General features: G+C 41.0%; 2 protein-coding genes across 2 annotated transcripts in view; both read right to left on the minus strand.

Annotated features, from left to right (window-relative positions):
* Nucleotides 1–22,373: 22,373 nt before the first annotated feature.
* Nucleotides 22,374–43,648, minus strand: LOC126234485 (uncharacterized). The gene is made up of 3 exons (XM_049943180.1): nt 43,617–43,648; nt 32,075–32,239; nt 22,374–22,635 (listed from the first exon to the last, which is right to left on the minus strand). The coding sequence occupies exons 1-3, from the start codon at nt 43,642–43,644 to the stop codon at nt 22,400–22,402; spliced, it is 429 nt and encodes a 142-aa protein (XP_049799137.1). The 5' UTR covers nt 43,645–43,648; the 3' UTR covers nt 22,374–22,399.
* Nucleotides 43,649–70,916: 27,268 nt separating this feature from the next.
* Nucleotides 70,917–72,089, minus strand: part of LOC126234486 (greglin-like) — a 14,368-nt gene continuing 13,195 nt past the window's right edge. Inside the window, exon 3 of the mRNA XM_049943181.1 lies at nt 70,917–71,324. Coding sequence (XP_049799138.1) covers nt 71,131–71,324 — 194 coding nt within the window. The 3' untranslated portion in view covers nt 70,917–71,130. The remainder of the gene's footprint in view (nt 71,325–72,089) is intronic.

Below are 72,089 nucleotides of genomic sequence, written 5' to 3' on the forward strand. Positions count from 1 at the left end.
AATGCATTGGGCGGACGTATTGCAGCACACACACACGTACCACCAGCCATTCAACATTTATCAACCGCGGTCGTGGAGGAATTGAGCACCCTTCCGAAAGAACACTTTACCAGCCTTGTGATCAGCCTGGGAGCACTACGCAGAACATGCATTACCGTAGTTTGCCGTCACAAATCCCACTAAGAACCATGTCCTGACCTTCTAAATGTTCAGGGGACCAAGACACATCGCGTTGACTTCAGCGTACATGTTCAGTTTCAATAAATTAGTCATTTCTGTTCGTCTAATCGCTTACTTTTTTTAGCTACCTTCTGTGCCATCTGTAGGATATCTTTGTTTCTATGGCCCAAGTTTCATGGAGCAATGTCCCTTTGGTGTGATACATCATGTGGATGTTACTTTCTTCCATCTGTTTTGTGCACAAGTGTGTTTATGGTAACTACTTATGTGTTTTTATTACCTGAACGTCTTGAAAATGACCAAACGGTCGAAACCGCAATAGTGGATATTGCAATACACACATGGTCAATGGCGGATATGAAGTCTTCAAAACCCCTAGGGGACTGGGAGCCCACTGGAGCATAACACTAGTAAGTGGACTCCTCTTAAGCTTGACTGATAAAGTTAACACGAAAATTTTTGTCATTTCTGTAATTGTTTTAAAAAATCGTTACATGTAGATTGACTGTAAAGAATGAAAATACGTGTTTTGTAGATAATGTCACATTTTGTAAACTTTTGGAGATCATTTCTAATTTCAAGTCAAGCGCCGTCTCTTTTCCAGATTAATATGTACAGGGAATATGTGACATGTTGTGGAAACAGGATAACAATGTGAGTGGCGTGGCAACTTCTTCTACTTCCGTTTTTCATATCAAATCAGCTACATAAAAATGAAGTAACTGAGATGTTCAGTTGTGGCATGAACAGTAGATACAACAGTTACAGGTAATAATGGGGAATGTTCAAATGTGTGTGAAACCTTATGGGACTTAACTGCTAAGGTCATCAGTCCCTAAGCTTACACACTACTCAACCTAAATTATCCTAAGGACAAACACACACACACCTATGCCCGAGGGAGGACTCGAACCTCCGCCAGGACCGGCCGCACAGTCCATGACTGAACTATGGGGAATGACACTTCCAAGTAAGACCTGACTTGTTTTATTATTTCTAAAATTTTTCAACGGTTCTCATTACAAGAGAATGGCACAATATGATAAAAACTGTAGGTTTATACTTTCGGTTCATACACACCGACAGGAGCTCAATATAGCAAATCCACGTACTTAGATCAGGCACTTATGAATTTCAAATGTTTGATGATTACATATTGTAAGGTAATTACAGTTGGAATACCATGTCATACTAAACTGGACTACTGGTGTATATTTTTAATTGCCTACATATAGCATACAGCATGGAAGTTGGGACCTACCTCAAATACGTCAAAAGTAATCGCCGTCTTAATGTGTCTGCCATTCACATTTGCTTTAAGTGTCTAAAACCGCTGAAGAAGATCTCGTGTACTGTGTAACATCGCTATGTAAATGTTCCCCGGTTTCAGTACAACATCAATTATCTTCCAAATAAACGTCAAATAACTGTTTGGAAAAGAGTAGAATGTACGATTGGGAGAAATAATAGTTGCTAATATTGTTAGGGTTAAGAACGTGTTAGTGAAAAATCAGTGTTACTAAGCAAATGTTACTCATTGTTTCAAAATAGTTACTTACTTTATTTCCTTGCTTTATGAAGGTGAAAACTTGTACTTTATCAAATATTAAAGCAAGTGCTGACAGCTGCAGCCATAACCATATAAAAGGTGATAATGGAGAAGAGTAAATTTGAAATTAAATACTTTAAACCACGTCCATGATGTTTCCAAGTCACCACTTCAATATATATCGAAAAGCTGTAGATTCTAAACCAGCTTTAAAGCCACCTCGAGGAAAGGTCTGAAAACAATTGCACAGGCACCCTTCGCAAATCGTCACACATTCCGGGCTGTAAAACCGTAAAATCTGGCACTTTTGACCTACTTTCGCGCCCAGACTTATGCAGAGCCGCTCCTTTACAGTTGCAGGCAGCAGCTCGTGAACGGGCAAATTTAATGTAAAATATATACGAATAAAGTTTTTTGGTCTGCAATGCTCGCTCATCTGTGTAAACAAGTCTATTTCTTCTTATATTACAACCTCATGTTTATCGTATTTCCACGATTAACATTCCTGGAGATACCTCGTAATGGTTTTCAATTGTTTTCAGACCTTTCTCGCGGTGGCTTTAAAGCTTGTTTAGAATCTTGCGAGCCAAGTAAGCAGCAGGAAAATTTCCCAGCTGTTGTAAAAGCTCAGCATGTAGACCTATTGATTCACATTCAATCTGTGGCATACTGTTGTGTGTGTTGTCAGAGTAATTATTTACTTTAATTAATTAATTGATTAAGGTAACAAACCTTCGTGTCTGCCTGCTACATAAATATGTATAGTACAGTAACGATCTTGATGTGTTCTGTTAGAGGACTGAGTGAGCTATTCACTGATGCCCCTCAGTGTCTTGCATGAGATTGTGTATAAGAGGTATTATTTTCATACAATTATCATATTTATATAACTTTACCCTGAGGTATTTTTTAAAGTACTGGTAGTTTCGACGTAAAATTTTCCGTTTAAAAGTGTGTCTGGATTTATTATGTAACTACTGGATGCATGTGTCTCCTTTATGCTGATAAACATTCGCGGCGGTATTTCACCATCTTTGGCTCCTCATGCAGACTTAAAACTTAGACGACAACTTCCTAACAAGCCACGAACCTAATCAATACTGGATATGTAGTGGGTGTGAGAAAGATATTAAAGTGTTGTAAACAAAATGTTCGTACACACATCCACATCGGTATTTTTCAAGCCACTTTTCTTGTTTCATTTGTGACTAGAGCACAGGAGGAATGTTTTCATTAAGTCTCCACGTAAACTTGAATTTGTTCAAGTATATTTTAATGGAGGTTGTATGACGTATAGTCTTTTAATGGAGATTAAGTGAGGTGTACTAGATGGGCGGAAATACAGTGTCGCTTGGATCTCAGGAGATTTAACAGCAAGTACATTTAACAGAAAACCTCCCCATGATGAGCAACGGCACTCTTGTAGCGTATGATACAATCATACGAGTGAATATTTTTTTGGCACTCGTACTTACTAAATAAATCCACGACAATGAAACCACTTGTCATCAGACATCAATTTTTTCTGTTAATCCTTCTGGCAAGTGTCTCATCGAGACGACAAAAACTCAAGAATTAATCAGTGAATCGAGTGTGAGGTACAGTAAGCTATATTCTTTCAGTGAATCTCAGTTTGCCTTTCCGACAACTACTTCAGTGTCGTCATTACGCTGCATATCACTCTAGACACATACATCTAGGTGTGATATGATTGTGACTGTTTCCATTGGCTAAGCACTAATCTGCCATTTCGGAATTCATCCAACGAGTGAAAGACGGTACCACTGCACAATTTTAGGCACTGAAGTAATTTCATCATTCTACCTTTCTGTGCAGTGTAACAACCAGATGATTTTACATATGAATTTGATGCGTATTTCATTTTGTGTATGACTGTACCATCCTAGTTCTTTAATCAGATCATTATAAGCTTGTCTCATTCAAACAAAGGAGCGAATATACCTAATTTTTAAGTTAGTTGCATGAGATAAGTAAACTAATAAAGGATAGAAGCGTTATAATGTTATTTAGTACGTATAGAGCTTTGTTAGCGATCAAATAACAATAAAAGTGTATTAAGATAACAATGGACAAAGAAGCGCTCTTAAAAGTATGAAACTAAAGCCAGCTGCAACTGTAAGATTACCATCATATTCAAAAACTGTGGACAGACGTGTATTCAGGGTAGAAGATGTCCCTCGTAAGTGCCACGTTATCCCTCAACACACAAAATTAGAGGGGTTCGATTTCACGTGTAGGAATACCAGTTATCGTTCTTCCTGTGAACCACACATGACAGGAATAGAAAAAGTGGGAAGTGACGCTGGAACTCGAAGTACTCTCAGCCACACTGCGGACGTTAGCTTGCCCTGTATGGATGTAACTGTAGATGTAGATATTGCGTTCAGGTAAAGTGACATATTATACCGTAAAGCTAATGCACTGTACCACCACGCCTTGATATCATATTCTTGTACAGCACCATAAAATACCACCCAGCTAATGCACTGCTCTATTCTGTCTGTGTATCACATTCAGGCACAGTGTCATACATACAGCTTTATCCTGTATGTAAGGATGCTACTCGCAAAGGTCAGCCTCCCTCCATTCCACAAGAATCTTCTAAGGTTCACCTGTTCACATTTTATTTCCAAACTTTTCCATGCATGTAACTCCAGCTATCCGTGATTATTTTGTGTCTTGTCACAAGGTGTAAGGAATATGTCAGGTGGACGGCCGCTGTGACCGAGTGGTTCTAGGCGCTTCAGTCCGGAACCGCGCTGTTGCTACGGTCGCCGGTTCGAATCTTGCCTCGGGCATGGCTGTGTGTGATGTCCTTGGGTTAGTTACGTTTAAGTAGTTCTAAATGTAGTGGACTGATTACCCACGATGTTAAGTCCCATAGTGCTCAGAGCCATTTGAACCATATGTCAGGTGAGTGTACATAGGATCAAATATCTGTCATATGAGGTGTTCCCTGCTGAAATTTTGGAATTTGTATAAGAAGCCTTAAATCATGAATACACATTTCGCTTTGTCGAACAGGAAGAAGGAAGCGCGCTGAACATAAAAATTATATTCGTCACTTCACAAAATAGCTGCATGGATTTGGCCTCTTGTGCTGCATTTACTGCCCTTGAAAACCAGTGGCCTATGATCATAGTCACCTCCGAAGACGTGTCAGATACCTCTGAAAAAATTTTTCACCTATGTTGGATCCATACTACAGAAGTTATCTGTGGAGGAAGTATCAAGAAAGAATATTTTATGGATACCTATTAATTACAGTAAAGGATGCAGCTCACAGTAAACCACAGGAACAAGTAACTGTTCTTTATCCTAGAGTATCAAGTGAATCGTCATTTTAGCAGTTTATCTCTATGAATGCTTTCGAAAATGTTAACCTGTGTTTGATTGGATTCCTTCAAAAGTTGGAAAAGCTATTTATTTTAATGAAGACAAGATTCTCATTTTATGTGTGTGCCATGGAATTATATATATATTGTTTACATCATCCCTATTCTTTAGGCTGCTAAATTTTCCAAATGATTGTCTTGTATATGCTTTAATTCAGGTTCGATTGCACACATATCAATTGGAGCATTCATAAACTTATATACGCCATCCATAATCACCACTTGTCTAGAGTTTTTATTTATGGTAGTAATACTAGAAGACGAACGTATATCACACATACATGCACTTCTATACTTTTCATCCTCATCAAGGATACATGCTTGACAACACCATCAAAGAGTGTTTAAATATGCATTCACCATAGATTGAGTCTGTTCATGGCGGTCTGAAATGCAATGTACAGGCCACACAGAGCAATGGGAAATGATGGAACAAATTCTGTCTCCTCCTAAAATACACAAGGCGCTGAATCAGGGAGCTAGTCTCCATGCTTAATGGTGGTGGTGGGGGCTTTAGAGGAAACCTAAAGTCTGGAAACTGTTCTGCATGCTGCCTCGATTTTCACACCAACATGTTAAGAGATGAGTCATAAAACATATCAGCATACTGATTTTATTTCTGCTGCTGCTCGGATGTCTCATCTGCATCAAGATAGGTTTGTGCTGAGGGAGAAAAAATTAAACGAAGGACGTGCAATACAAATACAAACACAATAGAGGGAGTGGCTTAGTATTAGCATCTGACTGTGTCAATCAGTTATTTATTTCAGGAGTGGTAGGTCTCTGATAATGTTTCGTGATGGTTCAAATGGTTCAAATGGCTCTGAGCACTATGGGACTCAACTGCTGTGGTCATCAGTCCCCTAGAACTTAGAACTACTTAAACCTAACTAACCTAAGGACATCACACACACCCATGCCCGAGGCAGGATTCGAACCTGCGACCGTAGCAGCAGCGCGGTTCCGGACTGGAGCGCCTAGAAACGCACGGCCACCGCGGCCGGCTTTCGTGATGGTGATCAATGTTTCACTATGGTGTACAGTGCATAAGTGGTGTTCATCATGATGGTTGGTGTGCTGGGATGCTAGGGATGAGTAATGGAGGGTAGGTAATTCCAGAGCAACGGAAACTGGAACAACTAATTTCGACTGGCAATGTTTCAGTCTATGCTGATGTACACAGGTGAGAAATTTAGAATTGCAATCTTGGGTTTTGGACATCATAAGCGATCTCATTGATAGCGATCCTGGATTGTGACGTTATAGGTCTGCTATCTTGGATTGCCAACTTGAATTTTAAGCTTAGTGGCCATCTTGGATTTTGTATGTAGCCCAAGGAAAATACTTTCACTGTGACATCAGGGAAATATGACGTAGGATACAGATGTGTTGAAGCTGAGTAGATTTGGTAACAAAATGGAACATTTCTCAAGGCTGTGACATTGCTTCCGTTAATAGCCTGCGTATCAGCAAACTCAATATGTGAGTGATGTAGAACATGTACTGTTACGTTAAGTTTGTGGTCGGGCCTAAAGCACTCGTGAAACTCTACTGCTTGAATTTTACTTGGCGTACTAGGAGACTTATCATAATTTTTGCGGTTTGTTTAGACTTTTGTTACAATTTCACCGTAACGTGGAACAGTTTGTTTTAGTTTCACTAAAACCTGGGTATTTTGTTCTAACGGTACTGCAGCAGGGGATTTCTGTTGGAATTTTACTGTAACATTTTGACGAAAAGATTAAAGCTTTATGTAGTTTCTACTGATCAATAAATTAATTGTTCAGTTTCCCACCATACACTAGTTTACATAAAAGTTTGAATTTCATCCAAAACATGTCAGAGTACCAGCCATAAAAAAATTCCCAGAAGCTTTAACGGCTCTAAATTTTACATTGTCAGAAATATTTCACAACAGTCCATCATATTTCAGTGCTCCAGAAAGCAGATGAAGTACCACCACTTCCCATGCACTGTGTTTCACTAATCATCTCCATGCAGCTGCAAGCCCGCACATGAGCAGCTGTTTGTCAGAAGATGACTTAGAAATGTCATGGAAGCTATGAAGCCTGTAAATAGAAGTTTCACTACCCCAACAACTGGTTATGACTCTGAAAACTTTTTCATATTGCTCACATTTCAAGAATCCTTAATTTCACTGTGTGGAAATCCGATGAATATGTTGGACATCTTTTGTGTGACGTAAGAAAACTTACATTTTATTAGAGGAAACGCTTAGAGCCAGCGTGAACACTAGATCGTTTTCCGTTTATAGTGCGGAGTGTTCGGTGTATGACGTACGTTGATATCAAGTTTCCAGCACATCAAGTCCTATCTACAGAAAAACGCGATGTTAGTTAACGGATAATACCAACAGTTATCAAAGAACGCCTGTTGTCATTGCGATACAGATAGTTTAGAATCTGTGACATGACAACAACAACAACAATAACAACTAGTACTACTACGACTACTATTACATCTAGATGGAAAACTGTTTGAATAGTTAGTATGAATCCTACTACCTTACTAAATTCGCAGTGGGACCAACTGTATGACGCTACCGAATGAATGCACCACTACAGAAACCACTAGCACTCCTCCAATTCCATCACACTAAGTATACAGGGTGAGGCACCTAACGTTACCGCTCGATATATTTCGTAAACCACATCAAATACTGACGAACCGATTCCACAGACCGAACGTGAGGAGAGGGGCTAGTGTAATTGTTTAATACAAACCATACAAAAATGCACGGAAGTATGTTTTTTCACACAAACGTACGTTTTTTTAAATGGAACCACGTTAGTTTTGTTAGCACATCTGAATATATAAACAAATACGTGCCGTTTGTTGCATTGTAAAATGTTAATTACATCCGGAGATATTGTAACCTAAAGTTGACGCTTGAGTACCGCTCCTCCGCTGTTAGATCGTGTGTATCGGAGAGCACTGCAACATACATCGCGTTTCTACAGAATGATCTGCCAACGTTGCTCGAAATTGTCCCACTGGAAACGCGTCGACGTATGTGGTATCAGCATGATGGTGCACCTGCACATTCCGCAATTAACATTAGGCTGACCCTTGACAGGATGTTCGACGGGCGTTTCATAGGACGTGGAGGACGCATAAATTGGCCAGCCCGTTCTCCTTATCATACACCTCTGGACTTCTTTGTGTGGGGTACGTTAAAGGAGAATGTGTACATTGATGTGCCTACAACCCCAGAGGATATAAAACAACGTATTGTGGCAGCCTGCGGCGACATTACACCAGATGTACTGCGGCGTGTACGACATTCATTACGCCAGAGATTGCAATTGTGTGCAACAAATGATGGCCACCACGTTGAACATCTATTGGCCTGACATGTCGGGACACACTCTATTCCACTCCGTAATTGAAAACTGAAACCACGTGTGTACGTGTACCTCACCCCTCATGCGCGTCAGTGAAAAAGGCCAATAAAAAGGTGTTAGCATGTGGACGTAATGTGCTGTTCCAGTCTCTTCTGTACCTAAGGTCCATCACCGTTCCGTTTGGATCCTTACGTAATTCGGTCCTCTCCGATACACACGATCGAACAGCGGAGGAGTGGTACTCAAGTGTCAACTTTAGTTTCAATATCTCCGGATGTCATTAACATTTTACAATGCAACAGACGGCACTGATTACGTATTTGTTTATATGTTCAGATGTGCTAACAAAAATAACGGGGTTCCATTTAAAAAATCGGAAGGTTTGTGTGAAAAATCATACTTCCGTGCATTTTTTATGGTTTGTATTAACCAATTACACCAGCCCCTCTCCTCACGTTCGGTCTGTGGAATCGGTTCGTCAGTATTTGTTGTAGTTTACGAAATATATCCAGCGGTAACGTTAGGTGACTCACCCTGTATATCTTCATGACATATTACAATGCGGTTTCCTGTATGACAATTGACAGTGGTATAAGGCTTAAATCATGCTATAGTCGTTTGAGGAGGAGTCAGAATGATATCTTGTTAATCATAGAATTTGTCTGATTTTTGTGTATCTGTGACAGTTTTGGATGTCAAATCTGTAGCTGATCTTTAAAGGAATTGAGTAAACATAGGCGTCCGGGGTGGCCGAGCGCTTCTAGGCGCTACAGTCTGGAACCGCGCGACCGCTAGTGTCACAGGTTCGAAACTTGCCTCGGGCGTGGATGTGCGTGATGTCCTTAGGTTAGTTAGGTTTAAGTGGTTCTAAGTTCTAGGGGACTGATGACCACAGCAGTTAAGTCCCATAGTGCTCAGAACCATTTGAACCATTTGAGTAAACAGGTAATGCCACATGCCTCATTAAGCTATGGAGAATCTGCTGTGGTACTGTTTCGCCTGCCAACAATCATGAGCCTGTATATAGTATGCAGTGTGAATATTAATAGCATATCACGCTATCATGAGCATCTCAACTTTGCCTCCAAAGGATTTCCTATGCAAGCAACTTGCTGAAGCGAGAACACACTGACATGTATCAGAAATGATTTGAAAATTTTGTGGAAAGGTGTGCTTTCTATACCATTGTGATAGAAGTATATTCAGCAGATCAAAGCAACTAACATCATTATTTGTGGAATTATCTGCTTCCTACTTACGGCGATTTTGAGTCTGTCATAAAACAATGGGTAGTACTGCCTCCTGGTAGAAAGACATCTACAGATTTCCTTCTCTTCTGCTAGCTGTGTTGTTCTCAAGAAGTACATATCACTGCCGTCTATTGTTCAACTTTCCAAGGATGATGTGAACCGTCTCCCAATGATTCAAAGCAGTAATTGCTGAATAGAAATATGATGGGTATTTCATGAACATTTGATGTTATATACCTTCAGGAAACTACCATGGGTTTGTGTCACGATTAATTCTCGCTTTGTCTGACTTAAAAGTATACCAACACAGTATAAAACACATGAGCATACTATTTTGGCTTATCAGTTTTGATACTCTTGAAATGTGTACTTTGATTATGGCTGAAAGTTAATCAGCCAGACCTTTAGATTCCTTAAATGCCTTCTACGTTGCTCACTACGGCATAAACTTAGATTTTATACTAGCCGCACACAGGAAATGTTTCACCGGAAGACGCAGAAACTAAGCAACTTTTGTTGTATGTGACTGTTGAGGCGGTAGAGTTCATATCACACTATGTTTACACCACAGTGGCGCAGAAAACTAAAGTGTGAACCATAATGTTTTATCAAAAGATGGTTCAAATGGGTCTGTGTACTATGGGACTTAACTTCTGAGGTCAGTCAGAACTACTTAAACCTAAGTATCCTGACATCACACACATCCATGACCGACGCAGGATTCGAACCTGCGACCGTAGCGGTCGCGCGGTTCCAGACTGTAGCGCCTAGAATCTCTCGGCCACTCCGGCCGGCCATAATGTTTTATCATTTCCTGCCTCAATTTCCAGGAACTTTCACAGCAAAAGACTGTTTATATGTATTAAAGGAATTGTTGTGAGTGACTGACTGACGGACTCATGATCACCCACCTAAAACCACTAATAATAGTCACATGAAGAGGGTGCTGGTCCTATTCTGTAAGCGTCATTTAAGAAGCGATTTTCTTTAAAATTCCACCTCTAAGAGGATGAAATAGAAAATTAAATGTTCCTTTTTTTCAAATATGTCCCTAATAAGGCAATTTGAAGACAAAACTACGGAGAATGATCTGTGTTTTTTGGTCAGAAATGTAGAAACACATGCATCTTCATGTTTTCGCTGCGTAAAGAGTGTTCCATAAAATTTCGGGCGTGGAGCAGCATAAATTCGGTTTCTTCTTCTAATATTTTGGCTGAATACCGTCCAGCCATCTTCAGAGTGAGCCGAGGTGACTAACGCTCCAGCACTTGCTCCGTCTTTTTAAACTCGAGTACCGAACCACTGCGTATGCTACCAAAGCTACACAAGGTGCCAGACACGTTGACAGGCGGCAAAGAGGTGTAACATATGTATGGAAATTAAATCTGTGGCTACGCAGTCGATCCACACGGTGATGTCGATGTGTCACAGAGAGCTGTACCGACGCCACGTCTTTGCGGTTTAATTACAGAAATTGCCGGATTCCATGATTTGTCCAGGCTGAAATCACTATCTCTATTAATTAAATTCGTCGCAAATCGAATTTCAATTGCTTCTTTCACTACTCAGTTGGCGACGAATTTGATTAATAGAGACAGCGGCTTCATTTTGGACAAATCTTGGAATCCGGCAATTTCTGTAATTAAATCACAAAGACGTCGCTATGGTGCAGATCTCCGTGACACATCGATATCACTGTGTGCATAGACTGCGCAGCCATAGATTTAATTTACATGCATATGTTACACCTCCTTGCCGCCTATCAACATCTCTGGCGCCTTGTGTATCTTTGGCTGCATACGCAGAAGCTCAGTCCTCGTGTTTAAATGGACGGAGCAAGCTCTGAAGCATTAGTCATCTCGGCTCGGTATGAAGATGGCTGGACGGTATTCAGCCGAAATATTAGAAGAAAAATCGGAATTTATGTGACTGCACGCCAGAAATTTTATCGAACAGAAATAAGTATTTCAGTATTTTTTAAAATTCGCCCCCAAAGAGGTGAAATCGTGATGAAATTTTTTTGAAAATAAATCCTTATCAAAGAATTACTAAAGCATTTTTAAAGCTATATCTATATTATTGGAGCTTGATTTGTCGCTAAGAAATGAAAAAAAATTGCTTTCAGCGTTTTAGGATAATTCGGCCCCTAAAAGGGTGAAATAGAGGATGAAGATTTTTGTGGAAATATTACATAATGTAAGCAATTTTGAAGATAATCCGATAAAAATTTGTATTTGGCTTCTTGGGTGGAAATAAAAAAAATTAAGTCTTTCTATGCTTTTGGAAATTCAAGCCCGAAGGGGATGAAATAGGAACTGGGAGCTCCACTGGCTCAGCATTGTCCAGCTGAAATCGCTAGGCATAGGAACTTGAAATCTGGAGAGGGTGTTGATCTTGTATTGCTGGCATCATTTAGGAAGCGATTATTCGAAATTTGACGGCTAAAGGGGTGAAGTTCGGGACAAAAAGTGTTTTAAAAATATGTCGCTACTATGCCAATTTTGAACCTAAAACTACGAAAATTGACATTTGGTTTCTCCATTAGAAATAAGGAAAATAAAGCATGCTTCTGCACTTTTAGAAATTCAAAAGACTATGATTCTGCCAGCTTAACTGTCGCGAGAAGTTTACATGATCTTACAGTTCGTGGACATCATAAAAGTTCGACTAAACAAAAAGAGTCTGCGCAGACCACACGGTCTACGCGAGCGAAACATTGGGCGCTAAGTAATTTCATTATATCGCATCAAGTATCTTAGAATGTGTTTTAGAGTTTATATGAGATTTTTAGAGTCTTTATTGTGAGATTTAACTATCAAGATCCAGCAGCATGGAGGTATTGCTTCTGTCATCTAACTGGGTGGATGCGCCGCTATACGAAACGATCCGGAAGGGGCATGAACTTGCATTGCGCAGTACCTCTCGCAGCTAGCTGATGCTGGTCAATATCTGAGCGCAATGTGTTTATGAATGTGCCGCTCTTTCCTGGGCCGCAGGCAGCAGAACAGATCATGCTCAAATCTGTACCACTGGGCAGTATGTTCAACATGTCTTCACTAGACGGCGAAGCGCTCAGTTGCTGATGGCTGTGGCAGTGCCAGTGTGCTCCCTGCCGCCGTTGGATAAGCAGCTGCAGCAGCAAGTCGTATACTCCTAGCTCACTCATTTGTTACGTAGTTTAATTCTTAATTTCTTTGCGTGTTTTTGGTACTTTCATTGTCTAATTCATAAATTTCGGGCGTATTATAGTATCTGAGAGTTGTAGCATCGCGTTTTAGTACCTGAATAGTGTAAAATCGCGTAGTCTCCTTTCGCCGCCGAGCAGTGTGTCAGCAGTGCGCAAGTAGCATTTACTAGGCAATCTTGTATTTTAATAACCGTTTAAATTTTGTCGATTTGTTTGCGCTCTCTGTAGATAAGATAAGACGTTCTTTGCACAACAGTTTTTAGCATGGATAGGGACTGCAACTGCTGTGTTCGGATGCAGGCTGAGTTGGAATCCCTTCGCTCCCAGCTTCAGGAAGTGTTGGCTTCGGTCACAGAGTTTGAGGCTGTTGCCAATGGGCATCACTGTGGGGGTCCGGATGGGGGTTTGTCGGGGACGGCCAGCTCGTCCCACGCATCCCCCGATCGGACAACGACTGTGGTTGCCCGGGATACTGCCCGCATTGAGGCTGATCCCTCACCTGTGGTAGAGTGGGAGGTCGTCTCAAGGTGTGGCAGGGGGCGAAAGACATTCCGGAGGGCTGAACGGAAGGCCTCTCCCGTTTGTCTGACGAACCGGTTTCAGCCTCTGTCTCAGGCTGATACTGATCTTCGGCCTGACATGGCTGCTTGTCCTGTTCCAGAGGTTGCCCCTCAGTCTGCAAGATCCGGGCGGTCGCAGAGGGTGGGCTTACTGGTAGTTGGGAGCTCCAACGTCAGGCGCGTAATGGGGCCCCTTAGGGAAATGGCAGCAAGAGAGGGGAAGATAACCAATGTGCACTCCGTGTGCATACCGGGGGAAGTCATTCCAGATGTGGAAAGGGTCCTTCCGGATGCCATGAAGGGTACAGGGTGCACCCATCTGCAGGTGGTCGCTCATGTCGGCACCAATGACGTTAGTCGCTATGGATCGGCGGCTATCTGATTTGCTGAAGACTGCCAGTCTCGCTAGCGGGATGAAAGCAGAGCTCACCATCTGCAGCATCGTCGACAGGACTGACTGCGGACCTTTGGTACAGAGCCGAGTGGAGGGTCTGAATCAGAGGCTGAGACGGTTCTGCGACCATGTGGGCTGCAGATTCCTCGACTTGCGCCATAGGGTGGTGGGGTTTCGGGTTCCGCTGGATAGGTCAGGAGTCCACTAAACGCAACAAGCGGCTACACGGGTAGCAGGGGTTGTGTGGCGTGGGCTGGGCGGTTTTTTAGGTTAGATGGCCTTGGGCAAGTACAGAAAGGGCAACAGCCTCAACGGGTGCGGGGCAAAGTCAGGACATGCGGGGACCAAGCAGCAATCGGTATTGTAATTGTCAACTGTCGAAGCTGCGTTGGTAAAGTACCGGAACTTCAAGCGCTGATAGAAAGCACCGAAGCTGAAATCGTTATAGGTACAGAAAGCTGGCTGAAGCCAGAGATAAATTCTGCAGAAATTTTTACAAAGCTACAGACGGTGTTTAGAAAGGATAGATTGCATGCTACCGGTGGTGGGGTGTTCGTCGCTGTTAGTAGTAGTTTATCCTGTAGTGAAGTAGAAGTGGATAGTTCCTGTGAATTATTATGGGTGAAGGTTACACTCAACAACCGAGCTAGGTTCATAATTGGCTCCTTTTACCGACCTCCCGACTTAGCAGCATTAGTGGCAGAACAACTGAGAGAAAATTTGGAATACATTTCACATAAACTTTCTCAGCATGTTATAGTCTTAGGTGGCGATTTCAATTTACCAGATATAGACTGGGACACTCAGATGTTTAGGACAGGTGGTAGTGACAGAGCATCGAGTGACATTATACTGAGTGCACTATCCGAAAATTACCTCGAGCAATTAAACAGAGAACCGACTCGTGGAGATAACATCTTGGACCTACTGATAACAAACAGACCCGAACTTTTCGACTCTGTATGCGCAGAACAGGGAATCAGTGATCATAAGGCCGTTTCAGCATCCCTGAATATGGAAGTTAATAGGAATACAAAAAAAGGGAGGAAGGTTTATCTGTTTAGCAAGAGTAATAGAAGGCAGATTTCAGACTACCTAACAGATCAAAACGAAAATTTCTGTTCCGACACTGACAATGTTGAGTGTTTATGGAAAAAGTTCAAGGCAATCGTAAATTGCATTTTAGACAGGTACGTGCCGAGTAAAACTGTGAGGGACGGGAAAAAACCCACCGTGGTACAACAACAAAGTTAGGAAACTACTGCGAAAGCAAAGAGAGCTTCACTCCAAGTTTAAACGCAGCCAAAACCTCTCAGACAAACAGAAGCTAAACGATGTCAAAGTTAGCGTAAGGAGGGCTATGCGTGAAGCGTTCAGTGAATTCGAAAGTAAAATTCTATGTACCGACTTGACAGAAAATCCTAGGAAGTTCTGGTCTTACGTTAAATCAGTAAGTGGCTCGAAACAGCATATCCAGACTCTCCGGGATGATGATGGCATTGAAACAGAGGATAACACGCGTAAATCTGAAATACCAAACACCTTTTTCCAAAGCTGTTTCACAGAGGAAGACCGCACTGCAGTTCCTTCTCTAAATCCTCGCACAAACGAAAAAACGGCTGACATCGAAATAAGTGTCCAAGGAATAGAAAAGCAACTGGAATCACTCAACAGAGGAAAGTCTACTGGACCTGACGGGATACCAATTCGACTCTACACAGAGTACGCGAAAGAACTTGCCCCCCTTCTAACAGCCGTGTACCGCAAGTCTCTAGAGGAACGGAGGGTTCCAAATGATTGGAAAAGAGCACAGGTAGTCCCAGTCTTCAAGAAGGGTCGTCGAGCAGATGCGCAAAACTATAGACCTATATCTCTGACGTCTGTTGTAGAATTTTAGAACATGTTTCTTGCTCGAGTATCATGTCGTTTTTGGAAAACCAGAATCTACTCTGTAGGAATCAACATGGATTCCGTAAACAGCGATCGTGTAAGACCCAACTCGCTTTATTTGTTCACGAGACCCAAAAAATATTAGATACCGGCTCCCAGGTAGATGCTATTTTTCTTGACTTCCGGAAGGCGTTCGATACAATTCCGCACTGTCGCCTGATAAACTAAGTAAGAGCCTACGGAATATCAGACCAGCTGTGTGGCTGGATTGAAGAGTTTTTAGCAAACAGAACACAGCATGTTGTTATCAATGGAGAGACGTCTACAGACGTTAAGGCGTGCCACAGGGGAGTATTATGGGACCATTGCTTTTCACAATATATATAAATGACCTAGTAGATAGTGTCGGAAGTTCCATGCGGCTTTTCGCGGATGATGCTGTAGTATACAGAGAAGTTGCAGCGTTAGAAAATTGTAGCGAAATGCAGGAAGATCTGCAGCGGATAGGCACTTGGTGCAGGGAGTGGCAACTGTCCCTTAACATAGACAAATGTAATGTATTGCGAATACATAGAAAGAAGGATCCTTTATTGTATGATTATATGATAGCGGAACAAACACTGGTAGCAGTTACTTCTGTAAAATATCTGGGAGTATGCGTGCGGAACGATTTGAAGTGGAATGATCATATAAAATTAATTGTTGGTAAGGCGGGTACCAGGTTGAGATTCTTTGGGAGAGTGCTTAGAAAATGTAGTCCATCAACAAAGGAGGTGGCTTACAAAACACTTGTTCGACCTGTACTTGAGTATTGCTCATCAGTGTGGGATCCGTACCAGATCGGATTGACGGAGGAGATAGAGAAGATCCAAAGAAGAGCGGCGCGTTTCGTCACAGGGTTATTTGGTAACCGTGATAGCGTTACGCAGATGTTTAATACACTCAAGTGGCCGACTCTGCAAGAGAGGCGCTCTACATCGCGGTGTAGCTTGCTCGCCAGGTTTCGGGAGGGTGCGTTTCTGGATGAGGTATCGAATATATTGCTTCCCCCTACTTATACCTCCCGAGGAGATCACGAATGTAAAATTAGAGAGATTAGAGCGCGCACGGAGGCTTTCAGACAGTCGTTCTTTCCGCGAACCATACGCGACTGGAACAGTAAAGGGAGGTAATGACAGTGGCACGTTAAGTGCCCTCCGCCACACACCGTTGGGTGGCTTGCGGAGTATAAATGTAGATGTGGGTGTAGATGTAGATTACTGCTTAGGATAAGTGTGCTTGGTGATAAATGAGCTGATGGCAGAAATGTGAATTGGCTTCGGCAAAGAGACTTTAGTGCATGATTCTATAGTTGCCATATTTTGTGACGAATTTTATAAATATAGTAAATAAATCCATTTTGTTCGGCTCTTGAGCCACTGCACTGGTCTTCCACAAGGAGAACGCATTTGCTTGTTTATTTCCCTCCAACGTGATGACGTGGCTTGCAGCTGGCGGTGGCGCAGCATTCCCAACGGTTAGTGACACTGCTCCAGAGAGTGGCATTCCGTGCTCACAACCTGCTCTGCATTGGTTGTAGTAGTGATGGTGGCAGTGGCAATGGCAGTGATGGTGGTGGTTACAGTTCTGGTGGTAGTAGTGGTGGCAGTGGTAGCTATTGCAGTTGAGGTGTATCTAAACAGACTGCAAGAGATGCAATGGGAGATCCAGGGGCAGGGCCGGACTGTAGTGGCTCCATATTTGTTTATTTGTTTAAATGAACTAATAAACAGTACATGCGAGCTGACAACTGGCATGGAAGGAGATTTGTGTAAGCACAGCACAAGTGCACAGACATAAACTTGAGCAAGTCAGATTTAGGGTAATAGCTGTTGAAACTTTGATGTCAGAGGGATGGAGGGGAAATTGCTTAAACACGCAGACAGCGGTGTTTTAAACTTCAGCCTTGTACGAAAACAACGCTACGGATCGGAAGAGATTATCTTTGGTTTCCGGCGGCTATGTAAGTTCGTGAAAACTGCCAGTCTTGCTAGCGAGATGAAGGCAGAGCTCCCAACCAGCAGCATCGTCGGCAGGACCGATTGCGGACCTTTAGCACAGAGCCGAGTGGAGGGTCTGAATCAGAGGCTCAGAAGATTCTGTGACCGTATAGGCTGCAGGTTCCTCGACTTGCGCCATAGGGTGGTGGGGTTTCGGGTTCCGCTAAATAGGTCAGGTGTCCACTACACACAGAGGGCGGCTACACGGGTAAAAGGGGCTGTGTGGCGTGAACTGGGTGGTTTTTTTTAGGTTAGACAGTCTTGGGAAAGATAAAAAAGGGCTACAGTCTCAAAGGGTACAGGGCAAAGAAACGAGGAGAATCGATCAAGCAACAGTCGGTATTGTAGTGGTAAATCGTTGTAGCTGTGTTGGAAAAGTACGAGAGCTTCAAGCGCTGATTGAAAGCAATGAAGCTGAATTCGTTATAGGAGCAGAAAACTGGCTAAAGCCGGAGATAAATACTGCCGAGTTTTTTACATACGTGCAAACCGTGTAAAGAAACGATAGATTAAACAAAGTAGGTGGTGGTGTGTTTGTGTCTGTTGGTAGTAGTTTATCTTGTAGCGAAGTTGAAATAGATAATTCCTTCTAATTACTATGGGTAGAGGTTATATTCAACAGCCGTACCAAAATAATATTTGGCTCCTTCTATCGATTCCCGACTCAGATGATACAATAGCTGAACGCTTCAAAGAAAACCTGAATCTCAATACAAATAAGTACCACACTCATACGGTTATAATAGGTGGACACTTCAAAAAATGGTTCAAATGGCTCTGAGCACTATGGGACTCAACTGCTGAGGTCATTAGTCCCCTAGAACTTAGAACTACTTAAACCTAACTAACCTAAGGACATCACAAACATCCATGCCCGAGGCAGGATTCGAACCTGCGACCGTAGCGGTCTTGCGGTTCCAGACTGCAGCGCCTTTAACCGCACGGCCACTTCGGCCGGCTTGTGGACACTTCAATCTACCCTCGATTTGTTGGCGAAAATACATGTTCAAAGCCTGTGGTAGACAGAAAACATATTCCGATATTGTACTAAATCCTTTCTCTGAAAATTACTTTTAACAATTAGTTCATGAGCCCACACGAATTGTAAACGGTTGCGAAAACACACTTGACCTCTTAGCCACAAATAATCCTGATCTAATAGAGAGCATCATGACGGATACAGGGATTAGTGAAGGTCATTTTAGCGAGGCTCAAAACCATATCAACCAAAAGCACTAAAAATAAACTCAAAATATATATATATTTAAAACAGCAGATAAAAATTCGGTTGATGCCTTCCTAAGAGAGTGCCTCCATTCCTTCGAAGCTAATTATGTAAGTGTAGACCAAATATGGCTGGAATTCAAACATACAGTATCGATAGCAATAGATAGATTCATAGCTCATTAGTTAACATCATAAGGGACTGATCCACCATGGTACACAAAACACGTCAGAACACTGTTGCAGAAGTAACGAAAAAAGCATGCCAAATTCAGAAGAACGCAAAATCCTCAAGACTGGCTAAGTTTCGCTGAGGCTCAAAATTTGGTGTGGACGTAAATGCGAGATGCTTTTAATAGTTTCCACAATAAAATATTGTCTCAAACTACGGTAGAAAACCCAAAGAGATTCTGGTTGTATATAAAGTACACCAGTGGCAAAAAACAGTCAATACCGTCACTGGGCGATAGCTATGGAAATGTTACCGATGATGGTGCCACTAAAGCGGAGTTACTAAATAGAGATTTTCGTAATTCCTTCACGAGAGAGGACGAGGAAAATATTCCAGAATTCGAAACCAGAACAGCTGCTAGCATGAGTGATATAAAAATAGATATCTTAGGTGTTGCGAAACAACTCAAATCACTTAAGAAAGGCAAGTATTCCGGTCCAAATGGTATACCAATCAGGTTCCTCTCAGAGTATGCCGACACAATAGCGCCTTTATTAGCAATCATATACAACCGCTCACCTGACGAAAAGTCTGTTCCTAAACACTGGAAAGTAGCCCATGTCACACCAATGTTCAAGAAAGGAAATAGGAGTAACCCACTGAATTACAGACCCATATCACTTACCTCAATTTTCAGTAGGGTTTTGGATCATATACTGTACTCGAACATTATGAATCACCTTAAAGAAAATGACTTATTGATACATAACCAACAAGGATTCAAAAAATATCGTTCTTGTGCAACACAGCTAGCTCTTTATTCCCATGAAGTAATGAGTGGGGTAGACAAGGGATCTCAGATCGATTGCATATTCCTAAATCTCCAGAAGGCTTTTGATACCGTTCCTCACAATTCTCAGTTATGTGACTGTATTCATGGTTTCCTCTCAGAGTGATCACAGTTCGTAGTGATAGACGGCAAATCATCGAGTAGAACAAAAGTGATATCTGGCGTTCCGCAAGGTGGTGTCATAGGCCTTTTGCTGTTCCTCATTTATATAAATGATCTAGTTGATTATCTGGACACTCCATTAGATTATTTGCAGATGACGCTGCAATTTACCGTCTAGTAAAATCATCAGACGATTAATTCCAATTACAAAATTATCTAGATAGAATTTCTGTATGGTGCGGAATGTGGCAATTAGTACTAAACAAAGAAAAGTGCTAGGTCATCAACATGGGTACAAAAAAAATCCGATAAATTTTGGGTATACGATAAATCGCACAAATCTAAGGGCTGTCAGTTCGACTAAATACGTAGGAATTGCCATTTCGAGCAATTTATTTTGGGAAGACCACATAGATAATATTGTGGGGAGGGCGAAACAAAGACTGCGCTTTGTTGGCAGAACACTTAGAAGATGCGTTAAACCCACTAAAGAGGCAGCCTACATTACACTTGTCTATCCTCTGCTGGAATATTGCTGCGCCGGATGGGATAGGATTGACGGAGGATATCAAAAAAGTGCAAAGAAGCACAGCTCGTTTCGTGTTATCGCGCAATAGGGGTGAGTTGGGGTGGCAGTCATTGAAACAAAGGCAGTTTTCTTTGCGGCGAGATATATTTACGAAATTTTAACCACCTACTTTCTCTTCCGAATGCATAAATATTTCGTTGACACCCACGTACGTAGGGAGAAATGATCATCAAAATAAAACAAGATAAATCAGAGCTCGAACGGAAAGATTTTAGTGTTCATTTTTCCCACGCGCCATTCGAGAGTGGAATGATAGAGAATGGTATGAACCCACTGCCAGGCACTTAAGTATGAATTGCAGAGTAATCAAGTAGATTTAGATGTAGATGCAGAAAATTTACCACGAGGATGGGATTCCAACGATAGAACAAAGATGATATGAAAGCCTTACTTACCACAAGGGATCTGGCAACCTTGGAAGCTATGGCAGTATCGAAGAAGTTCACCATCTTGGATTCTTATGTAATATACTTGTGCCAGTAATCCGAGGTCAACTATTTTGAATCGCTATCTTGGTTTCTGGCGTCATAGGGCTCAGATTAGACGGCGCAGGGCTGTGCAAATATCCCCAGATCCAACATAGTGAATTTTCAAGCTGTAGGATAATTCCTCTTCCTGGGCGTTTGAATTTTCCACCAATTTACACTAAGCCTAAGCACACTACTTCTACAGGAGTGGAGGAAAACCTACTTCATAAGAGTGGAAGAAAACCCTGCTATTTCGAATGTCCCACCAATTTGTCAATTTCCTATAGTTTTACAGTTAGACAATTTGGGGGAGAGGAAAATCTGTCAATGGTGGGTGAATTCATAAATTATGTCACAGGGACAAGGGGAAGGGGGAGGGGACGGGGAATGGGAGAGGGAGGAGGCAATCTGGTGGCAGAAACTGTACGAGAAGTGGCTTAACCACTCTACTTCTAAGTGACCCAACTTGGTGGTAAGCACAAGCAGTGCATTTGTCTCTTTACAGTCCTGGCAGCAAAGGGGCGCAGATCGTTTCTGTAGAAGAGCGTTCTGCTTCTAGTGAATTCCTTGCTTACCGACACTGTATTTGCTAGTTATTACATTAAGAAGAGTATATTTTACAGTAAGTATTATGTCGTGAATGGTTTTAGTCCTATATTTGCGATTTATTAGCCACAAGTTTTATAATTTTATATACGAGTAGTTAAGCGTAAACACTACTTTCACCAATTCGAGTTCAGATATATTTTCATTGTAAGCTGGAGTGGTGTCGCCATAATATCGTAATTCCCCTTTCAGTGAAAGAAGGTGCAGTCGATATCATCTATCTCAACATTCTGCAGTAAAATTTATCAGTTTGTCTGGTGAAGCTTTATCTTTGCAATCCTTTTTTACTTTTCGATCTTATTTGTAACGCTTCCAACGCTTCCACATCTGATTGGTAATTCATGCCGTGACACAGTTGAGATGTGCAATTGTTGTAATGTGTTTTACCTGATGTAAGACTGCCGCTACTTACAACTAAAGTTGATGTGAATGGAAAGACGAAATGTAGCTAATGAATGGCTCTACTGATGTCCAGAGTGAATGTTAAGACAGAGTTCATTGCTGTATTACTCATTTATTGGCAGCGAGGCAGAAGCATTTACATATCCAGTGTATAGGTTCAGTATCTGTAATCCTCCTGCCTGCTGGCTTTCTTCCTGAGTGAGTTGCGTTGCAGATGGGCTTGCTCCAGCGAGTCAGCGGCGGCGGACTGCGAGTCGCCGTCGCTGCTGTCGTCGCTCTGCCGCTGGTCCTGGTCGCTGGCGACTTCCTCAATGGCGACCTCGTCGCTTGCGACTCTCAGAGGGCAACCGGGATAGTCGTTACGACACTTGTCGACAGACACTTCCTCCAGCCCTGCAACACAAGGCAATTCCGCTCACTGTCGGCACCAGTGCACACAATAGCAGGAAGGTACAGAGGAATGAAGATCGAGCGAGATGAGGAGAGTCAGTGTACCAGGTCCGTTGAGCACAAATGGGGAAGGAACTCTGGAATCGACCCATGGAAAGTAACGACAACAGCGGTGTCGCGATGTGATTTACGGAATGTGCTAGTTATGGACGCGAATTTCGCTCCACTACAGCTCGCTGAAACATTCTGTCATTTACTGTGCAAAACTGAAGCTTTTATGCTGTAAATATCAGAGACAATTTCTTCTGAAGCAAAGTGGCAAAAATTGCCCTTATGAAGAATGCAGAAGTAAAGAAAATCTTAAATAGTGGCAGTTACATTGACGGAAAAAAATCGCAATACTAGGAGGGAGTTGGGTGACATAAACGGAAGATGGGGGGCATATTTATACTTCTTAAAGATGAAGACTATTCAAATTTAGCGCCTTTCGTATAAAAGTGTTACTAGAAAAGCCACTATGAAAATGCATTTCAGGTTTGCTTTAAATACAAGCTGTAACGATATTGAGCGTTAGTTAACATGAGAATGGTCGTAGTGGGTTGATGTTAGTCAAGAACGCTTTAAGACGACAAAGATGCCATTATTAACACCTAAGTTTGAACGACGTCGTTCAATAAGGTTACGAGAAGCTGGATGTTTCTTCTGCGACACTGCAGAAAAACTTGGCAGGAATGAAGCCACGGTGTATCATCCCGGCATCGGTGGTCACCAGACTGTACGGTCGCAAGAAGACCGTGCTCCAGACGGTCACGTGGTACTACTGGCAGCAATGATCATTTTGTTTGGCGTACGGGTTTGGCGCATCGTACTGCATCTGCAGCAGCAATCTGAGCAGCTGTCCTCACCACAGTGACACAAAAACTGGTACAAATCGATTATTTGAAGGACAGTTCCGAGCCAGACGCCCTGTGGCGTGTATTCCATTGACCCCAAATCACCACCGTTTGCATCTTTATTGGTTAGAAAGAGGTCACTTGAGGACCAGCAACGAGGCTCTCTGCGTGCTACACACGCTGGTCCTACACCTAGGGTTATGGACAGGGGTGCGGTTCCGCATGACAGCAGGAACTCTCATGGATACTAACCACGCTAACTGCAAAACTATACATCAATCTGATGATTCGACCTGTTGTGCTGCCATTCATGAACAGCATGCCAGGGGGTGTTTTCCTACGGAATAAAGCTCTGTGACATACCGTCGTTGTAAGCAGACATGTCCTTCAAAGTGACAACATATTGCCTTAACCTGCTCGATCACAAGATTTGCCTCCAATCGTGCACAAATGGGACATCATCTGATAACTATTCTAGTGTCGTCCACAAACAGCATTAACCGTCCTTGTTTTTACCAACCGAGTGCAACAGGCCAAGAAATCCATGCTTAAATTCAACGTTGTGGTTACTAATGTAGCAGCGTTTCATATTTTCAATCGCTTGTCTCGCGCTTACATTAATCTGTGATTCTGCAATCTTAATCGGGTTAGAATAGTACCTAGACAAATATATTCCTGAAATTTTATTTCTCTGCATTAATTATTTTTTGCTGTTGCGATCTTTTTCCGTCAGTGCGTTAATGAGGAAGTAAACCAATTACAATGCGAAGATGATAGAATGAAAAGGTAAAGCTGTCATTAAACTGAAAGTTTGTTTGAACATCATGGTGTTTGTCAAGACATGGTCGCATTGGTGACGGTATGTCCTAACCTTCTTTCAACTTCTTAACAGTCTCAGCCATCCAATTAACAGGACACTTATAGCTTAATGTGGACTGCGAACTACAGCACATCTACAAAAATCTAAATACCGACTAGCGAAAGAAACCAACACATTTTGGTCGGTTGTCCAGTACTTAACACCCGAGCCATCATCCACACGTTACGTTGATTATAGAAACAGTAAGTCAGATAAGGTGTAATATACCTTTCATTTCGCGAAATGTTCCATATATCAAGAAGGCGGTTTTCAGCTAATGTTAGAGGATTGAGGGGAAGAATCTTTTTTGTTTGGTTAAAGTTTTTCAGCGCTCGTATCAACGGAGATACTGAAGCAAGTATGTTTCTTTGAAAGGAACCGTACACTTTTTATAACTGCATTCGATAGCTCCTGAGAAGACATTTACAGTGCTTAAGTGTTTGTTAATGTAGACGTTGAAACCTTTCGTAAAGAAATTCGAGAAATTTCTGTAATTTGAGAACACAGTTGCTGGAATCAGCATTATCGGTGCCTGCAGAGTTCTCGTGTTATGCTGTGTCAGAGTATCAACACATTTTCCTGTTTTCTTGTCTGCTTCAACATTCGTTCAGTGTAGACATGTACACCAATGAGGAGAAGTTTGAAATACTACTCCTGTATGGTGAATGTAAAAGAAATGCCGTAAAAACATTACAGCGTTATAGGGCTATCTACCCTGGTCGCCAAAGTCCGACGCGCCAGATAATTGCGGGATTTATTATGAGGCAAGTGCACACAGGCTGCTTGAACGTCAGAAAGGGGAGAAGGGAGAAAACTGCAACTGACAGCTGTGAACTGAAGCTCTTCTGGCTGCGACGCTAATGAATCCGCACAGTGGTAGGAGACATATTGGCAAGGAATATGGAATCAGTCAGACGAGGGTCATTCGCATCTTGCATCGATAGAATTTCTATCCCTATCATCTGTAAATACATCTGGCACTCGATGACAGTGATTTTGACCGTCGTACACAATTTTGTGGGCTTGCTCTTCAGCGACCTTTTGTTTTTCGAACGTGTGCTCTCCACCAATGATGGAACTTTTACTAACCACGCTAATGTAAATTTTCGTAACGTCTACTACTGGTTAGTCGAAAATCCACAGAGCTTCGCCATGTGGAACATCAATGGTCGTGGAGCGTAAACGTAAGGCATAGGAAATTACATTGTGGGACGTTATTTCATCTCAGGCGTTCTAAATGGATGTTAGTACGCTCACTTTCTGACGAACGTTCTGTCGGTTCTTCTATAAGAGGTACCACTGTATATTCGACAGAGTGTGGGGCTGCAGCACGACGATTGTACAGTTTTCTCGTCCCGTACTGCAACACAATTATGGAACGAGAACTTTTCTGGACGTTGGACAGGACGAAATTCTGTTGTCAAATAGCCTACGCGAGGTCCTCCGACTTGACTCCTCTCCATTTCTTTCTGTGGGAAGCACTCAAAGATGCACTCTATGACAAAGCCCCAACTACGCCAGAGGGTATGTGCCGTCGAATCACCAGTGCATGTTCTACCATATTACCCACTGTAATTACATCCTGTCATCGTGATTTGGAACGGTGATTGAAAATGGGCCTTTCCGTCCATGGTTAACAGTTAGAAGACATGCTTAAATAAAGGATTAAGTTATTATTTTGGAAGGCAAAATTTATTTTATGTTATTTCGGTGGTTACCAAATAACTGTTCTCCAATTGTTTATTTCATTTTCGTGTTTATGAAATTGCAGTGGGATGTCAAATAAATCGACTGGGTGTATTGTACGTGACACTTGTCATGACCCGCTTACGTCCACCATCGAACGACGACTATACAATTTAGAGCGGTGTAGGTAGAGGCAGTGTATGTATTTTACCTCTAAGTAGTAGGTAGAAACAGTGCATGTATTTTACTTGTGAGAAGCACACAGCCATATACAAGAAAAGAGGGGTCAAATCTTCCTTCTAACATTTAGATATTTGATACAGTAGTTGCTTTATACAAGAATGTGCAGTTGATTTCTCTGTTTCAGCTCACGTAAATCTGGGAGGATACAATAATGTGAAATGGTAAAGTGAAATAGTTTTCGTTAAGTCCTTTGTGATACTCTAGATCCTAGCCTACTGCGTAATTCCATATACTCGTACAACATTCGTACATGAACCGGCATCTAGATCGTAAGTTATTTCAAGGGGAAATAAGGCTTTATTCTCATAGCGCAGGCCTCCTTTGCGTTACTTAACTACACAGCCTGGTTCAAAACGCCTGCTTGACAGTGTTGGCACCGCAAATGACGTTTCCGGCCGCCGTGCTGTAGCGTTCTAATACATTTCTCGAATTTTTTACGATAAGTTTCCACTTCAACATTAAAGACCATTTTATCATAAGAGTTGTGTCCTCAGGAGCTACCGAATGTAGCCGTGCGGGATTAGCCGAGCGGTCTAAGGCGCTGCAGTCATAGACCGTGCGGCTGGTCCCGGCGGAGGTTCGAGTCTTCCCTCTTTCATGGGTGTGTTTGTAATTTAGGTTAAGTAGTGTGTAAGCTTAGGGACTGATGACCTTAACAGCTAAGTCCCATATGACTTCACACACATTTGAACATTTTCTACCGAATGTAGTTTATACTGTTCCGTTAAAAATATACTTATTTCAGTATCGCCGTTGATATCTGCGCTAAAAACATTATCAACCGTTCGCTAAAAGTGTGTGTGTGTGTATGTGGAATCAATGAAATAAAAAGGTCCAACTACAGGTATCTGGACAACGTGTTCAGGGAGGTGTTACTCCTGTATGCTGTTCATATCCACCTATATTTAGGCCATAGTAAATCTTACATCTGTTCCGCATGGTGTGGCACATTATCAGAGGTTACTTATCACTGTTTCTTTGTGTGGAAGGTGTCTGTCCGGCGGACATACACAGGAGACCGCTCGGTGTGTGTTGTACGCGTAAGTAACGTCGGCGTTTTCTTGGTTCAGGGGGACCGTGACGGATGATGCTTCACCCGTACAGGGAACGAGTGGTATTCCTGATGATGTAGTTGTTTTCAAACTGATAGACGGGACACCTTGCATGCCCTTAATGCTCAAGTACATGTGTCCTATGGTACTGGGTATGCCGCTGTGTGCAATTAACTTGGTTTTCTGCAGGTTTGTGCTCAATGGGTCCCCATCTGTTTGTCCGAGGAATAGCGACACAACATAATGGAAAGATCGAGCGATATCAGATCTAGGGCGACGATTTCCTTTCCAAGGTCATTATCGAAGATGAATCCATATGCCAAATGTCTCAACAGGGATCCAAACGTGAGAGTATGCTGTGGAAGCATGCAGGGTCGCCTAAACCATAGAAAATCCGTTACACAACATAAGCTTCTATAGTCATGGTGATCTTTTTCTTGTACGAGCGCCTCTGCTAGCGGAGTTCCTCCCCAAAGTAGAAACAGCAAACGCCAAGAAATACTGCGACGTTCTCAGCCGGTTGCGGCTAGCAACCAAGAATAAACGCCGGGGTGACCTCACAAATGGCATCTTATTGCGCAACAATGCCCGTCCTCATTGTTGCCAAACAAACACAGTATATTACGGCGTCGTGGAAGTGGGAGATGCTAGACCACCCTGCGTATAGTCGTGACTTGAGTCCCTGTGATTTCCACGTTTTTGGGCCACACAAGAAATGCCTCCGAGGACGCCACTATGGCCCGGATGAAGAAGTGCAGCAAGCCGTGACAGAGTGGTTCCATACTCAACTCAAGGAATTCATCATCCAGGGTAGTCATCGTCTCGTGCCGTGTACAGCTCTAACCAGTAATAAGGTTTGCACGTGGAAATGGACCTTTTCATTTGACTGCACCTTATGAATGTGTTCAAGACGATTTGAGAAGATCCAATGAAAATGTTTGGCATGGCAGACAGATGAAAATATTAGGAACATCAAGACGCCAAAACACGAACTTACGCTGGACAGACACCACATACCACATTTCGCTAGTTAAGACAGTGGACATTGCGCTAACTGGCAAATATATATATATATATATATATATATATATATATATATATATATATATATATATATAAGCATTCGAGCTCTAATTTAAATACTTGTACAGTTACCGTGATCAACCAGCAACATAGGAGTTTGACAGTGAGATTAGCATTTAGGAAAAATGGCAGGTGAGGTGTATCAAGTCACCCAAGTATTAAGGACAGGAAACGGCGCTTGTGATCACGGTATTTTAGTATGACAAAGATAAGGGCGAAGTAGACGTACTACAAAAGGAAAATATTTACAGAACGATTTCGCAAGAAAACATTCCCAGAAACTGTAACAACGCTGCAATTGTTTTAATTCACAAGAAAGCTGTCAGACAATACATAAAAACCCATACACCTATCGGATTGCTCTTCGTTATACTAGGGTCTCCAAAAAGTCTTGGTTAACGACGAGCAAAGGAAAACAAAAGTTAATTTATTCCTATTCTGTGTTACTTTGGTCTCGGAGGATTTAGGAAAACAGCCAGCTGTAAGCATCTAAAGCATTTAAGTGAACGAATTGAGAACCATGAGGAGTGTGGAATACATTTAGAAAATGTTTGTAAGTACAAAATGTTTGGCACCGTTGTCACAGTGGCACAGAGTGATTCAGCGTATAAAATATCAATTCACAACTACGATTATTAGACCAATAGACAAATACCAAACACTGGAGTGCTTCACTCTTGAGCTAGCACTAGGGCTCACAATGAAAATCGGAGTCTGTTAACCACGGCATTTTCTTTGTTTTGTTCTCCCTTCTAGGAAATTTTGACTGTGTGTAACAGGATGACGACTTAAACAGCTTTAGTAAATACACGTCACACGTGATACAAAATGACGTTTTATACTGTTTCTACCAAGTGTATGTTGAGGAACTGATTAATGACACTACTGCTGCTACTTTTGTTTCAGTACCAACAGATACTGCCTGTAAAGTCAGTACGTCATTATACTGAGATATATTAACGGAAAGATACCTGTTCAAAGATTCCTTTCCTTTGAAAATGCTCATTATGGGACAGCATGTGAGCTTAGTGAGGTTCTAAACTGGTGTCGGAAACATGTCGGTGTTCAAGAAACACCACTGCTGAGACACATGGTGGCGCCCGATAATAATTGGCAATCTTGATGCTGTACAGTCTCTCGTACGAAGTATTTTCCCATATGGCACGTGTTCCGGAGTAACATCAAGCGCCGGCACGTTGGCCTGGAACGTTCCAGCAGAGAGGTTAAAAATGGCTCTGAGCACTATAGGGCTTAACATCTGAGGTCATCAGTCCCGTTGAACTTAGAACTACTTAAACCTAACTAACCTAACGACGACGCACACATCCATGCCCGAGGCAGGATTCTAACCTGCGACCGTATCGGTCGCGCGGTTCCACACTGAAGCGCCTAGAACCACTCGGCCACTCCGGCCGGCCCCAGCAGAGAGGGCTGTGAGACGACGTCAGCCAACAGTATGCTGACTTGAACGACACCACCACAAGAGAAGCCTCTATACGAGGAGAATATAAGCGTCTCCACGACTAGCCGCGGCCGCGGTAGAAGACGAGCCGTCATCCAAACGCTTTGGCCGTGGCTTATGAACTGTTGTGTTTTGCTTGTATTGAACTTGTGTATACCATAGGACACTAGTTATTTGCATGTGGCCAATTACTTGCGACACCTCTTTGTGAAAACGCCAAGTCAAGAACTGTCACTTTAACTTAGTGTAATAAACTCCATTAATAAGATTTGCTTCAATTGTTATCTAGCTATCCGAGAAAACAGCTTCCTAGGCATCCTGTATAGACGAGTGGGCAGGATACGACAGCACGGACGTTCACTGTTATGCGCACCGGACGAATCAGGTTATCCAACATGAATGTTTGATTGTTCTTTGCAAATATTGCTTGATTTGCGTTTTTCTCTTCGTCTCATAAGCAAAGTGATTCGTTACAGACACACCCTACAATAAGAGAGTTCCTTCATTTTCTTCCACTACATAGAACTTCCACTCTCGCGTTGTTAATATTTATCAAGAAAACGAATTACACTTGTTGAATTGTTTTGGCAAGCCTACCTGAAGAGAATCTTTCCCTTTAAGAAATTTGGTTCACAATTCGGAATTTTGTCCCTACTGAATTTTTTCTGTGTGTTTCTGAAACATGTGATATTTTGTACAACCATATTCAGTTGCAGAGTTCTAATTCCATTACCACATAAAATGTTTTACGTCACCTTGAGTCAGCTCTTTCTAAAATATGAGATAATATTGCAAGGTATCTATTTTCTGAAGATTAATGCACTGACCACAATCTGACGGCAGACGCCAAAGAAGTGCGTTGCGTTACAATCTGACAAGCTAACCGAATGGAAGATTCCAAACCACCCACATATTTAGCACCCTTGAAATTATTTTCCCAAAAACTTTTGCTCCATTCAGTGAACATTTCCCAGTGATTTTACACAGTACAAGTTGCAGTCCGTTTAATTTCCACAATAAACTGTCAGTGAGGTATCGTAATAATACGCTTAAACATTACATCAGCTAGTAATCTGCTCACTTTCCTTGGGAAATACCGTCTTGAAGAATCGTTCTCTAAAGTGCACAAAATGTTAAAAATCGCACTACCTAAACCTGTTTCAACAGCAAAAGCAAAGCATAGTTTCAGCACCTGAAAATAATTAAAGTCCTCCTCAGGAACAGTATTTGACATGAAACTATGAACTCACTGGCTATCTGTCCCATTCGTAAGGAGGAAATTAGCGAAACTCCGAGCTTCAACAACAGACTAATTGATATTGTCAGGTAACCTACCAGGACAAAGACCTCAATAGTTAACGTGTTAGTTAGGAGAAATACATAAGAAAACATTCCTAGTCAAGGTTTTTCTCAGAGTAGTGCAAAAAAAGAGGGCCTTCAACATTTAGTCTCTGTTATATTCCCACCAGTCACATGCTTCCTCCGACCGTTAGCCATATTTTTTTTGAATAAGATTACACAAGACACACAAAGACACACACACACGCACACACACACAAACACACACACACACACACACATATATATATATATATATATATATATATATATATATATATATATATATATATATATATACACACACACGAGGACATTAAATTTGGTGGCTTACTTCTGAAAATATATTATTTATTACTAGCTACAGTATTTCATGGGTTATATTGATAATTGTGTAATTACCATTTTAACATAGAAAGTATGGCACAAACTACGGTTATATAACAAACAATTAGGAATCATTCCGTTATAAAGCGTACTGACGTTTCATCTGGCGACTACCAACGAAAATGAGCACCAACCGCCACTACTTAATCGACTACATTGACAGAACACGAACGATTCAACTGAAACTAGTGGGAAATGAAGAATTGTTCGTCCTGCACTTTCTGTCGTTACCTCTGATGTTCCTGAAATGTTGACAAAATGCATGGCAGCCACTGGGTTAGGCATTATTAGGACAACGAGATATATGCATCCATAACTACCATCTGGCTATCACAGAATTGAAAGTAACCATACGTGCCTTTTTGGAGACGCCTTCCCCGCTGGTATCTATATGTTTCACTTAGTACGAGTAATGTGTGATTTATCCTACAATACTTACACATTCTACAAGCGCACATCCGCATGTGGCAGTGGTTGGTGAACTTGTAGATGTGGCCCTGTTTGTCCTTGGCGCACACGAACCTCGGCGACGGCGGGCAGTGGCTGGGACACGGCACCAGCGTCGATGTGCGGTACGCCTCCGCGAAGGCGAGGGCGCCCAGAGCTGCGGCAAACCAACACCTCACAGCACGTCAGAGGCAGCTGCTGGCACGGAGGCCGGCACGTATTCTGTGCCACAGGCGTCGGCAATTCATGCGGCAAAGAACACAGGAAAGCAAACGACACACCACGAAGGAGTTATCCGAATGAGGCGGAAATCGATACATTTAATGCGCTTGTACAGACAAGCTATATGCACCCACGAACGACACAAAAGATAAGGAGAAAGATACATTCTGGGCCATCCTCAGGGAGGGTATTGAAAAAATCCCAAGAAGACAGGAACTGATTATCATGGGAGACTTGAATGGAAGGGTAGGAATTTGAGAATGCTGTAGAATAGTAGGAAAACATGGAGAGGACGAATATAGTCACAATGGGGAACGATTGATTGCAATTTGTGAACGATTAGATCTAAAAATTACTAATACATTTTTCAAACATGAGGACATTCATAAATATACTTGGCAACAGAATACTAAATAACTCTAAATAACTTCGTTCTATACAAATCCATATTAGAGAGTGTGGTTCTGTATGGAACGGAGACCTGGACAGTTAACCTTAAGCATATTAAAAAATTACAAGCTCTAGAGATGGACTTCTGGAGAAGATCGGCAAGAATCTCCAGGAAAGAAAAGGTAAGGAACACCGAAATCACAAGGATAATGGAAATTAAAGGAAGAATGTATGACGTAATGGATACGAAGAAATTACAGTGGTACGGGCATGTACGACGAATGGAGAAAGTCAGATAACCAAAATTGATACTGGACTGCAAACCGGAGGAGAGAAGAAGAAGAGGACGAGTTATGACCATCCGGCTCCAAAATGTACAGTTCACAATGAGGAGAATGGGCGCAGAGGAAGAGGACAGACTAGATCGAAGCACCTGGAGGGATATTTTGAAAACATAGTTTAATAACGCTTATTCCTTGTATTGTAATTTCCGAGTACATTATTATGTTGGAGATAAGCCTCTGTAATGAGGAAAGTTCAAAAACCAAAACAAAAATAATAAAAACAGACAAACTAATGATTACAACTTATGAAAATCTGGAGATTTACTCAAGAGAAAGAGAGACACAAACTGAGCAATTCAGGAACCCACGTCTGGTCCTTAGATTGTCAAAATCACTAACTGGTTGGAAGGCCCTCTGCATAATGCTCCAAACGTCCTCAATTCATGACGGATCCGGCGACCGTTGTGGCTGAGGTAGGGCTTGGAAGGCAGGAAGACCAGCAGTAAAAACTCCCGCGGTATGAGAGCGGGCAATATCTTGCTGAAATATCAGCCCAGGATGACTTGTAATGGTGGGAAGCAAAACAGAGCGTAGAATATGGTCGACGTCCAGTTTTGCACAGTCACGACGTTTAAACGCCTGGTTGTAACGTTCCAAACCTATATGAGATGGAATGAGGAAGTACGAACGGCTATGAAGGCGAAGGAAAGAGTGGTACAACTGTAAAGGAGACAGCATATAGGACGCTGGTGCGACCCGTTCTTGAACACTGCTCGAGTGTTTGGGATCCGCACCGGAGCGGGCTGAAGGAAGACGTCGAAGCAATTAAGAGGGGGGCTACTACACTTGTTACCGGTAGGTTCGAACAACGCCTAAGTGTTGATGCTTGGGGAACGCAAATGGGTATCCCAGGAGAGAAGGCGTCGTTCTTTTTGAGAAATACTATTGAGAAAATTTAGATAAAGGGCATTCGAAGCTGATTGCCGAACGATTCTACTGCCCCCAACATACGTTGCGAATAAGGACAACGAATATGAGATACGAGACGTTAGGGCTCATAGGGAGGCATATAGACAGTCGTTGTTCCCTCGCTCTGTTTTCGAGTGGTACAGTAAAGGAAATTAACAGTGGTACACAGTACGGTGGCTTGCGGAGAATCTGTGTATATGTAGTTGTGGACGTACCGTTGTGGTTTAAGTGCGTCGTGGTTGACAACCAAAGGCGTCCTGCTATGAAAAGGAATGGCACCCCAGACCATTACTCCTAGTTGTCAGGGTGTATAGAGGGCGACAGTCAGGTCAGTATCCCACCGCATTCCGAGGCATCTCCAGATACGTTTAGGCATCTCCACGTACGCTTTCGCCTTTCATAGTGGCCCAGTTAGAACTCATCACTCAAGATAGTTTTACCCCACTCAAGAGATCGCAGGCCGAAGACATTTCTGGAGACGCCTCGGGAAGCGGCAGAATGACATTACTGTAGCCAGCCATAGGGTCCTAAACCCACGAGTGATGGTCTGGCGTTATATTTGTTTCCACACCTGGGCCACTTAAGTTCCCATCCGCGGTAACCTCGCACATCGGTGCATCGATGTTGTTCTAGGTCTCGTTTCGTCGCCCTTAATAGCAAGCAATCCTTGGCTGATATTTGAGCTTGATGATGCCTTCCCGCACACGGCGAGAGTTTCTACTGCTTGTCTTTCTGCTTGTCAAGCGCTGCCTTGGTCAGCAATGTCGCCGGATCTTGTGTGGAGGACTCTCCAACCTGCATGTAATTTTGCTGATCTAATGCGCCATTCGCGCCTAATACGACACGACATTCCTCAGGAGGACATCTAGCAACTCTCTCAACCTATGTCAAGGCGGACAACTATGTGCGTTATGGCCAGAGGTAGGCCAGCGTCTCATTGACTTGTTCAATTTGTGAAGCTCTTTCTCGTCAGTAAATCAGAGAATATTTTTTTCTGGAATTGTAATCATTTCTTTGGCTGTGCATGTATATTACATCTACCGATTTCCGTCACATTCGGTCAGTACCTCCTTAGTGAGCATTTCTTTTCATCTTAAAGTGTATTGTCTCATTTCCCCTGTCGTGATTCTTGAGATAACATCCACCCCTGAAACCCCGCGCTCCTTTGCGTCGAATTGCCAGTGGCGCCTGGAATACCGCGTGGCACTTCAGTTGGAAAATTTTTGAAGACTTCAAAAAAAATTATGGTTAACAGAATTTTGGCATTTTGAAGTGAATTCAGTTGCGCGTAAAGAAAAATTCTTTCATACTCTAGCCCTTTTAATTCAAATTAGGACGAAAGAAATGTGAAATATTATGTTTCTAGTATCGTAACTGTTCTGAGAATATGAAGACATATCCTGTAAACAGTGATAAGGGGTACTGGATGTGGAACACAGATCTTGCTGGTCAAACGTGTTACTTGGTGTGACTCATTCATATTATTAGTGGCTCTACGATAAACTGAGAAATTGCAGCTTTATCTCTAATTTCAGATTTTGACCAATGACGCTATAGTCGGGATGTGTGTTTGTAAACAGTGGTAACGTCAAAAATACGGTAGCTAGTAGTAGTAGCGTGTGCAGTGTCCGTGCCAACAAAACGCTTTCCGGTGACGATTTGTACCAATCTGAGGTAAATACGTGTCAGACAGAGATTCTGAATATGTTCCTGAACGTATATGTTCTTAAAAATTATTCTTAATGAGATAAATAGGAACAGATCTTTAAGCAAGTAAGCAATTTTGTAGCAGTAAACACATGGTGTGTTGTTGGGCGATTACTCTGTTGGATAAATAATTCAGAAATCAAGATCGCTTAAATAGTGTTTACTAGATGACCGGTTTCAACACACTAAAGTTGGCATCATCGGATGTTAACCTACATTCAGATCCGATGATGGCACCTTTAGTGTGTTGAAACCGGTCATCTAGCAAACAGTGTTTAAGCAATCTTGGCTTGTGAATTATTTAAAAAACAGTTTTGTGTCAATTAGAACTGTTTACGTTAATTTACGTGACATTGTGTTGCAGAAATGCTAAGGGCCCTCTGCGGCTGGTCCCGGCGAGGGTTCGAGTCCTCCCTCGGGCACGGGTGTGTGTGTTTGTCCCTAGGACAATTTAGGTTAAGTAGTGTGTAAGCTTAGGGACTGATAACCTTAGCAGTTAAGTCCCATAAGATCTCAAACAAATTTGAACATTTTTTTGTTAAGGGCCATCTATAAAATTGTGCTGAATAGTGGATTAATGTTTGAGGTTGTTATACCTCATTATTTAGGGAATTGGCTATGCAAATGTTACTATCATAAACTGAAACAATGAGAAGCCTAAAATTTGTGTTTTTCAGAAGTCTCACAATAGTGGTTTGGTAACTCGCCCAGAAAGTAAACAGTGGCAAGTCAGAGCTCCCAGCGTGCCAGAAAATAATGTTAAGGAATGACTAACATATATCAAGTATAAAACTTTGAACGGCATTTAAGATTTTAAAAATATTCTACAAATATTTGCAAAAATAAATGGCTTATCTGAAAAACAAGAGAACACTGGAGTATACATGAAGTATTTTATGCATCAGAATTTATTGAAACTCTACTGTGCTTTTTCTCGAAACAATCAACTTACCCCTTGCCAATGTTTACATGCCTTTCAGTACGGTCGAAAACAGCACTGAACAGAACGTTATTTTCAAAACTGAACTTGATTAAAAACAGACTTCGAACTTCCAAATTCAAAGACAGGTTTAACGTTTTGCAATCTTTCAGTATCAAAAGTTATGTTTAAGACAACTGTGACGGTATTAATAAGTACCTTACTTCATTCGACTATGGTGTAGGCTTAAACCAATGTGTCAGTAACATTATTTGAAACTTCCGTTTTAATGCTGATTGTTTGGGATGTTACCGTATTTGATTTAAACACAAATAAAAGTTACTGTTATTCCCATTCCATTACGTCTTGTACAACAACCGTAGATAATAAAGAAAAAGGCTTGGTTATAGGGGAAACAGTACTTTTACTGACGTGTTTCGCCTTTTTTGGGAAAATCTGCATTCGTCACATCTGTGGGGATCGTTGTGTGCACCTTGTATGTTCATTTCACTTTGTTATCTTGCATATGCCTAATGAACACGTATGCTTATAGCTACAATATCTTATTTTTAAAATTGCGTTACGGTATTAGTATCGACATGAAACCAAACGTTATGTTATTCACTCAAAGAGTATAGTTCTTTATAGCTGTTCGAACAAAACATGTAGAACACCTTAATGATTTAAGTTATTTTCATTTTCCTTAGTCGCACCAACTCATTAAGTCATAATCTGTACACTAAAATTTTATACAGATGAATAATAAACCTTAAATCCAAATCATACAATTTTCCGAGGAAGCACTCGCGGCACTGTTTCGGCCTTTGGACGTACAGATCCTAATAGAGGCACTGGTCGGCAACCAAATGACATCCCACTCTAATAGCAGAAAAAGTATAATGCAAACGGATACATCCAGTGATGGTTTGGATCAGCATCTGCCACTGAATCTTGATACATCACAGTTTCCGAACAGTTCTTTCACAATCTGTAATATAAATAGTTTTATCACATACATTTTTTTCCCTTCGCATATATCTTTTTCTGGTATATGATATTACTGAAGAATAAATTATGGATGAATAGGTAAATCGTAGTAATTAAATTAAATTAAACTGCAATTTATTGCAGCTGCAAAGGAAAGAAACGAAATCTCAAATCGGAAGTAAAGCTTCATGGGATTGATATTGTTGTGCCGCGTAACAGAGGCATTCTTGAGCAGTCAGTGAGAGGGAATACAGCAACTGGTTGGAAGCGTATGTTGGTCTCGTCACGGCGCCGTTGCTCGGTTCCATATAAGGTCGGCTGAGACAGCTCTCACGATCCTTAAAAGCACTAAGACGCTCAAACGATCTCCTCTGTGGTGCTTCAGAGCCAAAGTCTCGCACGTTTGCCACGTATGTTTAAGCAGTCTTTCCTACGCCTAAACAGCACGACACTTCCCACAATTTCCTCTACACAAGACATACTCTTTACCAGTAAATGGTGTGCCCTCAAAAGAAAACAGTGTTCTTGTGAACCAGAGTTTCTCTGAAGTTGTCATTGTCATTTGTTGTAACTTTGATTTTCTTATGAGCAACTACATGCCCCCTTTATTAAAACAGATGGTCTATCATTGTTGAATGTTATTATTAAATTTCAAGAAATAATTTCGCAGCAAATGCAGTGTCTGCCAGAGCATTGTGTTGCCCGTCGGCGACTGTCACTACATTACGACTCGTAAGTATTTATTTGTGGTTTGCTGCGATACACTCTTTAGCTAATTAGTCAAAATTACTAATTCTAATTTACTGCTTCGACAACGTCTAAGGCACTCCCCAACATATATTCAATTTTTATTTACCTGTTATTTAGAACCGTCTCGTCGGTTTCTTGCGTTTGATTGCCGTTTAGTCGCATACACATTTGGACAGTGATGGCTAAATTAGTACCATTTATGAGCTAACGTAAGCAGCTGCATAGCAAAATGTCATTGTCTAACATGACGCATCAAACTCTTAGTGAAGAGAAAAACTGTGGAATGGAAAACAACAAAAATTTCAGAAGACTGCTATATATCAACACATCGATCTCAAAACACAGACTTTGGAATGTGCTGCGTATTTTGCAAAACGTGAGTCGTGTCTTTGCATCTTCCTAGCGGTTGTTTATGAAGATGAACGGCTGCGTAGCCTGTGAGATGATACTGAGGCGCGCTTGGCATTCAAGAACTTCATTCTTCACATCTATGTGGGTCTTACTCCTTAGCATAATTACAATCGCCAGCTTGGGATGGTTTTGTTTCTGTCTTCAGCGATCAAAAGTTTGTACGTATGAAATGTTATATCAACATACTGTACCCTGCTTCAATACCTACATTGATCGGGCACTCACGTTAATCATTACCAACACGTTTGTGACAAAACGTAAATATTGTATTAATTACACATCCTTTTTGATGACCTGTCCCATAATTACGAGTTATAATAAATTAATACTTCTTAAAATGCTCATTAAAGTTGAAATGCTCACTTGGTGGCTTCAGTTAACTTTATGTCTTTCTTCAGTTTCTTTATAAATGTGTAGAGATACCGTACAACCGACTGCTTTACCCACATCAGTAATTGCTTTCCAAGGTGAGGCAGTGAAAATTAATTAGAATGCAGAGCAAATAAATAGTTTTTCTTAAAACTTTACTGTCATGACACGCTGGTGTATAACAATTATTTTTGCGACAGTTGTATTCATTACACGCTTTAGCAAGTAATGTGGAAAACTATCCTTGTAACTTAGCGAAAGACTTAAAGTAAGTTCCAGAAGTGGACAGAGACTAAAATTCAAACCCTTGTTTTCTCTGTCCGGGTTAACAGCTTTCATCTGCCAGTACCTCTTCTTCTGAGAAGCTCATCTGGGAAACTTGGTGGACTAGAATGTCTGACAGAAAGCACGATGTGAAGAGATTACCTATCTACAGTTTCGTATCTATATCCGAAATTGTGCAGAAGAGCGTAATTAGTTTTCCAGCTAATGGTGGTTAAGAAGGGGCGCAGAAAGAGCACATTTTCAGTCAAGTACGATGGAAATTAATAGTTTCAGAGGAATTTCAATTCTAAACGGGAGTTCAGAAATCTCTTCCAGTAACGATGAATATATGGGAGGTGTTGCTATATTTGTGTGGAGACTTCACTGTTAAATTTTTTTAACAACTCTTCAGAGAAAATATGTTAACTGGATGTATTAAGCCCTACAATCATACACAGTGTGCTTAAAAACTAATCCTCAAAGAACCAGCAACATAGCCATAAGTAATTTCTTCACAGATGGTTCCTAAGTTGAGAGGCACACTGTGGTAATTTGTTAACGGCCTGTGAGATATGAAGCAAAAGTATTTTGAATTGATGGAATTGAAGTATCAGTCATATTCCAAAGAGATGAAAGATTTATAACTGTTGTTCTAACTGCAGTACAGACATGTAATGCGATCCTTAAAGAGACACAGCAAATAACTTCGTTAGCGTCTGTTTTTGCTCTTGTATCTCAAAATATGTAAGCGGTACCACTAAGCAAATACTCTGTATATGAAACACCACCGAAATATCATACATGATAAAATTTGACCTGTATCATAATATGAAGAACAGGTATATCTCGCTGTTGAATTTCATGTTGCATAGTAATGAAGAATGTCGTCAGACATGCTTATAGATCACGTTGCAGAAGAGAATGTGCTACAAATTATTTAAAACCATATCATCCTTTTTGAATTGTATATAAAGGCAGAAGATAGGTGTTCAAGACGTGTCTCGCGAGTGAAAATGTAACCGTTATCCAGAAACCGATCTGTAGCACTTACGTGATCTGGTGCTCTAAGACAATTTTGTATGATACAACCACAGGAACTCATAATCTGTTATTCGATAATAGAAGTATTCAGATTTAATGAATATCATGTAAATTGTCCGCCAGGATACGTGAGTGGTCAGCGTGACGGAGTGCCGTCCTACGGGCCCGGGTTCGATTCCCGCCTGGGTCGGGGATTTTCTCCGCTCAGGGACTGGGTGTTGTGCTGTCCTCATCATCATTCCATCACCATCCGGCGCGCAAGTCGCCCAATGTGGCGTCGAATGTAATAAGACCTGCACCAAGGCGGTCGGACCTGCCCCGCAAGGGGCCTCCCGACCAATGACGCCAAACGCTCGTTTCTATTTCCGTGTATATTTAGGAAGATCAGTGCACCATGTATTACTGTTGTTTTTAGTCAACTGTGATTTATTTCTTTTATGAACGATCTGTTTGCAGAAAGAAGATTATAATACATGATACTACACAAGTGCGTCATCAATCTCACGCCGAGTCGCATACTATCCAATCATTTCGAACTTGTTTAAAAAGGCTGTAGACAAGAATGTATCCAAATGGTTTCGATACATAGGCTACTGGTAATAATTATCAGGGGAGAGACAGTTTCTTATTTCACGTATAAAGCAAGTTATATCAACGTGTACCACTGAATCTGACAAATAATTCAATACCTTTTTCCGTTCTTCGGATTCACATGTGTCATTGTGAAAGACGTGGAATATAATTCAAATATTCAGATTTTTCTATTGTAACTGAAGGAAAGGTCGTGTGCGTTACGGAAATGGTGGAATATTAAGCTTTGGCTCAAACACTCTACAGTGTTATCCTATACGAACACTTGACAGTGTTGATGATCCGAACGTCGAGTGCGAACGTTAAGTTGTGCGATACTCTTGTAGCTATTTGATGAGAAAAGGTACAGAAACCCTCCAAAACAAGAATTGTGAACGTTGCATCAATATTGTAGTCTGCATTACTGGGCAGTTACGCTTCGAACGCGTGCCGCTCAGGTACTGCCATTTAGGTCATTCATCAGTCCGTGTGTCACAACAGTAAGTAAATGGCAAAAAAAGGGTTAAGTTTCCTGCACATTTGGCAATGAAAATGTTGAGTGGTAAATCGACTGTTAAATGTAAATAGACTTCCTTTCGCCATATACTTATTTTTCTGAGCAGGATTTCGTACCTCAGCCGGTAAGAAGGGAACCCTTATAGGATCACTTTGTTCTACGTCTGTCTGTCCGAGTGTTCAGAACATTTTTTCTCAGGAACGAGTAGACACATCAAGCTGAAACATCTGTCACATATGAGTGTACAGTCCCGTGGAGATGTAAAATCGTGAAGCTTCTAAGCATCAAGAGATGTATATCCCATGTTTTGATACCTGCAAACTTGGTCATCAAAACCTACACGTTACTCCTCGTTCAACTTGAATTAGGAAATTAGGGAAGAAGGAAGATTTCACACTTAAAGGAATAGAAGAAGTACAGAAATTATTAGTTTGTAATAATATAGACTAAGAAAATTTTGGCATTTGTAACCCGTCTGTCTGTCCATTCGCCCATCCGGTAAGGCGCATTTTTCTGAAGGAAGGGTGGATGAATGATGTTGAATATTATTTTCTATACTAAGGTATATGGTCCCTTGACGGTGCAAAAACCCTTAGCTACTAAGTCAATGAAATCAAAACGTGCAGTAATTTGTGTCACAGATTTTGATACTCGCCAACTTACTATTAAAACATATAAGGTACTTCCCTTTGGTCTATAATTATGAAATTTGGCAAGAATGAAGTTTTGACAGTGGAAATAAAACAAAATAATGAGAAAACTTTTAATTTGTGTTTTTTAAATACTATTAAATTTTTCTTTTGTCAATTATGATCCGGCTTCGAATTTGACGGAAGCATTCTCGAAAGTCTCTGGTCAATATCTTGAAACAATATCTATAACACGAAAGAACTTCGAAATCTTCGATTGCCAGAATGGGTAAACTGTCTGTATACATAATTAAATTTGTAGAGTACATTCAGTGCGCAAGTGCTGTTTCCACCTTGCCGACTGTTTTATACGCATTCTGTAAATTATGGGGTAATTCATTCCTTAAAGAAACAGCTTCGACTCACATCTTCCGCGTGATCTGAGACTCCATGACATTAAATGTTGCACTAATGATAAACGTAGGAATGAAAGATCTACTGGGCTGACCGTCTCTATAGGTATGTTGCGTGTGCGTCATTGACGCTAAGCTCTTATAATTCTTAATTATGCTGACAAGATAATGTTTTATTTATACAAATAGTACTGAATGAGAGAATATTGTAGAAGAATTCGAATATGAAAGGTTAGTATTCTTCATGAGATGTATCAGAAACATATAGAGCTCTTACTAAAAGTATTTACATTCTGAAGAAGGGCTGATGTATGTAATGTTGTTTAAAATATGACCAAGCAAAGGAGGCTGGAGGTAGTGATGTCTCATAGAAAATGGATCGAACTAAAGGGAATATAATACAAAAGGAGCTTGAAAACTTGTATACAGAATTTATGGAGGAGGACATACAGAGCCCGTTCTGAAAGTAATTACATTCTGAAGAAAGGGCGATGTATGTAAAGTTGTTTAAAGTATGATGAAGTAGTGGGGGCTGGAGACAGTGATGTCTTATTCAAAATGATTCAAAATAACGGAAATAGAACACAAAAGGAGCTCGAAAATTTGTTTACAGATTCTGTTAAGAAGGACTGCTCCCCAAAATCGTCTTATTTGATAAGCAGGAAAACCGGCCTATTAACCTCTTTTTGTAGTGTGCAATATTATGAGTTACCACAAATTACGTGTGGTGTGTGTGTGTGTTTGTGTGCGTGTGTATGTGTGTGTGAGGGAGAGAGAGAGAGAGAGAGAGAGAGAGAGAGAGAGAGAGTGAGAGAAAGAGGAGAGAGACAAGTGCAGGGGAGTAAAACGTAGCAAGAAACATAATATTTAATTCCACAGCCATCTAACATAAGTTACAGTGCAAAATTACGGAATTTTCAGTTAGTTAAAGAAACAGGAAAGTGCTTAGTAGAAAGTACAACAGAAATTATACACCAATAAAGGGACCAACTAAGGAGACTCTTCAAGACTTTGTAACAGTTTAACGTGATTACGTAAAATTTAATCCACTGATGAGCCGTTTGGTATTATGAACATAAGCTTTTAACTTACCGGCGAAAAGCACCAACGCAACTTTCATTTTGTGAGCTGTATCCGCGGAATGCTACTGCACGTGCTGGCTTTATATAGCTATCCTCTGTATCAGTTCTGCTTAGTGTTAGAAACGTTATCGGCGAGAGCTTCCGTTGGGTCATGTTTCTGTCTGAGATAGCGGAGTGTGACTCAAGAAATGTACGTCGCCAAGGAAACTAGAGAATGCTGGTATTGATCACAACATGTGACGATGTTAAATAAGAAAAGTAACGTATGATCTAAGACGTAAGTTTATACCTGTAAGTTGTTTGTACTGAACCAGTTACGAAGACATTCACACTACCTGGTCCTCTATAAAAAGATAAAAAAAACCTTCCGATGTCTCTGGCGAAACACTTTAGATTCATTGTGCATTATTGCTTCCGATAATCTTAAGTAAATAAGTTTTATAATCAGTGCTTCTGTTCATTACTAAATTTGTAACGCCCGAGCGTTCTAAGGCGCTACAGTCATGGACGGTGCAGCTGGTCCCGGCGGAGGTTCGAGTTCTCCCTCGGGCATGGGTGTGTGGGTTTGTTCTTAGGATAATTTAGGTTAAGTAGTGTGTAAGCTTAGGGACTGATGACCTTAGCAGTTAAGTCCCATCAGATTTCACACAAATTTGAAAATTTTTTTGATTTTTGTGACGCGAGCACGTTGTTTCACAAGACGGAGATACATCAATGCAGAAAGTTGGTGCTTAGGATGCATCACGACGTTTCAATTCTCGTCATCCATCGAGTATCACATACCTGCGTTATAACCACGGGAACTACATAGGAATCACGTGTGCAGTGAAGCAGAAGGTTTTGTTGCAGCGAAAATCACGAAGGATGTGGGCTCGACATGGGTGACGTACTGTACGTTCTTTAGTACCTATACCCCATAGCATGGCATACGTTTATGATTAAGCGTAGAAGTAATTGTCTGTCAGTTAGATTACGCGCGAGGAAAGCTCCAGTCTTTTTATTACAGAAATGGTTTGAAGTGCCATCCGTAGTCTGCTAACGCATTAAGGTTGTCTGCAGTGTTATTATTCATTGGTCGCGTGTGAGACTTAATGTTGTGTCTCGGTGCTACAGTGCAGTAGCCTCGTGTTTTAAATGTAACGTTTTAGATTAAGCTCAGTGAACGGTAGTAAGCGAGCAGCTGGGAGTGTGTCAGGCACCCAAACAAACATCATTTACAATAAGAAAAATATTTCTACACTCCTGGAAATTGAAATAAGAACACCTTGAATTCATTGTCCCAGGAAGGGGAAACTTTATTGACACATTCCTGGGGTCAGATACATCACATGATCACACTGACAGAACCACAGGCACATAGACACAGGCAACAGAGCATGCACAATGTCGGCACTAGTACAGTGTATATCAACCTTTCGCAGCAATGTAGGCTGCTATTCTCCCATGGAGACGGTCGTAGAGATGCTGGATGTAGTCCTGTGGAACAGCTTGCCATGCCATTTCCACCTGGCGCCTCAGTTGAACCAGCGTTCGTGCTGGACGTGCAGACCGCGTGAGACGACGCTTCATCCAGTCCCAAACATGCTCAATGGGGGACAGATCCGGAGATCTTGCTGGCCAGGGTAGTTGACTTACACCTTCTAGAGCACGTTGGGTGGCACGGGATACATGCGGACGTGCATTGTCCTGTTGGAACAGCAAGTTCCCTGGCCGGTCTAGGAATGGTAGAACGATGGGTTCGATGACGGTTTGGATGTACCGTGCACTATTCAGTGTCCCCTCGACGATCACCAGTGGTGTACGGCCAGTGTAGGAGATCGCTCCCCACACCATGATGCCGGGTGTTGCCCCTGTGTGCCTCGGTCGTATGCAGTCCTGATTGTGGCGCTCACCTGCACGGCGCCAAACACGCATACGACCATCATTGGCACCAAGGCAGAAGCGACTCTCATCGCTGAAGACGACACGTCTCCATTCGTCCTTCCATTCACGCCTGTCGCGACACCACTGGAGGCGGGCTGCACGATGTTGGGGCGTGAGCGGAAGACGGCCTAACGGTGTGCGGGACCGTAGCCCAGCTTCATGGAGACGGTTGCGAATGGTCCTCGCCGATACCCCAGGAGCAACAGTGTCCCTAATTTGCTGGGAAGTGGCGGTGCGGTCCCCTACGGCACTGCGTAGGATCCTACGGTCTTGGCGTGCATCCGTGCGTCCCTGCGGTCCGGTCCCAGGTCGACGGGCACGTGCACCTTCCGCCGACCACTGGCGACAACATCGATGTACTGTGGAGACCTCACGCCCCACGTGTTGAGCAATTCGGCGGTACGTCCACCCGGCCTCCCGCATGCCCACTATACGCCCTCGCTCAAAGTCCGTCAACTGCACATACGGTTCACGTCCACGCTGTCGCGGCATGCTACCAGTGCTAAAGCCTGCGATGGAGCTCCGTATGCCACGGCAAACTGGCTGACACTGACGGCGGCGGTGCACAAATGCTGCGCAGCTAGCGCCATTCGACGGCCAACACCGCGGTTCCTGGTGTGTCCGCTGTGCCGTGCGTGTGATCATTGCTTGTACAGCCCTCTCGCAGTGTCCGGAGCAAGTATGGTGGGTCTGACACACCGGTGTCAATGTGTTCTTTTTTCCATTTCCAGGAGTGTATTTACTAAGGCCAAAACTCAATAAATTAAGCAAACCATCAAAAAATTGAAATAAATTCCAGAATTATACTATAAAATGAGGATAGAACGGCCAGGTCCTTTACAATAAAGTGATAATACACCCAACAACAATTCGCCGCCGGCCATCAGTCCAGGAGGAGTCGTTCCGCGCAACTTGTGTTTTAAGTTCAAGCAGCCGCCGGCCATACTGCAACATCCAGAGATGCCCTCATTACATTACAGACAACAGTTTTAACGCTGAACTGTGGCCAAGACTCCAATTATTAACAAGCACAAACAGTCGAAGACAATGAATATATAAAGAGCTCTAGAATGTGACAATTACGCCAATAAAGCGAAGTAATTCAGCTTAAAATAGGTTAACAAACAGAGTAAAAAGTGACCTAGATCGAGATAGGACAAACAGTTCCTTGATCAGAGAACTTCGCAAAACAGTTACGACGTTTGAGCTGAATTCAATATAATTAGCTAGCGAAGATCCTGAGAGCTCTAAATGATGATAACAATAAATTAAAATTTTGCTATGGAGCCGACAGTCTTACAAGAGGAACACCAGATCTGTTATTCACGTTTCTTGTTAACTCTTAAGGATGTTGTAGAGCAGTGGTTCGCAACCGAGGGATAATTACCCCTGAGGGGTAAAATGAAATTTTGTGAGGGGGAAAAACTGAAAGATTCGATTCTGTTTCAGTCACGAAACTAAATTACTTTCAAAGGATCAATACTGTTATCACAATATTGTAAGACTCTGTTAGCGATTATATAAGTTATCAAGAAATACTTTTTCTCAATTAGTAGCATTAATGCGGTAAAGGTTACAGGTTCCTCACATAGTCCATCCATTACACAGGTATGACGTGCTTCGTCTCTACATCGCAGATGATAGAAGTAACAATTGCTAAATATCCCAGAAATTGTCTTCTCCCAGTACCCGCAGTGCGCCAAAATTCGCTTCATTACCCGCTTCTAAACATGTAAATGAGTAAATTGGCACTCAACACAGCAGTAACTACACAAGGGGCTATTATAGTGCTGTACACAGTTTTATTATTATTATTACTGCTACAGTTACTATTAGTGGCTGTGCTCGGACGCAAAGCATTAGCAGCCTATTGATGTCTTCCAGTTTCTGCCAGTTCAGAAATAAGGAGTGGAACAATCAATTAATTTATGAACAGTAAGTACAGGGGACATATTTCAACTTCTCTGATATTAAATGAGGTGTAGGTCAAGCAAGTGTGACAATGGAGAGGAAATGCAGGGGAAGTTTATTTTGTTGCAAATGTCTACCCCCACTGTGGATAGTTAACTTTCTCAAATGAGGAGAAGTTGTGAGTAGGACTTACGATGCATCACCAATTCCTTTGTCATTCATTCTAGCGTGCGCGCGCATACACACACACACACACACATACACACACACAAACTAAACGTCATTTATCTTTCCGTCATCATTTAAAAAATAAAAGTGTTCCAAGTAAAATATTTCATTCCACGGCTTAGTTACGTTGTAAATTTGATGAAATGTGCCAGAGGGGGAGCAACAAACAACAGGGAAGAGGGAGAGGGGAGGGGTTAAGGCGGGGCTACTAGCTAATGTATCATTGCACTCAGGGTAATGGCCTAAGAAAGGTTAGGAACCACTGCTGCAGAGGGACGTGTCCTGTGTACCTGGCTGGCGGCTTTTCATGCGATGGATCCCAGTTCGAAAGAAAACTGATGGTCACATTTTACGCATACCACCTACACCCATGTTTCGACCTAAGACAGTGTAGCTCAAAACTGGCTCTAAGCACTATGGAGCTTAACATCTGAGGTCATCAATCCCCTAGACTTAGAACTACTTAAACCTAACTAACCTAAAGACACCACATACATCCATGCCCGAGGCAGGATTCGAACCTGCGGCCGTAGCAGCAGCTCGTTTGCGGACTGAAGCGCCTAGAACCGCTCGGCCACCCCGGCCGGCAGACAGTGTAGCGCAGCTGGCAATTTGCACGACTGCCATGCTCAAGGTACGGCTTCAAGTCCTGGCTGTGAACATTTTTTTTTTTTAAATTTTTATTGTATATAATGTAATTTAATAGTATATGTCATGCAAATTGATCCAAAAACAGTCATTTTCATGGTAGCAATTTCGTTAAAAATTCAATCTTTACAGCGCACTTTCTTCAGATGTGTATTCTCTCTGTGGTTAATAATTAAAATTCTAAATTCTCCGAAGAGATCACCACGACTGGAAGCTACGGAAGGATTCCATAAACAAACGAAAGTACTGACCCCTAATTTTCAGTTCTGCTATGAAATTAACACAGTACCAATCGACGTACAAATAATTCCCTGCGCAGAAAGGAGTGAAAATCGTCACTGTGCAGAGAAAAGATTGGAACAAGATGACTCATTCCTTCACAGCACAGTATACACTGGATCAGGAAAGCTATACCGTTATGTTTGGTTATAAAACGATCTGGGGAATGTGGACGGGTTGTTCAAAAAAGGGTTGACGAGCTGACTCACAAATTTGAAAATGTAATTGTGACCTGCGCTACATAAGGTTAGTTCAGAAAAGTGTTGTACGAAGCGGTTTTAAGATCTTTCATTTTTCAGTTCATGGGACACGGAAAATTTCATTACATTATTGATTCTTGGGGAGAGCGAACTGAACAGGCACTGTAAGATCCAATCTATGTAGACGAAAGTAAAGGGTGATCTAGGCTCGTAAAAATACTCCTGTTTGCCAACACTGTGATGTTTCTTTTTAGACGTACGCTAGAACAGCTACGAAAGAATTCAAAATGCTACCACGTTTCTATAGGCTGATACAGAATGGCTTTGGGTGATGATTCCATAAAAATAATTTCTTTCATTCTGCATCAATTTAGTGAACCTGTATTCACAGGAATGATCAAATACGCGTGGTTCGAGACAACGTTGATCGAAGAACAAACAATGTTTTTGAATTCAAACGAGCTATGTTATCCTGCTTTGCTTCTGAAAAATCTATGTGGCAGCAAGACAGTAACTTTCATAACATGTGTGTGGTGCTATACGAATTTGTGTTTCGGTAGCTTCTGCGGCAAATGCCATATGGAATTCTTTCCTCGCTCAAAACAGGCGATAGGGACTAAGACGATTCTATAATCCACCCTCTAACAAACAGAATACACATTTTAAGAAAGTTTGCTGTAATGACTGAGTTATTAATAAAATTGATATGGTGAAAACGACTATTTTTTGAATAATTTTGCTTGACTACTACTATTTAAACATACTGTGATTGATGAAACTGAAAAAAAAGAAGGTACACACGCAGGATTTGAACCCGTACTGCCAGCCTGGTTGCAGTTAACCTTTGCCTCGGCGTTACAATCACTCGGTCGAAATGTAGCTTTCGTTACATTATAGGAGTTACGCATGAAGATTTAACAATGATTCTATTTAGGAGCCGTCGCACGGAAATCAGCTAGCTAGATCCCTCTAAAACATATCCCAGACTCATTAAAATACGTGATTAACAGGTCCGATGCTCTCTTTACAGACACATGAACTCACATTCCAAGGTAGAAACAATTAAAAGTAATCTTTAAATATACAAATAAATAGTTTAACACGTAAAAGTCTCAAGTGGCAAAACACGCCGATAAAAAATTCCATCTCCCAGATTTGCGCTGTCACACAAGGAGCGCAAAAATATCTGCAAAGATCCTCGTCTAAACTTGCTGTAACGCGAAGTCAAACGAACTCGTACAGCCAGAGGCGTGCTTCCTACAATACGCAAACGTTACGGGCGTGTGTTCCGATAGATAGACCACCAAATTCACTTGCTCCTTGTACCGGTCAGGCTTAAACAGGAGGAGCCCTGCACGCCTCCGCAGCCAGTGGGCTAGTGCTTCGAAAGACTGCTTGCGACCGGCTGTACCACTTAGTCCACTGCGTACTGTGACAGAAATTCCCTAGCTAGAACGCCCACATCTTTTTGCAACTCGATACTGCTCCAGTACTCAGCTCTCGGCTAGTGCACTACCAGTGTTGACTTTACCAAACCTCTCCAGTGCGATGCTAAATACAGACTGAATGCATCCGGCACGACTACCGCCTACAATCTTCACGGGCGGAAAGGCCGCGCCCTCTCGGAAGACGCTTCTGAAACCATTGCTGGGCTACCAGCATAAATATCTTGCATAGAAACAGTATTGAATATGAGGTGGTACGACTCACTTACAACAGAACTTTACGCTCTCAGAAATTCAGTTTGAGATAAGACTTCTCAGGTTACTAGTTAATCTCAAGGGTCTCCACCCACAATAGTTGTGAATTGGTCTAGCCAGAGGATTCCGAGCAAAGGGACTCTAAAGCAAAAAATGCAGCTCATATACCGGGCATTTTTGACGCTGAGGCAGCACAGCAAAGTGCCTGCGCCTGTAGTAGACATCTAAAATTAAAGTGATTCCCCTAAAATGTACTCCCCTTCTACAAAACTTTGAAGTCTATTTTTAAAGACAGGTAAAAAAAAATTAATTGTGTAAGTCCAAAATTGCGCTTATCTGATTGAAAATAACAGAGAAATAAATTCGCTTGTACACTCTATAAAAATACAATCAGTAGTGCATTTTCAACTGTCGTCGACAGTTTCAATGAAATGATCCGTTATACCTGACACCCATCCAAAGTTTTTCCTGAAAGAGAAGTTTTCGTGAATGAACTGATCCCCCATGGTACACAAAACAGGTCCCAACGCTGTTGCAGAGGCAACGGAAACAGCATGCAAAGTTCAGAAGAACGCGAAATCCCGAAGATTGGCTAAAATTTACAGACGTGTGAAATTTGGCACGGACTTCAATACGAGATGCCTTTAATACGTTCCACAACGAATCATTGTCTCGAAATTTGGTAGAAAATCCGAGGAAATATGGTCGTATGTAAAGTACACAAGCGGCAAGACGCAGTCAATACCTTCGCTGCGCAGTGTCGATGGTACTGTTACCGACGACTGTGCCGCTAAAGCGGAGTTATTGAACGCAGTTTTCCGAAATTCCTTCACCAGGGAAGACGAATGGAATATTCCAGAATTTGAAACACGAACAGCTGCTACCATGAGTTTCTTAGAAGTAGATACCTTAGGGGTTGCGAAGCAACTCAGATCGCTTGATACGGGCAAGTCTTCAGGTCCAGATTGTATACCGACTAGGTTCCTTTCAGATTACGCTGATACAATAGCTCCCTACTTAGCAAACATATACAACCGCTCGATCACCGATAGATCTCTACCTACAGATTGGAAAATTGCGCAGGTCGCACCAGTGTTTAAGAAGGCTAGTAGGAGTAATCCATCGAACTAAAGACCTATATCATTGACGTCGGTTTGCAGTAGGGTTTTGGAGCATATACTGTATTCAAACATTATGAATCACCTCGAAGGGAACGATCTATTGATACGTAATCAGCATGGTTTCAGAAAACATCGTTCTTATACAACGCAGCTAGCTCTTTATTCGCACGAAGTAATGGCCGCTATCGACAGGGGATCTCAAGTTGATTCCGTATTTCTAGATTCCCGGAAAGCTTTTGACACCGTTCCTCACAAGCGACTTCTAATCAAGCTGCGGCCCTATGGGGTATCGTCTCACTTGTGTGACTGGACTATTGATTTCCTGTCAGGAAGGTCGCAGTTCGTAGTAATAGACGGCAAATCATCGATTAAAACTGAAGTGATATCAGGTGTTCCCCAGGGAAGCGTCCTGGGACCTCTGCTGTTCCTGATCTACATAAATGACCTGGGTGACAATCTGAGCAGTTCTCTTAGGTTGTTCGCAGATGATGCTGTAATTTACCATCTACTAAGGTCATCCGAAGACCAGTATCAGTTGCTAGGCGATTTAGAAAAGATTGCTGTATGGTGTTGCAGGTGGCAGTTGACGCTAAATAACGAAAAGTGTGAGCTGATCCACATGAGTTCCAAAATAAATCCGTTAGAATTCGATTACTCGATATATAGTACAATTCTCAAGGTTGTCAAATGAACTACGTACCTGGGTGTTAAAATTACGAACAACTTCAGTTGGAAACACCACATAGATAATATTGTGGGGAAGGTGAGCCAAAGGTTGCGTTTCGCTGGCAGGACACGTAGAAGATGCAACAAGTCCACTAAAGAGACACCTTACACTACACTCGATCGTCCTATGTTAGAATATTGCTGCGCGGTGTGGGATCCTTATCAGTTGGAATTGACGGAGGATATCGAAAGGGTGCAAAAAAGGGCAGCTCGTTTTGTATTATCACGTAATAGGGGAGAGAGTGTGGCAGATATGATACGCGAGTTGGGATGGAAGTCATTAAAGCAAAGACGTTTTTCGCCGCGGCGAGATCTATTTACGAAATTTCAGTCACCAACTTTCTCTTCCGAATGCGGAAATATTTTGTTGAGCCCCACCTACATAGGTAGGAATGATCATCAAAATAAACTAAGAGAAATCAGAGCTCGAACAGAAAGGTTTAGCTGTTCGTTTTTCCCGTGCGCTGTTCGGGAGTGGAATGGTAGAGAGATAGTAAGATTGTGGTTCGATGAACCCTCTGCCAAGCACTTAAATGAGAATTGCAGAGTAATCATGTAGATGTAGATGTTGAGGAACTGTGTTTTCCAACGGATCTTTTAAAATAAGTTTGTTCGTGGAAACAACATTGTGCAAAACGTCTAAAGTATTTAGACATCTTGCACAATTTACGTAGTACCCACTTGCCACACGGGCGATCCAGGTTCAAATCTACATTTACTTAATTTTTATCTTGGTTCTTAATTGTTATAGAGACGAAAACCATTGTAAGTAAAGTTAATAACCTAAGACATAATCAATTAAATTATGAAAAAGTATTTTTTTGTTTCCAATGTTTGTATGAAAATTATTCTTCTGGTGCTTGTCTGAAAGACATGAAATTGGCAAATAAAAATGATATGTTAAAAATTTTTACACACACTTTAGAAAATTAATATTGTTTGTAACTGAGATTTTATGTTAATTAGTTGTAACATTCATTTCATATATAACTCTTTTTATTATTTAATTGGTGATGTTTTACTGCATTAACTTTATTTAAAAATTTTAATCATTTTTAAAACAATTACAAAACGAAATATAACTTAAGTAAACGTAGGATCAAACCCAGCTCGCCAGCGTGTCAAGTGAAACCGCTAAAAGCACAGCAATTTTACTGTGCTGCCACAACATAACACTTTAGTTTCGTTTTCCTCGTGTCTAGCTAGGGTCTAGGTAGTGCGCTTTACAACTTTTATAGGTGAACATCTTTGAGGTTCCTGCTAAGCTACAAAGTCTTATACCGAAGTGAATTTCCGAGACCATAAGGTCGTATTGATAATAAGAAAAGATCTGAGCAGAAAGGATGGCAATAAACGGAGACACCGACGAAATGGTACTCCCATCAGTTTAGTGTGTGTGATAATCCGTAAAATATTAGATGCAGAATAACAGAAAAACTGCATATCAGAAGCTGGCAATCGAAATGTTACTGGGTGCCGGAAAGTAATAGGTGAATGGTCACAAATTAATCTACTGAACTGGGTAGATGTCGCGAAGGAAGATCGGCTTCGAACTTTCATCTAAATATCGAAACCAGTTTACAATTAAAATGTATCTGGATGCCACAGTTCGGACAATGTGTTACACAACATTTAAACAAATTTTCCAACTTCCCAGAAAGAAATCGTGTACGTTATTCATGAAATTCAAGTAAGAACAACTTTTTTACAACAGTACCTGTGAGAGGATGCCTAAGAGCCAAAGGTGCAATACCAAATTTACATGGTCATACCATTTCCCAGACTACGCAGTCAATCCACAAGAATATACTAAGGTTCAGTTTTGAACAGACCAAGTTACTTATCGTTTCTGTGAAAGAGTGCTCAAGCTGTAGTTCCTAACATTGCTGATTAGTACGCTACGTACTTACGTATCGTCTACAAGGTTCTTGATGATGATATCGGTAGGGCTGTAGGTAAAAGGTGTTTTGTATTACATCTCTGACTTTGGAGTAAAACATGCAGTTACCCTTTGGAAATGTCGTCAGTACAGAGTTCCAACACTGAATGCCTAAAGACAAAACAGAATATAATCGCCTGAAGATGAGCGTAACCTATGTTTAGAGGTGACTTCCAGCGAATTAGTGTCAACGTTATGAACGTCAGTATTTTGAGCATTTGACAAGACAATTACAGTAATAACGAACCGTAACTGAGTTACACATGTGGCACGGTGTGGACTACTTTTCCTAATTCCCGGACAATGGTCTGATATCCTGTCACCTTTGTAATACTTTGTAAGTACGCTGTCTAGGTTTCCATGTTGACAACGCCACGTAGTGCTTTGTATAAAGATCACTGACTGTGATGTGTGCAGTCTGTGGCTGGTTGGCATTGTGGGAATATTAGTGTTGGGCAGATGAATGTGAACAGCGCGTAGCGTTGCGCAGTTGGAGGTGAGCCGCCAGCACTGGTGGATATATATATATATATATATATATATATATATATATATATATATATATATATATATATATATATATATATATATAATGCATTTTGAACACTATTAAGGTAAATACATTGTTTGTTCTCTGTCAAAATCTTTCATTTGCTAACTACGCCTAACAGTAGTTAGTGCCTTCAGTAGATAGAATCTTTCATTTAGATGGCAGTTTTGCCGTTTGCTGTGTTGCAGTAGTTCGAGTAACGAAGATTTTTGTGAGGTAAGTGATTCATGAAAGGTAAAGGTTATTGTTAGTCAGGACCATTCGTTTGAATGGATTATTGAAAGTCAGACTGCGTTGCGCTAAAAAAACTATTGAGTCAGTTTAGTGATGATCAGAGTAAGTAAAGAGAAAAATGTCTGAGTACGTTCAGTTTTCGTCAGCTGTTTGAAAATCAAATAACGTAAGAGGTTCATCAGCACAGTCATTTATAATTTTTCTAAGGGGACGTTACATATAATATATGTATAACTTGTTGACTCATTTTGATATCTCTGTGGGCACTTAACTCACTCACAAAAGCAACGAAGGAAGATTAATATTTAATGTCCGGTCGTCGATGAAGCCGTCCTTCATGGAGTACAACCTCTGTTTGAGGGAGAATGGGGTAGGTCATAGCCGTTCCCTTTTCAGGGTTCACCATAGTATTCAGTTGAACAATTAAGGAGACTCAGAGATAACCTTAATGTGATTGAAGTGCTGTCCTTCTGAATACGACTCGAGTGCCTTTCTACTGTGCTACCAAGGTAGGTAAAAGTCCCGAAATGTTTAATCATGAATGACTTGCAGTCTATAATGAATATGTTTCGTTACCGAACAAATGCCCTTGTACGTTATTACGTTGCCAGTACTTCTGGCACAGATGGTTTTAGTGTTACTGTTTCATCCAATATATACGTTGGTGAGATTAGAGTCGCAACTTCATAAATTTTTCAATGTTTCCTTGGATTCTGAACTGTAGTAATAACAACGTCCTCACATTTCTTGAAATTTCAATATGTAAAGGGAGAGTTACTTAGGCAGCAAACACTATAGAGGCACTAAATTTTTAGAAATATGAACAAATATTTTAAATAGTTTAGAGCTAATCTGGAGGCCAATGACATCTACATTTTTCAGAGTTATATAACATACATTAGGGTATTTTATTTCGGGTTTGCAAATTAGGCAGAGACAAAATGAGCATATGTTTTAGCACTCTCAAAATGAACACTTTCACAACGAGCACTTGCAGTACTCACTTACGAACACCGTTGATGGAAAATGCTGAGTTGTGGGATTCTGCCATTTCTGAAAAATGTGTGGAGATGTGCTCAACCACGACTCACTTCCTGTGAGAAACTGCAGATGGTTAACACACCAAATAATGAAGTAGTTCATAGGATCTTCAGCAGAACAACAATCGTTATTTCAAAGAATTCCAGCGAAATCCGTAGTTCCAGAGAATGGGGCCTCTAGAGAAGTCACCAGCAGGAATGACATCTTCCTCGGACGTTAACCAAAATTTTAGGATTAGTCGCCACAGATCTCTAGTGAGATCTAAATTCAGAAGTGCACAACCATTCGACAACAATCTCCAAGAGGGATTAGTTAGTTTGGAATTTTGATTGTGCTTATTGGGCCCAAGCCAAAAAGCTTAGTATTACGTACATCTACCATGATCCACCGCATGAGGTTGTAAAACCAGAAATAAACCTTATGCACCGATTAAAGTAATTCTCTCACAGCAGAAAAGTTGGAAAAATTTGATTCAATAAATATTCACACTGAAGAGAAAAATTTTGTGAGAGACAAAGGTGGCGCAATTTGCATTGCTTTTTTGTCCTGTAAATGATTCGATTACACATTGAGAGCCTGATCTATGGGGATTTAGTACGGGATTTTGTTGCTGTGAACTACGTCGTAGTCATGTTTCGACAACAGCCTTCTGCCGTCAGTCCTATAGATGGCTTTGAGTCAAACATGGCCTATTGGAACCATGTAAGTCGGCAGAGGCATCTGAACAATGAACAGTACTAAAAATGGGCGCCACAACATATCTACTATGTAAACGTATGAAAGTGCAGTGAAACGTCATGCTGAAAGGTGAAATAATACAACAGACAAAATAACAGAGGGCAAGATTTAAATGTTTGGAGAATTTTATTGCTGCCAACAGTCCATAATAATTACCAAATCAAATCTTACAATTCAGGACAGCTCAACAACACACAAGACTCAATTTAAATTCCACATCATGCTAATGTTTCTTTAATATTTGACTGCTTGTATTAATTATGGTATTTAATAAACAAATCAGGTATTTAAAAATTTCTAAGAATTTCCGTGTTTCTATGCGTGATAATCTATTTTTATGTAAAATCCTGTGAAGTTCATACTGCTTCATACGCCACCACAAAGTCATTTCGCGCTATTCATCTGACACAAATAAAGTGTGCGTTATTTTCTATGTTTAAGTATGTAAAGTTTTAGTGCGCCTTATATGGCACTTAGCAAGCTAATTGCTAAATCAATGGGAGGTGTTGAACATAACACACATGTTGGCGACGTCTCAGCCAAGTAAAAGCTATTTACTCATGGAAATGTAAGTGCGGCTTTGGCTGGTGTAACCAAGACGTAGTGCAGCAGATGGTCTGGCAACGTGAGCCAAGCAGTTGCCGGCAAGAGAGTGGCCACCGACAGGTAAAGGGAAATTTTCCGTACGCTGCAGGGCTTATTTGGTGACGGTTAGCTATCTTGACAGCATGGTTTCAGTGTAAGTTGCTCCAAAGATGGCATAATTCGAAACACTGCAGAATATCTTCTACTTCCATCATTCTGGAAGGAATGACGTCAATATGTCTGACTTGGAATGTTCACAAAAATACGTTATTGCAGAAGAAAATAACTGTTTCAAATTACCAACACGGTTAATTGAAAATTAATCTCCTTGACAGCACAACAAATGACAATCCCGAAGGATTGCAAGGTGAGATCTGCCCTGAAATACAAATGACTTACCTCTTTCTCGGCATGATGTTTATGTGTCTGGAATACTGACGTTCTGCAAAACAAATACATATCAGCACACGCACCACCCAAACGAAAATAAACCACTCACTTACAATTTCTATCTTTTTGTTTGTAAGAAACAATCTGGGACGTTGTGTGTCGTAGGGTGTAATGCACACACTACAAAATATTCAAAATTTTATTATAACTCATGGAGGTGGGCCTTGCTTGAAAGAAACTCATCCTCCAAAAATTAAGCTCTGGTTATTGACATAAAACGAACGTACAACATAAGAAGACTCTAAAAACTGCGAAATTGTCTCATTACAAAAATTAAAGACATTTCAACCAGTTGCTTAGTTTGTGACTTAATGAAAACAAAGAGAACCAATTAAGACTAATCATAAAAGTTATTATTTATCAGAGGCACAAATTAATAGTTCCGAGAAACAAACATTTAGTTCTGGATAATGCCTTCGTTAGCTTTAAAATACATTCAAAATTTTCTCCATCACCTTAAAAAACGAGAAAGTATCATATATGAGTTTTTATCTCCATAATACAGTATTCCAGACCGCTTCTCCCTGATTTACAAATAAGAGGCCTCGTACGCTGAAAAACTTAACTGGTCGTTACTACATCTCCAACAAGCTTGCCCCAGCGCTGCAGAACTGACTGACCAACAAGTCAAACAAATAAAACAAGTAAACCCAAACACAGAGTTAAGGATCTCATGCAGTACGCTCATTCATCTTTCTTCCAGTACAGTAAAGGTGAATTGCTTACAGAGGCAGAAAACATATGAGAACTTTACAATGTATTTATCAATTGACTAGTGTTTTGTGTTTAGTTTAACGGAATGGACCTCTGACGAATATTTTATGTTTTATTTAAACGAATGGCACACTGCTTTTTGCTGAACAGAGAAGGGCAAATACTATTTGGGGTTCCTGCTATCGTTCTAATTAAGCATTAAAGTGAATTTAACAGACTCTGAATATTGTTGTTATTTTATTTTGACGTTTTTAGTGAATTATTGTAGGACCAAATTCCACAAGTAAACGGATACTCTGGAAATCACACGGGAGTGCCTCGCAGAGCTTGATTAAATAAACAGTCAATTCATTCTACTTAATACCTTTTGTGTCTTTTTTCGCTATTATCTATTCTATTACCACTTATTTGTGTTAGAAAATTTGCATTACATAACCATTTTTTGATACTTAGAGTGATGGATCGCAGTTACAAGTATAATTTGCTATGAGTTTAGCTGTTGGGAGTGAAAGTGGACATGTATAACTCGACCATATGATTATATCGAACCACAATTCTAAACCGAGCATCGGTCAACTACCTGTCGTGTTTAATCTCATTTCAGGAATTTTATTTAGTAAGAAGCATTAGTACCGGTATGATGCAGGGGTAGGCGTGGCAGAAGTAAAACAAGTGTACGGTTGTGTTGTCAAACTGAAACATGTGATGTGCAGACAATTCGAATAGGTAATGAGATACTGAGAGAGTTTTGATATTTGTACGGCATTATAAGTGTCGACATTTGAAGTAGAGGTACTATAATATACACACTGGCAACAGATGAAGGGAGTCTCTGAAAAGGAGGAATGTTTTTACACGTAATATATACTGAAGTGTTAGGAACTCTTTACTGAAACGTCTTGTCTCGATTGTAGCCCTTTACAAGAGTGAAACATGAACGACAACCAATTCATACAAGAAAAAAACAGAAGTTATGAAACGTGGTGCTGCAGAAGAATAGTAAATGGGTACACGGAGTGTATATGGCATGTTTTTATTGCACACCCATTTCTGAGGAATTAATTAAGTCAATTTCATTTTCATACGAGTTAATTAAATTAAAATTTTTAAATTATCAAATAATTTTATTTTAATTTGTAATTAATTTTTATGAAAATTTTCTGGTGCCTGTTTTAATGTTTAGTTGATTTTCGTAAAGAAAATTAATTCGTATCAAAACAAAATTAATGTAATTAATTAGTACTAAAATTAAATTAATTTAATAAATCAGTCAAAACGGAGTGTCCAATTAAATCATGCCAACTGCACACAACGTACTCACTTGCTATTGAGAAGGAAGCTGAAGGTGAGATCGCGTAAATAATGAAATTATGTATCGAAATGGGGAGGAAATCAATTTGTGACAAAACTTGACTGACTACACGACCCCTGACAAAAAGCACCGTACGTTGTTGCAGCTTCCATATCTGTTCTTTATCGCAACTTGGTAAAGGTCCTACACATGAGTGTTTTATTGTGCGGTCCGACTAGTCGCAATTTTGCGACATTTATAAGGATTTAACCAGAACTAATCTGAGTATGTGGTTCCGACTGGAAGTGGTTCTGTGATATTGCGGGGATGTTTTTATTACATTGACTCGGATGCACCGTGTAAGATCAGTTGATTCGATAGTTTCTAAGTAATCGAAGAACAATAATTAATGTGGCGATGGAGGGAAGTGAGGGCGGTTGCAGTTGAAGAGGATGACCAAGTCTTGCCGACAGCGCGCAGGTTCAATTAAATGCAGCGAGGGGTAGCAATGCAGAGTTGAAGTGGTTTCCGAGATTTCGGTAAACAAGAAATATGCGTGTGTAGCCCTGTGAATCTTGGAAGGTAGTAGTGTCTACAGCATACTCGTCACGAAGTTGTAGAAGAAAGGGCTACATTCAGTCACTACCAATGTTCTCGTGAGTCTGACTCATTGCGCCCAAGTCAAGGATATAAAACCACCACCGCAATATCAAAGTACCACCTCCAGACTCAACAACACTCTCAGAACTGTGCTGGTTGAAGTCCTAAACGTCTTACGAAAATGGCAAAATTGCGACTAGTCTGGCCATACAATAAGACACTCGTGTGAGTGATACTTAACAAGTTGTATTAATAGAACTGGTATACAAAAGGCAAAAAATACGGTGCTTTTTATCACGGGATCGTTCAGCAGACTCGTGAGCATCAAGGGGATGCTCAGACTCCAGTGTCAGACCCAACACGAACACCACTGTGCATCACTGAGAGATTTACTGTAAAAGTTACGAGTGCGTACATTGCTTCCTCCTGCAAACTGATAGTCATTAATCCCACGCACCATTCGCAAATGGAACATAGAAAGGGTGAGATTGTTTGGTCTCAAAGTAACATCCTCCCCCAGACACTGTGACTCGTGAAATGTGGATACAGACACGTGCTCATAAATTAAGGATAATTGCAGAATGTGGTGCCACACAACGTGGCACTACACAAATGTGGCGCAATAGCTTAGGCACATAGGGAACATACACGACACAGATCTGTAAGTCCACGGTATTGGTGATAAGTTGAGAAAACTGTCCCGAGACACATGTGCTACAAAACGCCACTGTTCCCTGCGTATGTAGCCCGCCATCAATATGGGATATGATCACCATGCACACGTACACAGGCCACACAACGGATTGGCGTACGCTGGATGAGGTGGTCGAGCAGCTTCTGGGGTATAGCCTTCCATTCTAGCACCAGCGCGTGTCGGAGCTCCTCAAGTGTCCTAGGTGTTTGAAGACGCGCTGCCATACGTCAACTGAGAGCATCCCAGTCGCGCTCGATGGGGTTTAGGAGAACAGGCAGGCAACTCCATTCGACTGATATCTTCTGTTTCAAGGTACTCCTCCACGTCGGCACCTCGGTGGTACCGTGCGTTATCATCCATCAGGAGGAAGGCAGGACCCACTGAACCCCTGAAAAGGAGGACCTACTGGTGCAAAATGACGTCCCAATGCACCTGACCTGCTACAGTTTCTCTGTCAAAGACATGCAGGGGTGTACGTGCACCCATCATAATCCCACACCACACCATCAAACCACAACCTCCATACAGGTTCCTTTCAATGACATTAAGGGGTTGGTATCTCGTTCCTGGTTCACGCCAGAAGAAAACACGGCGAGAATCACTGTTCAGACTATACCTGGACTCGTCCGTGAACATAGACTGTGTACTGTGTACTGTGTACTGTGTACTGTGTTCTTGACACCAGGTTTTACGGTCTCTCCTGTGACCAGGGGTCAGTGGAATGCACCTTACAGGTTTCCGGGTGAATAAACCATATCTGTTCAGTCGTCTGTAAACTGTGTGTCTGTAGTCAAGTGGTCCAGTGGCTGCGGTAAGGTCCCTAGCAACGCTACCTGCAGCTCTCCGTGGCCATCTGCGGGAACTGATAGTGAGTATCGGTCTTCTTGTGATGTTGTACACTGTGGAAGTCCCGTGCTGTAGCGCTTGGACATGTTTCCTGACTGCTGGAAGCGTTGCCATTATCTAGAGATCACACTTTGTGGCACACGAAGGGCCCATGCTATGACCTGCTGTATTTGACCAGCCTCTAGTTGCCCTAGTATTCTACTCCCCATAACGTCATCAGTATGTGTTCTTTGAGCCATTTTCAACAGTCAGTCACCATTAGCATGTCTGAAAATTTCTGCGCATTTACTCGCTGCACCGTACTCTGACATGCACTAACACACCTCTGCGTATGTGGACTGCTGCCAGCGCCTCCGTGCGACTACCGCAGGTCAAATGCACCGCATGGTCATATCCCGCGGTGATTTAAACCCACAAAACGCCCACCAGAGCGTTGTTTCACCATGTGTCAGCATTAATCTTAATTTATGAGCATGAGTGTGGATGAGATGAACATGGGGTGTACACATAGAAAAAACCGTTAGAATCTCCAAACTAATTCGTCCATCAAAATCAAGAGAAGTTAATAGGACCTTTCTACCTGAAATAAGCGTTCAACAATGTCAAATAGTACAAATGTTCAAAATCTGAGAAAAATAGCAGCAAGCCATAGTGCAAGACAATTAATGTAGAATAAGTACAAGAACAAAGAGGGACTGATAAGACAGGAATGCCAAGATCAAAGTGTTCGGATTAGAAATGTTATATGACAGGGATGTAGTCCTGATATTCAGTCTACGTATCGAAGAAACAATGATGGAAATAAAAGAAACATTGAAGAATGGGACTAAAATTCAAAGCAGAAGGATATCAACGATAAGATTCGCTGATGACATTGTTATCGTCAATAAAGCACGGAAGAATTGCAGGATTTGTTGAATGGAATGAACAGTCGAATGAGTACAGAAAACGGTTTGAGAGTAAATTGAAAAAAAAAGACGAAAGTAATTATATTTCACAGAAATTGGAGCAGTGAGGAACTGAACATCAGAATTGGAGATCAAGAAGTAGACGAACTTCACGAATTCTGGTCGTAGGCAGCAAAATAACCTATGATGAACAGAGCAAGGATTACACAGAAAGCAGGCTAGCAACTTGAAAGAGGGCGTTCCTCGTCCAGAGAAATCTACTAATTTCAAATAAAGGCTTTCATCTGAGGAAGAAATTTCTAAGAATGTACGCTTGGAGCACAGCATTGTGTGATAGTGAATCGTGGTCTATGGGGAAAACGGAACAGAAGAGAGTTGTGGTACTACAGAAGAATTTTGAAAATTAGGTGGGCTATTAAAGTAAGGAATAAGGATGTCTTCGAAAAGCTGGCGACGAAAGGAATATATAGAAGACACTGATTAGAAGAACGGACAAGATGATAGGGTGTCAGGGAATAACTTCTATGGTATTAGAAGGACCTGTAGAAAAAGAAATTTCCATTTTCCAGAGAATCACTTACATTCACGCAGACCTTGGTCGAGCAACGAACTGGAGGCTTTTGTCCTCTGATACCCAGGGAGAAGCGTCGAATGAGTGTGGCGTGCTGGCACTGGTGGCAACTCACATTGTCACTCACATGGAAGCTACCTTTATTGCTAAGTCCACCTCAAACAAATTACGTGAGACGAAGTGCTTAAAATACATAACGTACTTATCTTTCTGAAAGACCGATTTACTTTACCTACCATCCGTAGGAGTAATGTTTATTTTAGTGCGTATCAGCCCATTTAGGGGAGCAGAAAAGACTTTGGAGCGTCGGTTAGCTCTTTCCATGCTCATCTTTCTTTCACTCTTTTGCTATGAGATTGTTTTATCGTTTCATACCATATTGATCCAACCTCCTGGTCAGCTAGATATTATTCAATTATACATCGAAAATTTTATTTTTTTATCTCCCAACCTACTTTATGATTCTCTAGTCTTGTGTTACCCTTGAACTGTGTTTATTTTTTTGTTTTCTTGATACAGAGGAAAAACTATAATCAGCCTTCTCAAATGCCTGAGTATAATTTGATCTTAAGATTCCTGAACTAATCTTATAAGTTTCCACTCCGTTTTTTCAGTGTTTTCATTATGTGTTTCCAGTTCAGAATAAGTATTTCTGATGCGTAGAGACATTCTGACTTAATGATGTAATTGTTGACTTTTGTATGGTTCAAGATATGCTGTGTTCTGTTTCGAGTCTTTTCATCTAATTTCAGTAACTTTACTTTCGATTACACATGGTTTATCGGTTTCATCAAGATATCTAAATCGTTAGATTCGCATCATTTTATCACATATTTTTTAAATGTATTCTGGTTCTTGACTCTCGCAAGTAATATACAGGGTGATGCAGCTAAGTCATAACACCCCTTGTATCTCCCCAACCGTAATAGATAAAAAGATGCCGTTTGGACAGTGAATTGCAGGGACAGGAGCTACTTGAATACATCACATTTCATGTTTGTGCTATTTTTATTACAGCGATATGAGACCATATTTGTTTTTTTTTAATAGAACCCTGTCTTACATTTTAGCGTAACATTTTGAGCTTAAAAAGATGGTTTCAGATATGTGTACATCATAATATTCAGGCGAATAGTTTTTGAGACACAGATATGTTCTCGTATCGTGGTCGTCCTTCGAAGCGGCGTTGTCCAATGCGACATTTCCTGTTGTGTAGAGTGCATGGTACACGTTGCGAATCCGTCCTTACTCAAACACGCCCATTTACCCGACAACAGTACTACATACTGCGATATTCTGCGCAAAAATTAACTGACGATGTCTAGCAAATATTATTCAGTTATTTGACAACTGCGATACCAAAATAGTGACAACATACAGTATTAAAATATTGCCAGATGTTAATGCATGTTGAGTAACAGAATACAAACGTAAATGAGGAGGCCCTTTATTTATTACAATTATTTCTTACGTATTTTTTATTTGAAAATATTTACTATTGATCACAATACGGAGCAAATACACACGAAGATGCAAAATACATACTGTACATGATACATTTTTGAGCCCACCATATTACGCTAAAATTTAACACATATCTCTGTAGTGAAAATAGCACAAACATGAAATGTGATAAATTCAAGTAGCCCCTATCCCTGCAATTCAATGTCCAAACGGCATTTTTGTATCTATTACGGTTGGGGAGATACAAGATGCTTTACGACTTAGCTGCCTACCCTGTATATTGTTATCTCGATTCGGTTTTCTGCAGTTTCATTTCTGCAATAAATCTATTTCTGGACTGTTGTGGTGTCATGAGTTACAACTGCTAGACCATCATCAGTAGCAAAGTAATCTAATTTTCCTCCATCTCTGCCTAACATCATTGAACGACTAATTTTCAAAGAATGTGTTATTAATTTGGGACCGACTTTCAAGCATAAAAATGAAAGGTATCTTAATTATTTTTTCTTGACTTTGTTTATGGTGCATCATTATTGGTTCCCATAGTATGAAGTTAAGAGTAAACATGGCTCAAATGGACAGAACACATTAGAAACAGCTTTTCACATTGATATAGAGACATTCTGTAAATACCTATAATGTCAAATTTGTTTTCATATATCAGCACCTTATATTGTTATTGTTATACTCGGAGGGATACAACAGTTGTCTGACGAGGTTCTTGCTAAGGTGCATTCTCTACTGTATTTGCGTCTCCTTAATAGTGCTAGTTCCGTATACGCCCTGAATAAGGTACATCCATTTATTTACATTCATTTAAGCGATTCAGTTTTCTTAGAACTTTACCTTAAAGAATGCTTTATGCCTGTCTTACTCCCTCTATTCCTACATCTCGTAAATGGTGTAAGTTAAAATTGATAACTCTATTACATTACTTTTAATTATAACCTTCAAATGCCTTGTGCGGGACGCTCGTCTCATACAATTCTTCTCATTCACTATATATAGTACCGTTGGAGGATATGCAGTTTTACTAAGAGTTGATTCTCGATATCGCCTAATGAAAATTTACAGGATGATGTAGATAGCTTGCGTTAGTAGTAGGCAGCAGTAATACGCGTAACTGAGGGTAAAGTGCTCTGCTTGAAAAGTAACAAGTATTTTGGATCAAATAGAACTATACAACAGTCGTTCAATAAGTCCTTTATGATTAGAGCGGGCACGGTAATATCATGGAGCGCGACAAACCTTGAGCTGGGCAGATTATCACCCCTCCCGTCGGATGTCTTTTGCAACCAGGTCGGGGTTCACTGGACTCGAAAGAAAGCATCTTATTTGTACATAGAAAAATGGATAAATTACATAAAAATGATTTATAATCATAAGACCATTAGAAAATAAACCCAAAAAAATCGTCCAGCCTAATCTCCACTGAGCTTAATACGTTTTATTCCAATACTGCGTTCTAACATAAAAGAAAAATATGTCTGACTTTGTCTTATTCTACCTCTCATCTTTTATATCAGGGGTACTACCTCCTTTAGTGATCAGTTACTTCCTTTCAATCCATTTTCTGAGATAACTGAACAGCATAAGGTCACATAGAACAGATTTTGGGAACAGATGCTGGGGAGTTACCTAAATCTAAAGCTAATATACTGTTGCTGTGGCAGCTGTCAGTAAGTGAGCACGTGTGTGGCTTCGTCAAAGAGCAGATTTTAGTGCATTCGTCTTCGTCGATTATGTCTTACATCGCCACCACAACCGTCCAGAACCTCTTTGTAATTACAGCGAGCAGTGTTTCATATTGTTTGCTCTATATTATTATGCAGTAGGATTCCAATTAACCCGCCACCATGCCAGTGTTAGTATTTTTGCGGTGGACAGTCATCTTCGAAACACTTTAACACATAAGTTCTTTGAGTGCTCTTTTCTCTCTGGATCTCACGGGCGACCCACGTGTCGTCAACACTCTCCTCTGGTTTAATCGGCTCCTTCTCTAAATTGGGTACTGATTTGTCCTTCTTCGAATTAACTAATGGGACGTTCATTGCCTACTCAGCTTTTTCATACGCTTAACTTGTTTCAAGATATTAGGAATCAAATCATACGAGATGCCGACCATCTGATCAATGTCTTTAATCTGAATGCTACAGCGGTTCAACGCAATAAATTTGTATTTCGAGGACAATTTCTTAAGAATCTTTCCAAGTGGCAGTACTCACTCGATCACGCATAAATTATTTAATCTGTAGTGAACAATGTGGTAGTGTGAAGCCCATATGAGCTTTCTTAACAGAATTTGGGGATATTGTCTACTTGTTTAATAGAAAAATCTTTTTCACTGAATGATACTTATGTTAATCTCATTTTCAGGAGTGTGTACCACTATAGCTTCAATTAGCTTTCAAAAATAAACACTTATTGCATTTTATTGCCAGTTTAAGAATAACTGTTTTATGAAACCGCACACACTGTCACTCCCTTCAATAAACTTACCCTAGTTTCGTAGCAACTTACTTATCGGTTTACCTTCATGTATATCGTAGGACCTATAAATGCAATTAATGAATCAGACAGTTAGGTAGCATTATGCTGTGGTATGTTTTGAGGGTAAACGGATGAAGATACGTAGAATTTGTGTAGCTATATAGTATGAAAGTCAGAGCACTAAGTTTGTACTGTGCTTATTACTCTCCTCAGAATGGTAGTCTGAAAGAGAAAGAAACGAGAATGTCCTGGACATGTTATAACATAGGTAATATCAGAAAGTACAGTCGTTCTTCCAGAAATACTACAATCGGTTGGGCAATGCACCAGCTCCTAGCATTGTTATGCCATAGCGGACAGCGGTTTCCGTAGGGTCTACAGTTATCAGTCATCACTGGAGATGCCATAGAATACATCATTTCTTTTTTTCACTTAAATAGCTATATGGTAGTTTACTGTGCTGCTACATTGTCTCTGCAATAAACCGAGAACAGACTTGGCAGTAATATTGTTCACGAATTACCGATTCGTAATCTCATGACGACGTCAAGTCCCAACTCATAATCAAGAAAACATTGTATGTGTAAATGAAGCAAAGCAACGACCAGTATAAAATGGCGGCGAAAAGCCTGAAGATGGTCTGAGGAAAGTGCCGAAACCAGTAGCTAACGAATAAAAATCGGAAAACGCATTCGAAGATTGTTTTTATTCAATTTTTAGCATTCAATGCTGCTCGTACTCATGAGAAACTGACTTACCTTGAGGAGAATTCCGACAATGTGAACTGCACGTTTTTTCAGTCTAGTACGTCTGCAGCTCGTGGTCTAGTGGCTAGCGTTGCTACCTCTGGACCACTGGGTCCCGAGCTCGATTCCCGGCCGGATCGGGGATTTTGTCCACCTGATGACTGGATGTTTGAGTTGTCCTCGTCATCTCATCATCATTTGCGAAATGGCGAGATTGGAACTGGACTGATTTGTAACTGGTACGGGCTCTGATGACCTCGATGTTGTGCGCCCCACAAACCAACATCATCATCATCATCATCAAACAAACTCCTGTCTCATTGATTTGCGTAAACTTTCTGCATCAACCGATGGCTGCGATCCCATCTTCTTTTCGATGTGTTTATTCCGGTTTATGTATGAACATCCTCTCTCTCACCTAATTACGCGTTACACTGAAGCATTTCCCACTTGTTCATATAGTAATAATATTTTTGCATATTTATCTGTGATATTGTTGTGCTACGAAAATTAGTTACAAATTTCACTTGATAACGATCTAGATTTAGAATGTTGTACCTATCAAAAACGTAATCGAATTTTTATTTTTTCTCCGTATCATTCATAACTAACGTCACGTGTACGTCACTGTTTTCCAAATTTAGCGGCCGGCCGCGGTGGCCGAGCGGTTCTAAGTGCTTCAGTCTGGAACCGCGCGACCACTACGGTTGCAGGTTCGAATACTGCCTCGGGCATGGATGTGTGTGATGTCCTTAGGTTAGTTAGGTTTAAGTAGTTCTAAGTTATAGGGGACTGATGACCTCCGCTGTTAAGTCCCATAGTGCTCAGAGCCATTTGAACCAAATTTAGTTTACGTAGTGATAAATTCAAAAAGACGCTTAAATTCTTCAGAAATAAAGTCCATAAAAACATAATATAAAGTAAGCTTGTGACGTGGAATATCTTGATATTTTACATATTTACTTTACGTCTACATAAAGAAAATTCATTACTACGAGTACAGTTGTTGTCAGAGTTTTGCAACTAAAGTGATATATGTTTTACTGATTACCATATGTAAAACTGGATATTATCCAAATCTCTGATCTGAACAAGAAGTTTCAGGAACATACTGGAAGCAATACTGGTTTATATACACTTCTTGTTAGCTCTCTCAGTGTAGGTCAGTCAGGCTACGATCTGTAAGAACTTGTACTACGCATACAGAAGATCCTTTATATTGAGAAACTGAATGTAAGCAAAACGGGTGGTGATAAATCATCAAAATAAAAACGCCAAAGCTTGATCTCAACTAAGTGTTTTGGCGTTTGGTAACAAAATGTCTGATTGAACCCCAGTATGACGAGGACTATTATCTGTAGTTTGCACCGAGACGCTGATGTCGAATGAAGACAATCACTAATGTAACATTTTCTCTTAGAGCCTTAAATGTTAAATGTAATTTCAGTGACAGACAGTCACATGATTCAGAAGATTCAGAAGTCGAACCTAGGGAGGTTATTATAAGTTACACTTGAGATGGCATCTACAGCTGACAACTATATCTACTTCCTCCAACTGTCAAATAATTATGCGTTATTTTAAAAGATAAACTTTAGCAAACATCCACGGGAACTATATACGTCGAGCTACAACCATCGTATATTGAAGCAATACGCTGGTAAAATTCTTGTACGCTCTGAGATACCATAGGCCTATGGTTACTGCTCTTGTAATTTATTCAAATTAGATTACTTAGAACAGATCGTTTTTGTATTTTTCTAGACCATTTGCTGATAGAGTCTATTTTATCTGGATTTTCCATTTGTGTTGCTATTAAGTAATCTGAATAATCAGCTGTTTGATTATTGGAACTGGTCTCTCGTGTTTCATTACGTAAATAGTGAGTGTATCCGAATCCTACGTAACATTTGCCAAAAGGTCTTTAGTAATCAACAGTACCAAAAGGAAGTTGGTACAAACCATAGTTAGCGATACTAACGTCAACTAGCACAGCGAATGTATCTAAATTCTAATCGAGTTTCCTGTAGCAAATGTATCAGCCGGCTGTGAAATGCGCACTTGACAAGGTGAATAAAGTCCAGTGAAACATAACTTTCAGTCTGTATGATAAAATTAAAGTGTCATTCGCTACAGTTACAGCTCTTCCATCACGTTCAGCTGAATACTGTCTTTCACATACATACCAGACATGGACTTCTGCGCGTTTCCACTTAGGAGAAGTAAATGTTTCATACATTTGTGTCTAAAAGACCTTCCGTCAACTGCGCATTGTGCCATCAGTGCAATGCACGTCAATTATGTAATTAATTGCTGAATATTAGTCATGTTAATGTTGTTTAATTTTTATAGTGTCTGTGAGTGTGAGTGCCGATAGGTGCAAGTATGTCAGCTACTGTATTCCGTTTGTTGTGTTTGTGTCACACCATCAGTCGCCTAAAAGTTCAGAAGGAATCTCCTTCTCTCCACACATAAAAATTCTTATTAATTATTTCGCAAGAGGTAGCTTGCCTGTACTATTTTTCTGTGAAGTGCATTACCGAGCTGTTAGCTGCTGCCATACAAGATCGTTGCTGATCCAAAGTCCGATGCCTCATATCCAAAGAGTCTATTCCAAACTAGGAATGACTAATTAAAAGAAAAGAGATGTAGCATCGCAGCAGCTAGTTTAATTTCTCTTAAAAATAACAGAAATTTTTCATTAAGAGCATATTACATCCAAATCACAGACAACTGATGAAAAACATGGTCGCAGTGCTTCTTCAATGCAAAAAGTCTACAAGTAACGCAACGGTGCACAGCGGTATTTCAAACATTAGTGGCACAGTGGAATGTACTACTGCAGCGGGAACATTGTGGTGAAGAACATTTTGAGTGGTGACGCCCAAGCTGCTGCACGAGACGGGGCCCTGCTGCTCCCGGTGGCTTCAGAAGTAGCGCTCTTTCTGCTCGTGGCGCCTCCTGTTCCTGTCACCCTCTTCGGACGAGTCGGAAGAATCTGACCGCGATTCGGGGACCTCCACGCTTTCGCCGTAGGCGTCGCTCGGCGAGCGCAGCTGGTCCGGGCACTTGGTCCTTGCGTCGGAGGGACACTCGTCGGGGTCGTCCAGTCTCGCGAACTCTGCAACGGAAACGGGACAAGGTCATCAGCTGTAATATACAGCATAAGGATTTAGGTCAGCACTTACAAAACTCTGATAATTTGGATTACAGTGTGTAAGTTTCAGATATTTCTAACTTCATTCACAATTGTAATGTTTCGGAGCGCCAGTTCTCCAGGTCATAAACAAAACTTGGAGAGAATACTACCAGACAGTATTTCACCTTTTAATGAAAACGGGCTAGTGGCCCAAGTGAGAACATAGCGAAAATTTTAGTAGAAGATACAGCTTATGCACATAAGACAGTCATACAACGCTATGGAAAACAGATGACCGTAACACTTGTCAAGATGAAGAAATTCATTTTAAAGAATTACAAAACAAGTAAGTATCTTCCATACAAAGAGGATAAAACGACCTAGAAATTAAATTTCTTATACGCAACTGCTTGCTTATTATATCATTATAAGGACAAAAAAATGAAGAGCAGCTAATACGGTACTCAGCTGCAAACTAATGCCTCCGAATTTTTGTGTGAAAGCTCTTCAAACTTATTCAATAAAACCAAGTTCTACGTCTTTATTCTTCACGTCTACATATTTATTTCTCAGCATAGCAATCTTGGATACGAACACGTTTCTCATTATGAGAGACAGGTTTATTGATGCCCCCATTATAAAATGTTTGACATTGTACCACACAAGCGGCTTGTAGTGAAATTGCGTGCTTATGGAATATCGTCTCAGTTATGTGACTGGATTAGTGACTTTCTGTCAGAGAGGTCA

This window comes from Schistocerca nitens, chromosome 2, assembly GCF_023898315.1.
Source record: "Schistocerca nitens isolate TAMUIC-IGC-003100 chromosome 2, iqSchNite1.1, whole genome shotgun sequence".
NCBI classification, from domain to species: domain Eukaryota; kingdom Metazoa; phylum Arthropoda; class Insecta; order Orthoptera; family Acrididae; genus Schistocerca; species Schistocerca nitens.

Coding starts and splice junctions, on each gene's coding strand:
- LOC126234485 (XM_049943180.1), bottom strand. CDS start 43,644: ATGAAAGTTGCGTTGGTGCTTTTCGCCG. Junction 32,240..43,616: donor TGCGTTGGTGCTTTTCGCCG/GTAAGTTAAAAG, acceptor GGTTTGCCGCAG/CTCTGGGCGCCCTCGCCTTC. Junction 22,636..32,074: donor GATGTGCGCTTGTAGAATGT/GTAAGTATTGTA, acceptor CTTGTGTTGCAG/GGCTGGAGGAAGTGTCTGTC.